The sequence below is a fragment of the Amblyomma americanum genome, chromosome 5 (assembly GCF_052857255.1).
Source record: "Amblyomma americanum isolate KBUSLIRL-KWMA chromosome 5, ASM5285725v1, whole genome shotgun sequence".
Taxonomy (NCBI): Eukaryota; Metazoa; Arthropoda; class Arachnida; order Ixodida; family Ixodidae; genus Amblyomma; species Amblyomma americanum.
The window spans coordinates 185,130,798-185,202,886 of record NC_135501.1 but is presented as its reverse complement, the minus strand read 5'-3'; the positions used below and the strand labels follow the sequence as shown (position 1 = coordinate 185,202,886).

At 44.6% G+C, this 72,089-nt stretch overlaps 2 protein-coding genes across 2 annotated transcripts; both read left to right on the top strand.

Moving 5' to 3' along the window:
• The first annotated feature begins 13,092 nt into the window (after positions 1-13,092).
• On the top strand, positions 13,093-30,659 carry LOC144134458 (pancreatic lipase-related protein 2-like). Its single transcript, XM_077667371.1, has 6 exons — positions 13,093-13,143; positions 15,228-15,404; positions 17,385-17,693; positions 21,687-21,939; positions 26,408-26,596; positions 30,574-30,659. Exons 1-6 carry the CDS (start codon positions 13,093-13,095, stop codon positions 30,657-30,659), a joined length of 1,065 nt encoding a protein of 354 aa, XP_077523497.1.
• Positions 30,660-57,958: 27,299 nt separating this feature from the next.
• LOC144134457 (pancreatic lipase-related protein 2-like) lies at positions 57,959-66,794 on the top strand. The gene is made up of 4 exons (XM_077667370.1): positions 57,959-58,144; positions 60,194-60,502; positions 65,055-65,307; positions 66,601-66,794. Exons 1-4 carry the CDS (start codon positions 57,959-57,961, stop codon positions 66,792-66,794), a joined length of 942 nt encoding a protein of 313 aa, XP_077523496.1.
• Positions 66,795-72,089: the final 5,295 nt, after the last annotated feature.

The following is a 72,089-nucleotide window of genomic DNA, read 5'->3' as shown; positions in this document are numbered from 1 at the left end:
GAGATACCTTAGGTCTTGGGTACAAGGTATCAAAAATAGCCTGCGGCGGCTTTCTGCTCGAACTACATGACACCGTTAAGCATTGAAAGCTTGCAAACATTCTGTCTATAGGAGAGATTCCTGTCTCCGTCACATCACACCGGTCTTGAAACACAGGTCATATTTGAAATCGATTTCATCCATCTTTCTGAAAAAGAAATGCTTGAAGGCCTTGCCGACCAATATTGCATAAATGTTCAGCGGATAAAGATCTGGAAGGATAAAAAAGAGATAGACACGAAACAGCTTATCCTCACTTTCGACACCGGGACACTGCTTGAAAGCATTGAAATCGGCTACTTGAAAATAAATCTAAGATCGTATATACCCAACCCACGGAGATGTTTCAGTTGCCAGAGGTTCGTCCTCGGCTCACAGAGTTGTCGCGGCCGCAAAACTTGCGCAAAACGGTGCTTCGAAGGATCACCATTCTGATGAATGTGACGCAGCACCGCGCTGCGCAAACTGTGAAGGAGACCATGCTGCATACTCCAGGGCGTCTCCATCCTGGAAAAAAGGAAAAAAGATCATCACCACAAAGATGAAGGAAAACATATCATTTAAAGAAGCGAGAAGGCGTTTTGCGCTTACCAACACATGCTCCTTCACAGCAAAACCCAACTTTGCTGATGTGGTGCGCAGGGGCGTAGCACCACACAGCACTCCGGCACCTGCCGAGGCCGCTTCCACCGGAGCCGATGGCAGGGCCATCCTCGTCCCAGGCAGGGACAGTGAAGGCTCTGCCAGCCCCAAAGCAGGGAGCGCCGGTCCTTGGGTTGGCATCCCGCGGGACTTCCCCCCTCGGGGGAGGTCTGAAACTCACACACCCGCGGCTTCTCCGCGGTCGTACATCCAGCACCTCTCTTGAGCTAATGGACACAACTCCTCCCTCGCCCGCGCTGCAGCTGCGGCAAAGCTCTCTTGAGCGCAGAGATAAGGAATAAAGTCCCTATCACAAGTGCAAAGGTCCCACCCCAACCCAGATTTCTAACCTCATCCCCAACTGGTCTATAATTAGCACATTTCTAATTCACTGGAACTGTCGCGTACTTTTAAACAACTACACGGACGTGACGGATATTTAAAATTCATTCTCTCCGGTAGCACTCTGTCTCCTGGAGACTAACCTAGGACCACAGAATAAAAATATTCTTAAAAAGTACCAAGTCTTTCGCTGTGACCGAGCGAACTCAAGCAGGCTCTCTGGAGGCGCTGCTATTGTGGTCGAGGGTTGTGTTGCAACTCGAAAGATTGTCCTAAAAACCTCATATGAGGCAGTTGCTGTCACCGTTCTACATTTTAAAGCTATTACAATATGTTCTATATTTCTTGAACCACACTTAACAGTTATACTTCAGGACTTTGAAACACTTTTAATACAACTAGTGGGGCCGTATCTTTTAGTTGGGGATTTTAATGCTCACTTCTCTTTTTGGGGAAGTGAACAAACGTATGTCAGAGGCCGAATTCTACAAGATTTTATTCTCTGCAACAATGTCTTCCTCCTGAACACGGGAAAACACACTGCTCTCCAAACAGTGGGAAAATGAACTGCCTAGATTTATCTTTCTGTTTACCAAGTGTTTCTACTGATTTTAAATGGGATGTTCTTGACAACCCTTATGGGAGGGATCATCTTCCTTTCATTATCAATCTAACATCTTCACCGTCAACAACCTTAACCAAATCACGGCGTTGGAAGTTGGCCATGGCCTACTGGGCGCTCCTCCGACAAAATGTCGCTTTGGAAGAAATATTTTCTGACGGCCTCGATGTTGACGAATTAAATGAGAGTTTTATGAAATGTGTCATTGCCGCTGCTCACCAAGCCATTCCGCAGACTTTGGGAGTGGTGCGAAAGAACCAGAACGTGTGGTATACACGCAAATGTAGAGATGCAAAAACGAAGCAAAACAAAGCATGGGGAATTTTCCGTCGATACCCCAGATAGGAAAACCTAATAAATTTTAAAAAGGCGAAGACCAAAGCTCGATATATCCATCGTAATTCCAAGAAAGCTTCATGGAAATGTTATATATCTTCCATAAACAGTTTCACTACATCAAAAATTATGTGGGAGCAAGTTCGCAAACTTGATGGGAAGTTCTTCCCTTTCGCAATTCCTTTCCTGACACCCCCTGATGTGCAAACAAATATGCACGAAGAGGCCGACATACTTGGGAAGCACTTCTCCTATGTTTATAGTTCACTACACTACACTGACTATTTCTTAAAGTGCAAAAAGAGCAGAAGAACAAAGACCCAACGAGTGGTTACACCAAGGAACCCTACAATAGTTTGATTACAGTTCATGAACTTCATAGATTATTAACTGACGGGAAACAGACTGCACCAAGCCCTGACAAGATACACTATCAAATGTTAGCACATTTGGTAGAACCTGCGATAGAAGCACTCTTGAAAATTTTTAACAAAATCTGGGTGTCAGGAAAAATACCCGAGGCTTGGAAAAAGGCAGTTATCGTACCATTCCAGAAACCTGGAAAACTCCCAACCTCTCCTACTAGTTAAAGGCCAATAGCGCTTACCAGCTGCCTTGTTAAGTCCTTTAAAGCATAGTGAGTATTAGGCTAATGCATATCCTTGAATCTTATCTAGTAATGTTTATCCTTGAGAGCACCTCCGCCAGTGCTCTTCAGAAAAGCTTGTTCAACGGTGGACCATCTTGTACGGCTTGAAAACGCTGCCTGAGAGAAACATTCATACATAGACAACACTGTCTGGCGGTTTTTTTTATGTGGAAAAAACTTATCACACCACCTGGAGATTTTAGATTCTCCGCGACCTGGCAGATCTGGGTATCCGCGGCAGAATGTTAAACTGCCCGAAAGATTTCTTGTCGAACCGGACATTTCAAGTCCGCCTTGGTTCAACCCTCGCGAAGAATTTCATTCAGGAGAACGGTGTACCTACGGGATGCATTCTGATCACTACAATGTTCATCGTAAAAATTAATTCCTCAGCCAAAGTAATCCCAAAGTCTATTACGTACTCGGTTTACGTAAATGGCCTCCATATTGCGTGCACATCGTCCAGCTTATCAACATTTGAAAGACAACTACAGCACACATTAAACAAACTTAGTAATTCGGCAGACAAAAATGGTTTCAGGTTTTCCCCACAAAAAATATTCGCCGTTCTTTTCTCTCTCAGAAAAGGCCTGAAGCCCGATCCCACCCTGCACTTGAATGAAGCCGTTCTCACAATAAAATAGGAACATGAATTTTTAGGTGTAACATTAGACAAAAAGCTCACATTCCTCCCACGCATAAATGAATTGAAACTCAATACCTCTCGTGCTCTAAACATACTTAAATTGCTCTCACGAAGACACTGGGGTTCCGATAGTACTTGTCTTTTGCAAATTTACCGCTCAGTAGTTCGTTATACCTTAGATAATGGATGCATAGCTTATGGATCAGCGAGACAATCGTACCTTAAACGGCTGGATCCAGTTCATAGTTTAGGTTCTCGTCTTACCGTCGGTGCATACCGGACGTTACCCATAAGCAGTCTTTATGTGGAAACCAACGAACCATCACTTACAGACAGAAGAACCATGCTCACATGGTCGTAAGTTTTAAAAATCCGTTCACTACTTAAACACATCTGTCACCAAATAGTCACAAAATGCCCATCTAGAACGATATTTAACAACAAACCGTTAGCTATAAAGCCACTTCTGCGTTTTGAACAGATGTGCCAGAAAATCTGCGTCCTAGGTACATTACCTGGCATCGCTCGAAGCCAAGGTCCACGGCCTCCATGGTACAATTTTCCTGCAATCTGTGATCTCACTCTTGCACAGTTTCGTAAAAACAAACTCCACAACGACATATACTACAAGAATTCCTCGCACTGCAAGAAAAATGGAGTAGTTTTACGGACTTTTACACTGATTGTTCAAAAACGGATATTTACATAGGAAGCGCAGTGGTGCGAGGGAATTCGGAGAAAACAGTGCGACTTCTACAGCGCATCCATCTTCACTGAATGTTACGCAGTCTGTGTGGCCATGGAAAAAATAGTAAACGAGAACCTCACAAACAGTATTATTTACACAGACTCCTTAAGTGCACTAACAGCCCTGCACTCTAGAAACGAAATCACTCCTCTATTTGGTGACATCACACACACCATAGTAACAGCCACAGCTCGAGGATAAAACATTAAACTCGGCTGGGTCCCGAGTCATGTTGGAATAAAAGGCAACGAGAGGGCAGATTTCTGTGCTGCTCAAGCTCATGGCAAGGAAATGAAAAAGCATATATAACCTTTAGTTACTGCATGAAATTTGTACACCAGAAATTAAGGAAGAAATGTCGCTTGGCTTGGAACAGCAAAGTTAATAATAAACTACTCTTTAAAGCCGGTTTTAGGTAAATTTAAGTCATGTGTGCACCAGGACCGTTTCAAGGAAGTGAATTTATGCCTTCTCCGAATAGGCCACATTCACCTTACGCACAACTTCCTGCTAACAAGAAAAAATAAACCTGTTTGCAACGAATGCGGAGATGAACTTAGGCTTAGCCACATTTTATTCTCATGTGGGAAATTAAAAAAAACTAAGAAAAAAGCATTTCACTGAATTTAATAATGAATGCATTCCTTTTCACCCAGCACTGCTCGTAGATGATAATGCCATTGTTAACATACCTTCTGTTTTTAGCTTTTTAAAAGAAGCAGGCGTACTTGAAAAACAGCAAATTTTGAACCACTGGCTCGCTTTATTACATGATGCACCTCAGCTACTTTCTCATTCGTGAGAGGAAGAATGAGGCTTTTTATTTGATTGGTTGGGAGCCTCAGGATCCCCGCCCAGCGAAGGATAGGCACTGAGGCTACCTGACCTTCTTTAATACTTTTACCATTAGCCATTTTCATATTTATTCTTTTCTAATATTACTAGGCAGTACAATCTATTTAGGCCATCTAAACCATCGATCAACTTTCATATTCCTGAACATCCTGCAGAAAACCAATTCTATACCTTGAGCTTGGCGCATGATGGCCTTAGCTGCCTATGTGCCATAACACCCAACACAACATTGCTTCTATTGACTAGGACACAAAAGAAATTCGGGTGCTGCAATTTTGAAAGCGCGGCGGTGCCATCTAGTGCACACAGAGAGGAGCACAAATTTTGTTCCCCTTGATTGCTTAATCATTTGCTCCATTTTAAGGAAGCGTTTATTAGTATCGGGTAATTGAAAACATCCTTTTTTAAGTTTAGAAATCTCTAGTTAGAATGTGCAAGTTCGTTACCGCGTGGTACCTTGCACACAGTTGCAAGTAATCTAAAAATTACAAAAATTGGTTCATATACAATATGTTTGTTACACTCAATTATATTTCAGGTTGCGATGTGAACACTTCATCTCGTTTCGTTGTCCCATTACAGTAATCGTTACCATTGCTCTCTGCGTGGCTGCTCACGGAGACGAAGTGAACTCGAACGGCGAGACATCAAGCGTCTCTGCGACTGCACAGCTACAAACAGACAGCGTTGGAGAATGGACCGAGGGCCTTTTAAGGGAAATTCTGGCTCTAATTGAGCTCTTGAAGGTTAAAATACTGTAATCTTTTTTGCGGTCTTTTTCGTCAGTATTACAGTAGCAATGCGAACTCATGAAATTATCTCCACCTATATGTGGTGCACCGCAACCTTTTGCGATAGTTTAGTGGTTTCAAGGAGTCTACTTCAGTAAGTGCCTTTAAACATTTCACTTCGGTGCAACACTCTTCGAGTATAAAGTGTAAAGGAAAAAATTGCTTTTTTTAAGTCTTGACTAGTCACACAAGCAATGCTGATGGGGTCACTGAAATATACTATTTTGATTCTAATGTGCTGCTTGAATACGAAAATATCAGGTTTAAAATAAGATAGTGACCCGCACATAATTTCCTTATGTATCATCTCATGTGTGAGCATCCCTGCTTTGCATCAATAATGACAGTCATTCTGTCATTTTTTCACATCAGTGGGTTTTTTAATTCCTATGGAAACGTAGCTAAAACGTATAATATCGGAGCGTCGTTTTTAACAATGTCAACAACGAGTAGGAAACATGGCTGCAAATAATGAATTAAGCCTGAGTAATTATATGGGCGGGGTGGCGGCAGAGAGAAGTGTGTGGATAATTTTGCTATTAGCGACGTGAATGTATTATTTATGAAACTTAGTTTCTTTAGGATCGCTAAAGGTGCATCACTTGTGAGGATATCCAACGTTGTCCGAGATAACCTCTCCTTTAATGCCTATGCAATACTGATATGCTGCCTATTCATCTCAAACGAAAACATGCGATAGAAGTCTGTCTGGTTGGGAAAAGAACTGAACTTAAGCTAGAAAAGAACGAAAACTAAAAATGAGACAACACAACGTTTCGGAACCTGCTCACCTGCTCAGGCGTGACTGCGGACGAATTGCATCTTGCCTTTTTAAGCCTTGGGTTAGTCAGCTCCCGGGCCACTGATCATATACCGTAGTTGTAAGATGGAGAAAGGGTGGATAAATAGAGGCTTCAAGGTAGTCAAGACTAAGCGGTTATTTGTTCGTTAATAGCGTAATATTCGGCCGACATTTATACTGATGACATTGTGTTATATACGCGGGAATGGTAATTACAAACAATGTACTGAACGCTGACCATTGCGACAACTGCTACCAAGCGATGGAGTGGTCTAAAGTACAAACGCCGTCCTTTAGGTTGTTTACCGTGCGATGAGATTTCACAGCACACTGGTATTTTCACATTGCATGTCGATCCGAATGATGCCGCCGTGGCCGGGATTAGATTCTGCAATATAGGGCTTAGCAGTCGAATGCGTGAATATACTAAGCAATCCCGGCAAGTTTCGATTCGGAAGCATTTTGAGGAATCTTCTCATTTCTTTTTTTTTCTCAGCATGTACCTGTATTCCTCGTGAGTGCCCGCGCATTTCCCATGGAGGAAATTCGTTGGTCGAGATTGTACTGCCCCAATGCCTTACCTGCTTTTTTTCTCGTGTTGAGTTAGGTTATAGAAGGGGTTGGCTTCCAGGTCATAAGGGCTCTATTGGACCACAACGTACGACAGTTGAAAATGGCGGCAGCCTCTGTTGCGTAAAGGAGTCACCAAATGAAATGCGGGCTGGTAGCAGAAATGTGTAACAATATTAAATTACATTACGCGAGCTATCATACCAGTTAACGGCACAATGATCCGATTTTTGTGCTATCGACAAGCGCGTGTACGGAATCGTGGCGGCCAGTGATAGAAACATTTGTACGGGTTTGTTCCCCATTGCTTCCTTAGCAATAGTTTGGAAAGTGATGAAAATAGCCTCACCGCAGCCAAGCATTCGGACGCATTTGACGAGGACCGCTATTTCTATCACAAATAGCAGATGAAGACGAGCTCACGTGGTGGTGGCAGTGGTTTTTTAATTAAAATAATAGTAAAAAGGAAGGAAAAAATTTTTGCTAGCCCCGGCATCTGCCATAAATACTGAAGCTCCTGAGGTGAAGCAGCGGAAATAAAGGATAGCAGGCGGAGTGGAGAAATGAGATGAAAGAAGTTAGGGGACAGGAAGAGAGGATAGGAGGGAGAAGTAATATGTACAAACTATTTACACAATAAGAAATGTGTCCAGGTTGTCCGCGTGATTAGTTCATTTTAGAGGAATTAAATCACACCCGCGCACAGCACTGTTGGCTACAACTGGGGTGGGGCGTCCAGTTATTAATCGTTCAAGGTAGAACTCGCGGAGCGTTCGGTCACTGCGTGTAACTACCTGACGGAGAACAGACGGGACGTCAAACCTGTGTGTTCGAGGAATGCACAGAGGCTCACCAAGGTTCGCTCACGAGTGCGCGCACTGCCCTGCGGCCACAATAGAGTCTTGAGGGAGTCTGGTAATGTGCCCAGCGCCCTATAGGCCGCAAGCATATCCCGACGAGCATCTGCGAACGCGGCACAGTGAAGGAGCAGGTGTTCTAGTGTTTCCACTGCACCGCATCCGTCACACACATCACTCGTCGCGATTCCGTGACGCTCCCGTCGTTCCCCGGGCCACAAGCAGCCAATGCGCGCGTGGAGGATCATTACACGTTGTGACCGTGCAAGTGCGCGACAGCCGGTGATACTGTCGATGCGCTCACCTCCTGCGATGCGTGGGTCGGGGTGCTGCTTTCGGAGATGGTCGTGGATGGCCGCACGCACGTCCTCCAGCACAAGGGGCAGATCGCTGGCAGGTAGTTGGTGTGCAGCGGTCGCGAGGTCGTCAGCTTCTTCGTTGCCGGCGATGCCGCAGTGACCGGGCACCCACTGTGTACGCACGGCACAACCTCTCTGCGCGAGGCGCTCGATGCGCGAGCGAATTTCCCGCACTAGTGGAGTACCGCGGCCGTTAGATTGCAGGCGGCTGAGGGCGGCGCGGGAGTCGCGCAGCCGAGCACTCCTGGGCGGCGGCAGGCCGAGGGTGAGCAGCAGGTCCGAGCCGGATCCCCATCAACTTCGCCTTGGTGGAGGAGCCCAGGAAGGTTGCGTGTTGCTGGCTGCGCAGTCGCAGGGCGGGGATGGATAGCCGCCGCAGCAAGGGAGCAGCTGTCGCGGGCCACTGAGCCGTCGGTGTACACGAGGAGATGGTCCTGGAGCTCCTCGAGTATGACGGCTCTGGCCAGCTGCTGCACAGCACAGAGAGGTGTGCTCCGCTTTCCCGCGATGCCGACGATCTCTCGCTGTACGCAATCGATGCCAGTTTGCGCGGCCTTGGTCTGTCGCTGAGCGCGGACAAATCGGCGGCCGTAGCCTGCGTTTCGCGCTCGCGCGCACAGCTTGCGCCACTGTCACTGAACGGGACTCCGATTCCTTGGCTTAAATCGGTGCGGTACCTTGGCCTGGACATCGACTGGCGCCTTTTCTTCCGCCCCGCGGCGACCAAGGCCTGTCTGCAGATGAAGAGGATCACCGCCGCTGTGCACAAGCTCACCGCTCGAGGCCAGGGCATCTCCCAGCAAGCCGCGCTTCGTCTATACAATGCCGCAGCTTTGAGGGCGGTGCTCTATGCGCTGCCGCTCGTCACGGTGCGCAAGCCGTGCTGGATGAAACTCAAGCTCCAGCACCGCAAGTCCCTGCGCGTGTGCCTAGGCCTGCCCAAAAACTCGCAGTGCGCCGCAACGTTGGCCGAGGCAGGAGCGTGGCCACTTGAGCTCCAAGCAGCACGCAGGGCACTGAATCACACCCACCGGCTTCACCGCGCACCGGACGGCGGCTCGCTGCTGCAGCGTATGCGCTCGCACCCGCGCTCACGAATGGGCGCGGCGCTGCTCGAGTATGAGCAATTGACACAAGGCCCACCCCCCTACGGCTCCTGCGCGCCCGGCTTGCTGCCACGGAGGTACATCAAGCCTTCTGGAGGAGAAGCGAGTGACGTCGGCAGCGTAGCGGAAATTGGATTTTGGGGAAAGAAAATGGCGCAGTATCTGTCTCCCAACTCGGGAAGGGAGAAAGGAGGAACTGAGAGAAGAAAGATGAACCGTAATGGAGGGCTCGGGAATAATTTCGACCACCTGGTGATCTTTAACATGCACAGACATCGCACAGCACATGGGGGCCTTTTGCGTTTCGCTTCCATGGATCGAAACGCGGCCGCCGCGTAGCGGAAGACCTGAAATGAGGGTAACCGGCAGACGATAGCACGGCACTGCGCGTCACCAGCAACAGCGACCAGTAGCTAACGCCTTCAGCACTTCGTTACACTCACAGACAAGGTGACGCGGCTTCTGTGGCTTCCGTAAATATTATACATTGCTGATCACAGTTAACGTGAACACGGGTACTCGTGTCTTTAGCCTGGACAACGTCAGTGGGACGCATGCCCGCATTGTCTGTGTAGCACGGCGAAGTCTGCTGCATGTTCTTTCGTATTATCAGCGAAGTTGTCCCTAATATCTGAAAAGAATACCGTAATAGCACCGAAAAGCAGCGCTTGCATACTCACGGTAACGGTCATTGTTAGTGTATATGTATTCATTAAGTGTGAATGGAACAGCACGAAACAAGCGAGCGACAAAGAAGACACATTCAGACGAGCGCTGATTTGTAAGTAATCATTTATCGAGAAAAAAATTTGTGCAGCACATTTGTGCTCCCTACACAGCCTAAAGCTGATGCGCAAAGCATGTTAAATGGTTATTTCTTTAACTATCTCATATGCCACGCTTAACTGTTCCCTCCAGTTTTTCATTTCCCTTTTTCTGACAATCGCACCAGTGCTACCTCAAATGGGAAAAGAAGACTCGGAGTATTTCAGACTTTTCGAGATGATGAACGTTGATGCATCGGCAGGTTTGGCCTGTGCATACTTTCTTGGATGACAATAAGAGCACATAAACTGCCACATTTTAAAATTGCGGGCTATCTTATGTACGTGAGAATCACGGCTACTCTCTTTTGTAATATATAATTGTTTTTTTGTGAAGGAAATGGCGCAGTATATCGTTGGACACCTGAACCGCGCCGTAAGGGAAGAGATAACGGAGAGAGTGAAAGAAGAAATGAAGAAAGAGGTGCCGTAGTGGAGGGCTACGGAATAATTTCGACCACCAGGGGATCTTTAACGTGCACTGACATCGCACAGCACACGGGCGCCTTAGCGTTACTACTCTCTTTTATCCATTTTCTTTTCGCCATTGATGCATCGACATTCTTTGTTACAAACTCCTGAAATTACTCTGTGCATTAAGTTATTTCCGTTTGAAAGATCACTGCCGCGACTGTGAGAAAAAGGAAAAGTGAGGGCCATTGGTTACTAAGAGGAACATTTTGTTTCTGTAACGAGGTAAAACAACTAATGAATTAATGGAACTATCTCATCCGAAAAAGACAACCACAGTGTGTAAGCAAGCCTTCTGTATTGCTGGTAGATAGAGGTTTGGTTTCTTGATATCTTGATATTTCATGGCTCGGACAGGAAGGTAAGGAAAAATAAGATAAGGAGGGGGGGGGGTTGTTTTGATAGATGAGATTATTAAAAAAATATCCCCTAGAAAGTGCGTTGCGCATACAATCTAGGCTTTGTAGGGTCACATGACTGTAATGTATAACATTTATGTTTTGCTCAATAAAACATTCTTCGTGAGTCAGCGATCGATTATGTGGCCTACTTCCTTCCGTCTTGTTTCGCGCTGTCCATCCATATTAAACTGTCATCAACTCGTAGAGCTTGCCAGTTTGTCAGTGGTTGTACACTCTAAACACGAATACGCCAAAATGGGAGTAAAAAGGGAGTAAACTCTCCTCTAGCGCACATCCTTTCATCCTTTTATAAGAGGGAGTTTTCTCGAGGACATATTCTCCCTTTTTACTTCTTTCTCTTTATGATGTGTCTTCGATGCCGGCTTTATTTTTTAAGGGATGTTTTGCAAACACATAGTTCGTTAGAGAAAGCATTGTTTGAGACACAGTACTACGAATATCAATGCAGCTAGAGAGAACTGTACTAAGGACCTTCGCATTGAGGATGACACCGCAATAATGCGGCAGTAAACACTACGATAAACACTTTAGCTAGTGCAATGTGCAGGTCATGAGCTTTTATCTTTGATGCTTGCACAATTTTAACAATAAAGGTTTAAAGGGGTAGCTGAAATAGACAACAGCGAGCAACTCTCAATTAGCACGCCCATTACAGTCGAGCCCACTTATAACGGCTGCAGTTATAACGAACGCTCCTTATTACGGCCAAGGGAGCGCTACCGCCAAAATATGTAATAACGCAATGACATTGCGTCTGAGATACAACGAAGATCTTTTGCCGGACAACTCAGTTATGGCGAACGAAGAGGAGCTGTATAAGGTGCTCCCCGGAAAAGAAAACTATCGCTTTTGTAACAGAGGAGAGCAACAAGCCTCTCTTTGCCTCCGGCCCGCCTCCTTTCCTACGAAAATAACGCGGCCACCCGAAAATTAAAAACAATAAAATAAACAACAAATAGAAATACGGTACCTATAGAATCCGACAGAACTTTTTAGCAGACGTGGCCGTGACAAACGCATGCCTTGAAAGGCGACATCCAGCGGTGGTGTTAGGCACAGTAACGTTCGTGTTAGCGGCTTACTGTGCAAGAGCATTAACTGCAGCGACCAGTGGTTCCCGTTTGTCGCCGGGAAGACTCGCAAGACAGTGTTTTGAAGCTACGTTCTCTTATAGGGTACATGCATGACACAAAGGCCTGAATGAGGAACTGCTTTTTTTTATTCGACTAGTGTGCCAATAGGCATAAGGTTGGACGGGGCATGAGAATGACAGGATACTTGTTCGCCGAATGGCTTGTTGAGCTTGACCACGACATGGCGAAAAAAAAAACACTAGCAATGGTGCTGACCCCGCCGCGGTGGCTCAGTGGTTAGGGCGCTCGACTACTGATCCGGAGTTCCCGGGTTCGAACCCGGCCGCGACGGCTGCGTTTTTATGGAGGAAAAACGGTAAGGCGCCCGTGTGCTGTGCGATGTCAGCGCACGTTAAAGATCCCCAGGTGGTCGAAATTATTCCGTAGCCCTCCACTACGGCACCTCTTCCTTTGTTCTTTCACTCCCTCCTTTATCCCTTCCCTTACGGCGCGGTTCAGGTGTCCAACGATATATGAGACAGATACTGCGCCATTTTCCTTTCCCCCCCAAAAACCAATTATTGTTATTATTATTATTAATGGTGCTGTGCACCACTGCTGCTTAAACTGACTGCGGTGACCACACACTTAATTCGGTCACCGAGTGCAACGAGCCTTACCCGGCGCAATTCTCGTGCCCAAGATATCCTGTCGGCGGCGCGTTACCAGTGCTACTGATAGCAGTTAGCCGAGCAGGTGCCGCGATATCCCAGTTCGAATTTCTCTGCTCCCCGCCGTGGAATGGTACGATCCCGTGGATGGAACTGACTGTGGACTGCATCAAGAATTTCTCTTCAGGCAGCGTATAAGGACTGATGAACAATGGAAGACGCTGTCGAATATTACGCTTTCGGGCGCATGTGGATTGTTGGGCCGACATGATGTCGCCTGGGATGACTTCTTTGGCGCAGATGATGATGCCAACATCGGTAAGTGTACAATGACGAAGAGTAGGCTCAGAACGAGAACTTTTGAACTGCCAAGAGTGTGATGACCACGGTGACAAGAATATAGACCTAACACCTGCTATTGTGGGCCTAATCCAGCTTGGTGGCAGCAATGGGATTGTTGAGAAACATATGACTGCGTTGGTTAGCTTGAAAAGCGCCGTAATAGGGTCAGTTTTTTAATAAGCAGACGCGCATAAGATACACTGTCCGCTTTGTATTCACGGCTGCAGCACGCGAAGTCTGCTTACTACGAACTTGGGATACAATGAACGCAGTCCGTGCAACCGTAAGTTTCCTTGTAAGTGTGCTCAGCTCTATTTACAACGTCACTCTATACGCTCGCACCATTTGTACTCCTATCTGGTCATTTAATTCCTCTTGGAGCTATCCTGTCTGTCTGTCTGTCTGTTGTTGCCAGGAAGAAAGAAAAGGAAAGTGCACAGGCCTGCTCACTGGCTCAATCCGAGCCACAATCGCTACCACGTGCAGAGAGTAGGAGAGTTGAAAGATGGGATAGAAAGACAGGATAGTAAAGACGCGCGGTATAATGACCCAGGCCAATCCCGGAGGCAGTGCAATACCGGGCCAACCGGTGGCGGAATCAAGCACTCCGCCACATTTCCAAAAATAATAATAATAATAATAATCGGTTTTTGGTGGATTGTAAATGGCGCAGTATCTGTCTCATATATCGTTGGACACCTCAACCGCGCCGTAAGGGAAGGGATAAAGGAGGGAGTGAAAGAAGAAAGGATAATAGGTTCCGTAGTGGAGGGCTCCGGAATAATTTCGACCACCTGGGGATCTTTAACGTGCACTGACATCGCACAGCACACGGGCGCCTTAGCATTTTTCCTCCATAAAAACGCAGCCGCCGCGGTCGGGTTCGAACCCGGGAACTCCGGATCAGTAGTCGAGCGCCCTAACCACTGAGACACCGCGGCGGGGCCCAATTGGGACCCGTATCAGATATTCTACGGAGTCTCCACACCCCTCATCGCGCGCTCGCACAAAACATTCGATGTCACCACTACGGGTGCCGGATTATACTGCCCTTTGCGCCAGGATTTTCTTTTCCACCGTCATTGAGGTATAGCCCGTCCAATGCTATGCGCTTTCGTGTTCATTGCTGCGCTTCCGTGCATTTTCTTTACTAGCCGCTCTCGCGTTTTGGCGCCCCTTCCACACGTTAATTGTAAATTTTATGCCAGCTGAGTGACTAGCGTCGCATCTGCCGTCCTAATATTTGTTTGTTTCCTACTCTACGTGCATCTCGTTGACTCTTGCCTACAGGATATGTTATTGTTCACTCAGTAAAGAGCACCCTTAAGGGGCGTTTTTCAGTCAACACGAGCCAATGTTTTCTATATTTGAGTGTCTACCGGTGGTCTCTTCAGCAGTTTGTTTCCTTTTCGTTACCCGCCGTTGTGACAGGGGGCATGTTTCAAGCGCTCTCGCTCCTATATTACTATGTCGTGACACAAGCTTGCAATTTCAGTGAAGAGCTCTAACCTTACACCAGTACTTCTCGTAGAATTTCCTTTCTGTGTTTATCTGTTTGGTTTTAGTTCCAACCGAATTATATTAGAAGGTCTATGGTGCAACGGTATCTGTACTGAGGAGGGCTAATAGGTTGCGGAACTATTGGACACGGTTCAGTTAGGTCAAAAGGCGAGTTAGCAGATGTTATAAAAAAAAAGTCGACGGCAAGAAAGCGTATTACAGACTACTCTTTATGAGCGTCACTGCCCAAAGTGCCGCCCTGCCAGCAGAAAAAAAAATCGTGAGCCCAACAGCGTAAAATGTTTTGCTTGTTTCGTCTAAAAACTGATTTTTTTTTATACTGTGGTCTTTTTTGCGCGTTGCTGTAGTAGTTTTCTGCACTATTTTTTTTAGTGCTGGCGCTGCTTCAAATGCAGCCCACTACTACAAAACAATTTGTTGTTAGTTCAAGTTTGTTGCCAAAAATACTACAAACGATCTGTTCTGACGATTGACATATTCTGTTGGGTTTTTCGGCATGGGTGTGTCTGCTTTGATTTTATATTTTAATTTTATTTCAGCGCATTAAAGATATGCCTGAAGAAGAGGTTGCCCAGCTGTATGAATGTCTCAAGGACAGAGCGAGCGTGGAAAACTGCTCTAAATCTCGAAATAGGCGGAGCAAGAGATCTCTTTGGAGCTTACAATGGATACTACAGCCTGTGGTGATTTGGGCAAAGGACATGTTTTTTGAACATGTGAGCGTGGTTCTACTTTTGCTATCAACAGCGTTTATGCCCAGTTACCGAAAGTCATGTCATGCTTTTGTGTAGTTTTGCGGCTTGCGGTCGAACTAGAGGAGTTGCATTAATTAGTGAACCCAAGAGTCCTAGTATAGTCTAACACGGCTTGAAGGTGATCAAATCAAGTGAAACTGCTCTAATAGAGTTATCTTTCAGAAGAAGGCTGCAGCGAATTCATGAGCATAGCTAGCTGAATGATTTTTCTAGCCTACTCCGTCTTGTTTGTTCCTGACTAAGTCACCGCCGTGTCAAGAAAAATTCGTTGGCCTGTTTTAACCAGAAAGCAACTGATGGCCGTAAATCGCCATAGACTGTGCGCGATGGGAAGGCGGAATGGTAGTGTGAACAATGGCCATATCACAAACAAAGAAAAGCGGGTGCACGCACCACTGGGAAGGATAGAAAGAAATTAGTAGCTTTAATCGGTTATAGAATGCATAGGTGCATGCAATGAATCATGATGACAAATGATACATGTTTTTCATTTTTTTTATTTTAGAGTGGTTCTGTCTGTCTTTTTTATTTATTTGTACGTACTACATGCTTTCTTGAACGCAAGCAGCACTGCTTGCAATGCAGCCATTGTATAAAAAACAGCGACAGTATAGCCACATAAAAAAAAGTTAGCAACAACAATTAAGTCAATAATGTCATGTAGTGGTGTCGGTAGTCCAACAGTTAGGAGGGCAGTCAAAGGGTTCCCAAAAGAAACTGTATTTGGCTGACCTGCGCCCAAAAAAGAACCGAACAACAAACGTAAACCGCAGTCGTCGAGGAACAGAACCACCGTCGGTCTCGCCCGCGCTCGTTTTAATGCTGGCTAAAAACCTTCGTGATGAAGCTCCAATAGCAGCAGTGCAGAAACAGTTGCGTGTTCCTGAAATTGTTCGAGATAAAACTGGTCGCATCCAACGTCGAAAAAATAATGATAAAACCGTGTGCTGGAGGATTTCAGCACGAACAAACAAAAGTACAAAGCTCGTGTTCAAATCTATACTGTTCAACAGAAGAAAAGAAACGCGAATCAACCAAGAGAATGAAACAAATGAAGCGCTCGAACGTGAATGAAAGAACTTCAGCGCGCCTTTGCTCTGCTGAATCGTATGCTCATGCAGAACTGCAGCCTCGAAATATCTTGCCCAATGCTATGGACAACGCAAATCAAGAATAACTAAGTGCTCCCACGCAATGCTACTTGAGTCCCAAAGCTCAGCGAGAGCAAGAGTGAACTTACCGTTTTCTTTCTATATCTGTGCCCGTTTCATAACTTCCTTACTGGCTTCCTTCAAAGGTATGGTCTTGCGACCCACTAATTTTAAAACGTACTGCTAGCGCGTCTATGCTAGCTACTGAAACACCTACATAGACGCTGAAAACAATATTTCTTATGCAGGCACTATCCTTACCACACTTTCGCGACTTAATGCTTCTCGTGAAGGTCAAATGATGCACTAGAAACGGAGCAGCAGAAACATGAGGGAGAAAGCTACTGAACTTTAACGTTAACTATCAGACAACTGTTTGTAGATAGGTGAATTTTTGCTTGAATACTATTGCCTTATTGCTGGCCAGAAGAGAAGGAAGACGGCATGAGAGAACATATAAAAGGAATAGGTACAAAATTTCAGACGCTACTATAATGGAAAGGAACATGTTTCGCGGTAAGGGAGTACTTTTCTGGAGAGAGGTGTTGGAGCTTTACCTTCTGGAGGAAAACACATATTTCATAAAAAAAATCGCTCACAAGAGAAGTCGGGGATACTATAGCCAAGAGATACGAAAGAACTGAATAGCATCGAGCCTCAGCGTACTCAAAGAAATCGAGGTAATTATGCGCAGAAAATTTGATGTAGAGGGCAAACAGCACCAATTACAAAAAGCCCCAGGTATCAACTGCACGCTACGCATGTCTATGCTTTTATTCTTTTGTCGCAGATAGCGGAGCATATCAAGCAAAAACAAGGAAAGCACACCTGCTACGAAGGCATATCCTGCTTCCACCCAGTGAACAGAACGGGAGTGGAGATTGGTGGGCCACAACATCCTGAGAAAATTGGGACGAGGATTAAATTCTTTCACAACCGAACGAGTAAAGGCGTTTACGTAAGCCACACGAACTGGACCGAATATTACAACTATTCTAACGTCGACGTCGGAAAACCACTTTTTTGTCTCACGCACGGATTCACTCGCGATCGCAACATGACCTGGATGTACGTTCTGAAGGATGCGTTGTTTGAGAAGGTGAGGTGTGCTTTCGCAATATTTTATGTCTTCGAATCATTTACTCAGATGCAATGTTGGGGCAAAGTTGTTAATATGCAATACGCGTGATAAATTCCGTGAATTATCTTTTGCTAGATTCGTACAAACAGCGCATTGCGGAAAAAGACACTAGCATTGGTTGTGACTTTGACACACAGCATTCGCTTTGCAGCTCCGGGCTTTTTTGCTGATCATGTCGTTTGACACGACGACTACAGAAAAGATGCCGCAAACAGTCATGATCAAATAGTGTTCATCGACTGTGCACCACGAAGCCCAAAAACAACGCTTATGATTCAACGATCGCAAACAAATCTCAGCGGCAGATTTCAGCGGATCGCTTTCCGTGCACACACTTTAAAAACTGGATGGTTGGTTTATGGTGGCTTAACGTCCCAGAGCGACTCAGGCTATGAGGAACGCCGTGGTGGAGGGCTCCGGAATAATTTCTACCACCTGGGGATCTTTAACGTGCACTGACATCGCACAGCACACTGGCGCCTTTTGCGCTTCGCCTCCATCGAAATGCGACAGCCGCGGCCGGGATCAAACCCGCGGCTTTCGGTTCAGCAGCCGAGCGCCATAACCAACGCGGCGACCGACATTTCAAAAGGGGAAATGAAGCACGGACAGTAACCGAGTTCAGGGAGGCCAGCACTGTGACAGGTATCTCCTTGAAGATCGTAGGCAAGTTCGTTGCATGAGCACAAAAACAGAGGGGAAAGAGTGCGTCCACTATTTCTGCTCCATAAGCTTGTAGCGCTATCTCCGCAAAGTAGCACATACATCGATAAAGTTCTTCCGCTTTGAAAACTAGCATCATTTTCGTACACTCTAGTTCCGACATCTTGAAATAAGCGTTTAGTACACATCACCTGACTCTTTCCAACTATTGAAGATCCGCTCACGTGTGTCCCCGCCCTTTACCGCCGACGCCTTGTCAAATTTCTACGCATACTGACCACATGAGCAGCTGTTGGAGTCGCTGGCTTTTCATTGATTACACGGATCGCTTCGACGAACGGTGCGTGGAAGTAGAATCGAGGTCATCCTATTTTCTGGTGGACACAAAAAGCATGTCGGCGCGTCGCAGAGACGATCCGGAGTTCCCGGGTTCGAACCCGACCGCGGCGGCTACATTTCGATGCAGGCGAAACGCTAAGGCGCCCTTGCGCTGTGCGATGTCAGTGCACGTTAAAGATCCCCAGGTGGTCGAAATTATTCCGGAACCCTCCACTACGGCATCTCTTTCTTCCTTTCTTCTTTCACTCCCTCTTTCATCCCTTTCCTTCCGGCGCGGTTCAGGTGTCCGCCGAGATGTGAGACAGATACTGCGCCATTTCCTTTCCTAAAAAAAAACATTTTTTTTTCGCAGAGAACCTCTCTGTGCACCACTGCAAGAACTGCGCCCACTGCGCGACGGTACACGCTCCTTGCGTCTACGCTTGAAGTCATCGCCAAGCGAACTGATGTCGATGAATTTTTTCCATCGAAAAAAAATGTGGGTGCAGTAGAGTGACATCATGGACGTCTAGACCGCCGTGGTCTAGACGTCCAATGCATATGTGTGATAGTCTAGACCACCGTGGTCTAGACTATCACGCATATGCATTGCGTACGGGACTTTCTGTGAGCAAATAGGGTTAGTATTATGGTATAAACGAAATAAACCGGGACGGCGCTTAACTTACCTCTAAAAGTACAATGCGATTCCTTTAGAAATTCCTCCCGCGGAAGTACTCGTCTTGTAGAGATTCAAAGATCGCGAGGAGCTCTCATGCCGAGGCAGTGGTGCAGCGGTTATGCAATGCGGCACTACATCGGCAGGTGGCAGGTGGAAGGCCACAGCCTTCTGTGGGACTTATGAGTCCCAGATTGCGCTTACCGAGCTCCCGTAAGGCTAATTTTGCACTGATAAATTTCGGGGGGCTGTCTATCATTCGCCAATGCACCGTGCCATGGTGGGCAGAAGGAGGAGTAGAGAAAGTGGGCAGGAGCAGCCGCGGTGGCCTAGTGGTTATGGTGCTCGGCTGCTGACCCGAAAGACGCGGGTTCGATCCTGGCCGTGGTGGTCGCATTTAGATGGAGCCGAAATGCTTTACTGTGTGACGTCAGTGCACACTAAAGAACTTCAGGTTGTCGAAATTTCCGCAGCCCTTCACTATGGCGTCCCCCATAGCCCGAGTCTTCTTAGGACGTTAAACCCCTATAAATCATAATCAGTGAGCAGGTGGCAATTGCAATGAATTTATTTGAATTATTTTCATTGGCAGCTGCCACGGGTGGCAGACTGCCTGCCATTCGGTGGGCAGGTGTGCCACCTGCTTTTTTGTGATGCGGACGGACGCCGGCTGTTTCTCGAGAATGGGATCTCTTATGCACTCGCGTCAATATTGCTCACGTTCACATTTCGTTGTTCATTTTCATTCGCATTTACATTTCATTTCATTCATAAATTGTTGACATATGTCGCAATTAATATAGCGTTCCAAGGCATGTAACCCAAAAATAAGTGCATCCACGATTTCTGTATGCTCGCAATATTTGTACGCACGTTCTAAGCCTATTCAAAGCAGGCACTATTTAGCGCTGAAAAAAGAATATCTTATGTTTAGATTGAAACTAATATTGCGTTAATTGGATTTAATTGAGCGACACGCGCATATTTATAACAGAAAAATGTTGAGCGTTACATTGGTGCACGCCGCGTCGCTTACCTTGTGTTCTTGCTTCAGCGCAGTGCGTGCTTGGAGCAGTGTAGGGATTTTCCAAAATCGCCAAGATTATCTACTATGCGGTATTTTCTTTTAAAGGAAATGTAGCCGAAGCTAGAGAGCCGTAGCTCACCTGCTTCTACTGCGGAACGAATTTAGTGCCCGGCTTCAGTTATTAATTTTCCATGAAAACTTAGTGCTTGCCGGTATTTGTTATTTAAGTCGCATCCCTAACTTAGCTGCGCATTTGATACTTCAGAAAGCCACGGAAGAAATATCTGTTACTTTGATGTCAACAGTTTGGGAGAACGAGATGCTTTCATAGATGGCGCCAGTTGCCACAGAGACGGAGTGAAGCAACCTCGCAAAGAGCAACGTACGGGGAGGCCAACTACTGGTGGGGTGATATACTTGCAGGCAATCCGCTCCGTACGCCCTCTACGATGATAGCTCGAGCAACGACGCAGTTGCTCCAGGGAATGCCAGTTGCAGTTTCAGGGGTAATCAAATGACATGAAAGGTTATCGGGACTTCCCGAGTTCTGTGTAGTACCTGTCCCTTGGAAGTATGTCTTTGACACAAGATGGGGTGACCGCAGGCGACTGTGACGTTCTTGCCAGATGTTCAGTTTTGTTGACCTCACCATACGTTGCTTAATTGGCATCTAGACAGGCACGCAGTAGAAAATTTTAGGGTGAAAAAGAACAGAAAAGTTTCGCTTAGACTAAAATCTACAGCTATTTTAAAGCCACACATGCTGCAGCGTTAGTCCGACGCCTTCGACAATGTCTGCAACGTCTTTTTGCAAGTGCGTGGAACACTTTAAAGCAGTTTGGACCTAGTTAATGAAGAAAAAAAACGGTCGACGACGTCTTTCATTATTTGACTGAGCACTGACTGAAAACGGGCGTAAGCAATTTAAGCAGGAATTGCTTACATCAACTTTTTTGTACACTGTTATGGAAATATTAAAAAAAAAGAAATCTAAGCGTTGTAGAGCACTTTCTGGGTCAGTGCTCATATTAGGTGCGGCGCACTCAAAGATAATATGACCGGTTCATTCCGCTCTGCCTCCTTATATTATTAAATTATGGCGGTATCATAGAGGGGGCCCATGTTCTGCCATGGCTGCTGAACAAGCAGCTATGAGAGAACTTTTTTCTAGACAGCTAAAACTAACCGAAATTACAAGCCAACTGGTGTATGTGTTTTGATGAAACAGATTCCAATTTACATGAACTTGTATCTTCCATCACAGGTGAACTGCAACGTAATAATCGTTGAATGGATTGAGGGAGCCATGTTTCCTAACTACGCGGCGGCGGCAGCGAACACTCCTTTGCCGGGGGTTCTCCTGTCCTTGTTGCTTCACGAGATGATGCAGTCATCAAACTGCAGTCTGCTGCCAGCAGATGTCCACATTATAGGGTTCAGCCTCGGTGCACATGTCGCAGGATTTTGTGGCCGACATTTTAATTCCACTTATGGGTTCTTGCTTGGACGCATAACAGGTACATATTCCAAATAGAAGAAAAAAATAGTTGCGCTATCCCTAAGCTGCGACTAAAAAGGTAGACATCTTAGTGAAACTCTAATGACGTTATCCTTTCTTCTAGTGCACAGTGTCTGGACTATAGAAGCTAAAAGTTGAAATATAGCTTATTGCGGTCGATCTGCAGCTGCGGACTGTGCAGTAAATTTTTTTTTTACTATGTCGTCAAATATGGGATGAAAATCCCTACGCTTGATCTATTACGCGGTTCTGTGATACTTGCGCTGTGCGTGCGCCTACATGTTTAGGGATGGGTTGCATACCTGGCTTCTGTGGGTTGTGTACCGGTGGCAAAAAATGTAGTGAAAAAGAATTTTTTTCAGGCGCAATTCAGCCGTGCGGAGGGTGCGTACTGTGTCCCGGAAATTATGGTAGTCTACGGTTTTGCCAGGGTGTTTCATAGGAGCATAGCCTCTGAGCGGATCCATCCTCAAAATATGAACGTTTTAAAAGCGATCGTGCTTCGTTCATTGCTATATGCTCACTTTTTATTTTATCTATTTTGTTACCATATAAACAGGTAGGCTGGTTCGCGTCTAAATTTCAAACTGTATTTCAATGCTTTCCAAAACACAGGAAAAAAAAATCTGCTTATAATGCATTAATAATCTTCAAACGATAGTTTAGAAGTCTCAGAAAGTTTACAAACCTTTTCGGTAGCTTGATATTAAAAAAAAATGACGCTACCAAGATCTAGATTCCCTGAGTTCTTACTAGGTGTGAACAGACATGCGTTCGTGATCGCAGTAAGACGAGAAGGCCACTCTGTAAATGTTGTTACTCTTGGTGTTTATTTTCTTAAGACTCGCTTGAGTTTAACGATTACTGAGGAAAAAATGAAGTTTACCTGTATCGATACAATAGCACGTTTAAATTGCAAAGATACTGCTTGCACTGGAAAAGAGGCTCTAATGAGCTGGAAAATGTAGAGAAAAATACATACAGGTATTGCCATAACTGGCCACTTTCACAAATGAAGCGATTGCGTCCCGGCCGCTTTCTTTCGCCAATCTCTTAAGCAGGCTACAGCTCCATTCATTCCCAAGCGTTTGTCATGAGCCCTTTTCGGTTTTTATGGTACGAGGTTGAAGCGAGTGCAGTGACAAAAAGAAGTTTAATGTTGGATTATAATTTTATCACCCTTAAATGCGTCTTTATGTGCCGGTCATACCTGGATATGTAGACAAAGAGTTAAAATTAATTTTAATTACTGAGAAAAGTTGTATGCAGTTGAGAAAACATGCTGGGCGCTGCAGTACATACTAGCAGTTAAAAAGAGTGCTTGGCTTCGGCCGGACGCACTGCCTTCCTTCTGCAAGCAATTAGAGGTAGAAGGCAACTCAAGTGCAGTATTATTATACATAAGTTTAAAGTGCAAAGAAACTGTGGAAAATAATTGGGTACCCTTATGGAAATATTGAAAGTACTCGTCCTTCCTTTCGTTCTGTAGGAAAATTTTTCTTTTGAAGGGAAAGCTTCACTGCGCTATGTAAAGTTGAATTCGCCGTGCGTTGCCGGTTGACCTTCAAGTGAGCCAGACGTCAAGTGTGGCCATAGGCCTTACCATATGTGGTCCAACGTGGTGTCGCTCCACTAGACCTTTGACCTTTCGATTCGCCGGTGGAGGGCGGCAGAATAGGCCGCAGCGTTCACTGGGTGACCAACCACTCGCGGCGATCTACCATTAATTTAACTGCCACCTGCGAAGGTGGCAGGATGGACGCGCTTCCTATCCAGTGTGCGGAACGCACTCAACGTTACAGATGCCAAGCCGCGTCTAGTTGCCCGATACGCCACAGCTTTCGCTCTCTAGTCAGGTTCCTCAGTAGTTAAAGCGCAGGTAATTTTAAAGCTTGTTCGTCGCTGGCATCGAGCAGTTAAGACTGCAATATAAAACCAATGAAGAATGTTTTTCACGATAGCAAAAACGATATAGCAAAAGAATGCTTACCCGCAGCGGTGGCTCAGTGGTTAGAGCGCTCGGCTACTGATCCGGAGTTCCCGGGTTCGAACCCGACCGCGGCGGCAGCGTTTCGATGGAGGCGAAACGCTAAGGCGCCCTTGTGCTGTGCGATGTCAGTGCACGTTAAAGATCCCCAGGTGATCGAAATTATTCCGGAGCCCTCCACTACGGCACCTCTTTCTTCCTTTCTTCTTTCACTCATTCCCCTTTATTCCTTCTCTTATGGCGTGGTTCAGGTGTCCGCTGATATGTGAGACAGATACGGCGCTATTTACTTTCCCCAAAAATAAATTTTCATAAGAATGCAAGCTTCCCGAGAGGACGTCTGCGGATATATTGATTTTTATAGCGGAATCTCACGGTATTTTCAAAACATTGCATGTATAAGAAACTTACTGTAAAAAATGCACTTCTCTAGGAATTCAGGGTATGAAAGTGCGACAGTTTGGTGCCTGGAGCGTGCAGAATTAGCAGACTACATATTCGTAACGTAGGCGACGTTGTGAATATGTGCTTTAAAAAAGTTGCTGAGGTATATCAACGTATTATGACAACTTTTCACAATGAAGAATGTGAGTCGTCGTAGTTATAGGCGTGTCTGCCGATTGGAGGCTTCTAAGTTTTTAAACTCTTATTGTCCAGCCGTCTTCAAAGGGAAGTTCACCCCTAAGAGGACAAAAAGAGGCGTTCTTTAGGAGTAGTGGCAAAATACAACAAAATAATGACAGCCTTATATTAGGATGGACCATCAATTCTAGCCTTCTACCATGCCATCTCAACGCTGCACTTTACTGCAATTCGTAAACGTCGATTAGGAACACTGGCCATTAGAAATACTGCAGGCGCACAGAAGCAGATTTAGAATAGCTGCCTCAAAGCGGTGAGGTGCCTATGCGTGAGATTGTCTTAATATAATGGCGAATGCTGGTGTCCTAAATTTCGCTTGGTTATGTTTTCTAGTGGTGCTTTATGTCTCCTTTTTCCTGTTTAAGTGTGTTAATAATAATAATAATTGGTTTTGGGGGAAAGGGAATGGCGCAGTATCTGTCTCATGTATATCGTTGGACACCTGAACCGCGCCATAAGGGAAGCGATAAAGGAGGGAGTGAAAGAAGAAAGGAAGCAAGGGGCGCCGTAGTGGAGGGCTCCTCCGAAATAATTTCGACCACCTGGGGATCTTTAACGTGCACTAACATCGCACAGCACACGGGCGCCTTAGCGTTTTTCCCCCATAAAAACTCAGCCGCCACGTTCGGGTTCGAACCCGGGAACTCCGGATCAGTAGTCGAGCGCCCTAACCACTGAGCCACCGCGGCGGGGCTAATTGTGTTACGTTCATCATAAGAATGGTGTCCCAGTCCAGGATACGAAAGGCAGGTGAAGGTTCTTTTAACTGGGGTAGAGGTGCGGGAAAGTTGGTTCTGCTCATGTTGAAACAGCGCAAAGGACGTGCACAGTGGCAACAGTGCATGGACACACATAGCGCTGGTAAGCATGCGTATTATCCACTAGCATATAACAGTGTCGTTATGGAAACTGACTTTACATTTCTATGTTACACTTGAACAAAACGAGATAAATGTCCGGTCGGCTCAAATGGTGAAAACGCCCTAGTTATCGAATCTACAATTAGGACAAATTGTTTCCTTACTAAAATGGTCGGTTATGCAGTGCTGCGTGCACGTTAAAACAAAGCGAACCCGATGCCGAAAAAAGAAACGGCAGCCTATGCCGAGGTAGTTGGGTGCGGTCATATGCTGGCCTGTTACATGGAATGGAGCCGGGGAGCTTTCTGAGGGTGAGCACGCCGTGGGTATCAGCTTGGGTATTTGAACACATACGCTGACCAGCGATATCAGTGCAGTTTACATACATCTTTTGACTGAAAACAAAACATTATTTTTCAGTTAAGAGCAGTTACTACTTAAATTATTTTATGCTTTACCGATACCAAGTCGCAAGTTAACGAACGTAGGCCATTATTTAAAGCTATAGTCGCTTGCTGCTTCTTAACAAAAGAAAGACGTGGAAGAAAAGATTGATACTTATACATATTTTCTCATTTCGCTGTGAGCATAATTTGCACACAAAAACAACGAAGCGTTGTAGCAGCATATAGTAATTAGTAGTAGCATTTAGTAGTAGAATGTAATAGTAACCGCATATAGTAAGCGATGTAACAGCATTAATCAGGCTGAAGGCATGGTGTAGCTTTCTGATGTTTTTCGAAAAGAAGGATTGTTGTTTAAACGATGAGATCTTTAATTTTTTTCGATGATTAAAAACAGCAGTGCATATATTGTTATGAAAACAAAAAAAAACTGCCCAGCTGACACCTGCGCATGCTCTTTGAATAGAACCTGATAACCGTGGGCCAGTTTCCTGGACAGAAAGTGTGCCTCCAGGGACCATTTTAACAAGACGCCTATGATGAAAACAAACGAATAAATGACCTTTTTTTTAGGTTTGGACCCTGCTGGACCTTTGTTTGAAAATTCAAATGTATCGTTATCGAGAACGGACGCCGAATTCGTTGATGTCATTCATACAAACGCAGGGAAGCTAGAACGATCTAAACTTGGCCTAAACGAATCTATTGGACACGTTGACTTTTACCCGAATGGCGGATCAGACCAGGAGGTGTGTAAATCAGGTAATCAAGCGTAAACTTTCCATTTACGATGCCAGCATACGTCACTCATAAAACAGGAATTGAAAAAGTGCGCTCTCTGTGAATGTGCCGGCTGCTCCAGAAGAAGCAGTCTTATGTTCACCTTCACGTTCCCCTTCCTCTTCGCATGTGCTTTGCCGCACTTGTGCTCTCAGCACTGCACTCTTATTATGCTTTTCCTGCTGCTTCTCCGCTCCTGTGATAATCGATACGTGATTACGTTAACGGAGACGACAACGACGCAAAACCAGAGACCCTGCTTGTCACACTATGAACTGGAAAGGTCCCGGGGCCTTGTGTTGTAAACGCCACTCGATTCTTGGTTCCAGCCTATTCTGTGCGTGTATCCTTGTTCTAGAGGTCTTGCAAGTTGGCCACCGACAGTTATGTGAAAAGTCTGTTCACACATTTAATGAAAGGGCGAGGTCTAGTGGGATCTCACGAGTGCTTAGTTTTGCTAATACCCGCTGCAGTATAAGACGAAGAGAAAACGAGTGTAAGATGCCTCTGGAACCGTGCTGACCATAGTTTTTAACGTTTTCTAGCCTTGTTCTATTTCTTTTGACATTAAGACGGTAGAAAGTGATAATCATGTCCGACATTCTTAGACAAAAATTTTGAATGTTGGAAAATTGTAAGGTACAGTTATAGAAATATTGAAGGTAATGGTCCGTTCTTCCGATGTACAGAAAACCTTGCTTTTAAAGGTTTTCCATCGCTCGCATCGCGCAGTTAAGACTGGCATAAAAAAAATCAATGGGAAATGCTTTTGGGGAAAGCAAAAGCATTAATAAAAAAAATGCAAGCCTGTCGACGGGAGATCTGCAGATATAGTGATTGTTATAGTGAAAACTCGCCATATATGAGAAATCGTGTTAACAAACGCCTTCCCGTTGAAAAATACTGTTGACCATAATTGATGGGTATATGCGTTTCATAAATTTGACGAAGGCCCAAAAAAAGACAATCGTTCCCCTCAGTGCGGCGTACACTAGATTATTTGCGGTACTAACGTTGTTCGCGTGCGGTAGAATTTGTTCACAAAGCTGAAGTAAAAATTGTTGCTTCGTGCCAATGTTCTTTTTTTCCTTATCTAGCCAGTCTTATGGACATCGCTTGCAATCACAACTTCGCTCAAGCCCTTTTCATCGAATCGGTAACCAGTCGTGATTGTTCATTCACATCGTACTACTGTAAGGACGGCTGGGAAGGATACGAAAAGTGCAAGAATGAGACAAACACCTCGTATGTAGGAGAAATGGGCTATCACAGTATTGAGAAAGAAGGAAGAGGAAACCAGTACTTAAAAACAAATAATCACTCACCGTACTGCATTCTTGAAGGTAAGAAGGGACACCGCAAAATCTTTAAACTTGTTTATCTGAGGCACAGTGACTGGCACCGGGCGCTGAATGGTACCGGGCGTGGTAGCCCCACGTGTAATACCCTGTCCCGCCGTAATCTTGATGCAGCACTGCGCATTGGAAGTCGCCCTGTGCCATACAAGATATATTTGAGGAAGCCATCACATTAAAAGCCTACACAGTGAGAATAATACCACATGAAGGTGTATTTAGAAAGTGAACGTAAACAAAGTAGAAAACACAGTTACGGGGGCCAAACAGCTTGAGCCAAGCAGCGCCCAGCTCAAGGACCGTTATTCATGGTCGCGGCACAACCCTCCTGCTGGAAAACCGCCTTCCTGCTGATAGACAAGTTTCGCAGCATGAATAAAACACACAGAGAAGACAAGGAACAAACAAGACAGGACTGTGCTGCACTTCCAACTGATTTTATTTGAAAAAGCTCGCCGTTTAAATACATTCAGTTATCATGAGGTGAAACCTAATCACAATCATCCAATAAAGCCATTTCATTCTCCAGCAATGACAGTGAAGGCGTGCTGACGCAATTGTCACCGGCTTTCCTAACAAAGCCGGTGACAATTGCGTTTTGTTCATGCTGCGAAACTTGTCTCCATTATGAACAGCAACCAACTAGCCCAAGCCACCATGTTACTTCCTGCTGCTAGGCCGGGAGCAAGGCTTGAGCAACGACAGTCAAGGTAGAATGGACGACGCGGGAAAATCGTGCGAGGCAGTTTACGGCCACGTCGACCACCTTACAGAGGTGTTGAGAGCCAGTGTATGGGGTAGTAGTTTTTCAATGCCTGTGTTGACGGTGTGGTCGAGCCGGCAGTATTCTCGCAAAAAAAAAAAATACACGAACGTAACGTAAAGTAGACCCATGTCTTAAACGCTGTGATGGGCTAAGACGCTCAATTGGCAGGAAAACTAAATGGTCACGAAATCCGGCTAAACTTTTATTACTACAAACCTGTTTGAGCGGTAACGGTTTACTCCGCTCGCGAATGGTAAGAATTACAGACCGCTACTGTTCCATTCGTCATTTTCTTGCTGCAACGTCAAGTTCCTCTGCAATAAATGTGTAAGGTGGGTGAGACTTTGGAAGGAGGAACATAGGAGGAATATTTTTTAGCAATTGTATAGTCAATGGCACAGCAATCAAGAAGTGGAGACTGCGGTGTGTCCTCTTGGTGTACTTCGCTGGGCAAATCTTTTATCACTTTAACGGTGTTTGTCAAGTGACCATACATTTATCACTTGTTATTAACGTAGAGTTTGTTGTAAGGAAGCTGGAACTTGGGTGACTGAGGCAGGCTTTTGGCGAAATCAGTACGTTGCTGGCGGGCGTTACGCGTTGCGTTTCACACTGTTAATGTGTAGATTAATAACATGAAAGCTAGAACAGTGAAGAAATTGAGAGAAGAGAAAACCAATGAGCGTGTGAAAACATGTTTTTTAGAAATGGAAACCAGTGTTCTACATGTCAATCTTGCAGACAACAAATACAAGCGTGTTTTTATTGCCGGGTACAACATTTGAAAAACATTCCTTGGGTGTCGAAGCATACCGTCGCAATCCTAGTTACCGCGCACCTTATACCCGTGCTGCTGCTGCACCTCCCTCAGCTCAGCACAGGGTGCACCTCGCGTCTTTTAGCGAGACCACTCTCATTCAGTTATTAAAACACAAAGCGCGCTCTTTTTTCATCAAGAAGGAAACGTAGCAAACATTTAGGTGCACATATGGTTCGAGTCAGGAATGCGGCAATAATTTGCAAAAAAAAAACATTTTCCAACTGTATTTGCCAATTTTGCGCGTAATATTTTTACCACAAAAATAAACACCTTGTTTTTTCCAGCAGTTCAAAACAAATCAAGACGGTTCAATTCTGTCAAGCTGTGAATATTTACTGCTGCTACTGCCTCCATTGTAACATACGCTGTGCACTTAAATAAAAATATTTGTTCGCCAAGCGAATTTTTTCACAGCATCCTCCTTGGCTATTAAACATTTACTTAATCGTTGGAGGAAATCCTCAGCACCAAACACAATTGGACATTTAAGGGTTGGCTGAAAATAGAAAGAAAGTTCAAGAACTTAACGAGCGTTTCTTATTAGAGTGTTTACAGTTGTTAAACTTTATATATTGTTAATTACCGCGTTATTGAACTGGTAGTTATTTTCTACGACTATTGTCAGCACAAAAAGGTGATCCCGCTATACTCACGTATACAGTATTTACTACTGATTAAAAGGGCTAGTGACGAAGGGTGAAATTGCGGCCTTCTAAGTATGATCAATACGAGAAGGAATGAGATGAAAGTAATGAGTACACTTCGCAAATTTGAATTAATGAAAATTGCTTTTTAAAATGACAGACGGGATATATGAAGGCGAGAAAGTCGAGATGATAAATTGAGGCTACATTTCATGAGTGACGTACTCGCAGTTGATGCCATGGTTAGAGTGTTAAACGAACTTATTTATTTTGCACTGTCTTAACGGTCGTGATACTTTGAGAAAGACCGTAAAACAGACGCACAGCTTTTCAGTTTGGGACGAACTAATGTTCTCTATTATCAAATGATACAGCTTCCAAAGGTATCAGAAACGGAGACAAAGAAGACAACAACGAAGACAGCGATGTGGACGACTCAGGCAGCAACAATGACAAGTAGATATCAAGAAAAAGGCACTTTTTTTAAAGTAGTTTTTCATCTGCCTCCTCCCATCATCATCGTCCCACATCGTGACCTTCTTTTATCTCCTCTTCCCGTCCCCCAGAGTAGAGTAGCAGGCCAGATATTTATTTTTCAGGCCAACCTCTCTGCCTTTCCTATCAATAAACCCTCTCTCTCTCTCTCTCTAGATATCAAGAATTGAGAGTAAGGTTTGAATGGAGGATCAAATAAATGTGCTTCAGAACCAGAGAGCCTCCTGAGTCTTTTAACGTGGATTAGTAACTTGACGGATGAAATTGTGCTAGCAAAGTTACGCCGGATGCATTAGAACTTGCGCAGAAGGTTATTAATTGTTGCGATTACAACAATGTTAGCGTCACATAATTACCTAGAAAACATTCTAGTGTTGCGACTCTAATTATCGTACACAGTGGCCCTGCAGAAAGCAGATTCTACTCGAGTGTAACGGGCAGCAGGAACCGGGATACAACCTTTGTCCGTAAAGTTCCGAGACTGAGTCCAATAAAAAAAATTGCGTTCAGCATTGAAATCATTTGTGCAGCACCCCTTCGAAATTGTCTCTTTTGCCGTATATGCAAAGCTTCCAAAGCTTCTTGAGGTCTTGGAAACAGTTAGAAAACGCTTCTCTTGGCAGGGCTCTCAGCTCCTTTGTCGTGGCGTCTTGAATGCCCTCCGCGCTCCCCGTCCAGTGACCTATTAGGGATCTCTTCACAAGAGGAAACAAAGAAAAATCGCATGGGGAGAGAGAGGTCAGGTGAGTATGGCGGATGGGAATTACAGTAATGCTGGGCTTGGAGAGAAATTTTGTCACGCTTAGAGCAGCCTGCGGACTTGCGTTATCGGGAAGAAGGCTCCATTGTCCAGATGCCCATAAGTCAGGGCGACGGCGTCGCAGTGCAGCACGCATGTGTTGGAGCACGCAGATATAAAAGTCCTGATCCACAGTGTGCCCTTGTGGGACGAACTCGTGGTGTATGACACCTCTGGCATCGAAAAAAAAGCTAACAGCGTCCTCTTTGTTTTGGTCTTCTGTCGCCGCACCTTTCTCGACGCCGGAGAGCTTGTGGACCGCCATTCGACGCTCTGCCTCTTTCTTTGAGGATCGTATTGAAAACATCATGTTTCGTCTTCAGCAATGATTCTGTCGATGAATGCAGCATCCTTCTCGGCCTCGAAGAGCAAATCAGCGCTCACTTATACCTGCGCGTCCTTCTGGTCCTGTGTGAGAGAGTGCGGCACAAGTCTGGCATTCAGCTTTTGTTTACCCAAGTTCTCACGCAATATTTGGTGGCATGTTGTCTTACTAATGTCGAGAGCACCTGACAGCGTGCGGACTGTAATGGTGCGCTCTTGCTGTACGATTTCCCTGACCCGAGCCACGTTGTTTTCATTCCGTGAGGTTGAAGGGCGCCCCTTCCTTGTGTCGTCCTCCACCGGCGTTCTCCCCGAACCAAAGCTCTTGTGCTGCTCGAAAACTCGCGTACGCGATATTGTCTCGCTGCCGTAAGCCTAACGAAGGAGTTCATACGTCTGTGTGGCTGTATTGCCAAGCTTCACACAGAATTTTATATTTATACGCTGTTCGAGGTGGACGTCAACGTCTCCACATTCACTCCCAGTAGAATGCGCAGACGACTAGTGACAACGTATTTTCTACATGTAGTGCCATCTAGCAGCTGCCACAGCAATTATTGTAAATAGCTCAGGTTTTTCAGAAATGATGGCGCTACACATATGCACCAACATTTGTTTTGGGGAATCATTTCTAGAGAAGAAAATAAATGAGCCTCGAAACTTTAAGGACAAAGGTTGTACAGAGCCCTTGCAGCCATAAGTAAAGCTTTCTATCGTCCTTTCAGACGGTCCCTGGAAGGCAGTGTTCGCGGTTGCTCGTATAAAGCCTCCGTGTTAACACATTACCAGTGCCGAAATAGTGTGGATGCTAAATATGTTGACACTTTTGCATAACGTTCTACCGTATTACAAAAGAGATTCTGTAGCACGTTCCTACAGTCAATATCTTTTATAAAATTAAAGGTAATTCAGAGAATTCTGCTCAGGATGGTACGCCATTATTGCCGTAAGAATTTCCAGAGGTGATTACACTATCATTTTTGTTATTCGACTGCTTGCAGCTAATGACAGAATCCTAAATTTTGCATCCTACGTTCGTAAAAAGGGTCGGAATGGTTGAATCTAAAATGCGCTCCTGAAACCTTTACGTCTATACGTCCCTTCAAGGCAGCAGCACCTGTTTTTATTTCACAATGACAGCACGAAATACATTGCCGTATTTACGGTGTTTGGAAAATAGCATACCGGAGATCCAAATACCGGCGTGAAGAAAAACAGCACGTTTGCCATGAATCGAATTGGTGGCTGCCCGCTAAATCGATGTAATCATCCCGAACTGTTCTATTCTGCATGCGGGGTTGTTAGGCTTTCATGTTTTGTCGCTTGTTAAACGTCGTTTGTCTCCTGACAGAGCTTGCCGGTATTCTGGCCCACCATTCCACCGCCTACTTCGGCTGCTCATTCCGCAATGATAGCTGTGAGATTGTCGTTCATTCATTGAACATTAGGGCACATTAAGGTCTAATATCTGTCCTCCAACGACATCCTGAATTTCTCTACTTTACCTTTTACCGCTATCTCCTTGATGGCTTCCAACTATGCGGTTTCCTGCGTTCTCTCTTCAAATGCCGGCTAATTGCAGTCCTTACAAACCTATGGTCGCTACATCGCACAATTTCGAGGACCTCCGCATCCTGCTCCATGCCAGGGTGAACGCACTCTGTGAAGTTAATTTTATTTTTAGTCTCACCATTGTGGCTTTTCTAGGTCCACTTCCTGTTCTCTCGTTTGCGGAACAAGTTATTCATGATACGTATACCATTTCTCCCTGCTAATGCTACCAGTAACTACCAGATTCTCCTACTGAACTTTTGCATCGCGCAGGACTTCAGCCTTTATCTATCCGATCGAAACTGAACCGCTTGAAGTTCCTATACTTACTTCTACACAATTCATTTAAGCTTAAGTCTGAAGACTTCGTCAATATAATCCACTCCAGAATCACCCGCCGCAAACATCCTCTTACACTTGAATAATTTTTTTGTTGCAATAACACCCTCTATTTTTCCTTCTTTCCGCGAGCAGTGCGCGAATGGAATGCCCTTGACGCTTCGATTGTTATGCAGCCGACAGTCCTCAAATTTTTGGAGCTTGCCGAGCTGAGTACGCTGCCACAATTACTGACCAAATATTGTTAAAATGTTCGTGATATATACTGTGTTCTGTATAAATGAATACCCCGAATTTGTTTGTTCTTGTCTTCATTTAAGTAGACTCATCCTTTTCATTGTACAACTGCTTACTGTTCTATAATTGTTTTATCTGGAAGTTGGGTATTTTTTTGATCCACTCACCCTGTAAAAACCCCGGTTGGGGTTGACAGTATGTTTAAATAAAATAAAAAAATAATAAACAAGCTTGTATTCCCCTATCTAACACGTGCAAGATCACGAAAGTATAAAATTTTGGTCCAAATTACGCTTATTCCGTGAAAAACTTTACGAAGCTAGTATGTGTCTCACATATCAACTAAAAATTCATCACCGAATAGAAAATTGTACCCTGCTATTTGGCGCAGGCATCCATTCAACGCGTGATGGTGGTGGTGGTGGCAACGCCTACAAATATATTCGCCATACCCCGCACACATTCCAATGTACTATCGGCAGCAAAATTTTACGGGATACGAGTGTGCGAAAAAAAAAGCTAATTCCGGTGCAGTCACTTAATCCAGCCGGCTGGAAGGCTGCAACTTGTGAGGAGGCATGCAGGCTGTATCCGCTGTGGCTTTTCCAGGTCACTTCCTGTTCTCCCGTTTGCGGAATAAGTTATTCATGATACGTAAATCATTTCTCTGATGCGAATGCTACCAAAAAGTATATACTAACCAAGTTTGTATTTTCCTATCTAATACGTGAAAGAGGATAGAGCTATATATTAAGAACTATATAACAACAAGCGCACTCTGAACAGCCTTCGAAATTTGTTGCTTTGCCTAAATCAGCGGCGTATACTTCAAGCGGCCAGATAGCTCCCAGGTTTATCGGGCCATAGCATGCAATTGATTAAAATTTATATTTAAAAAAAGCATTCATATATTTCACTAATGTCATTTATTTATTTAACTACATTTACGTCATAAGACGTAGCTGCATATTTATGAAGGCACAGATGCTCGTAACTGAGCGCATGGAGATAATTCATAGAAAAAAAACTTGTGCCTACGTCAGTAAACTTTTTCTGTTCATTCAAAGGTTCACGACGACTTCTAAACTGAACTTGGATTAACGCGGGGATGAAAAATGTTTCGTCGGGTTTGACGAGGATATAGAGCATTCTATATGCAACCAAATTATTGAACTTGCCGCATATAATTAACAAACCACGTTCGTTGCTGTAGGAAAGCAACCGACAGACGATTGACGCCTTTGTGAATGCAAAAGTTACCCGACTCTGTAATAACATAAACCTGCAAATGCAATTCTACTTCTGAAAAACGACGGGCGCATTCATTTAACATAGCTATCAACATCTCTGATGCAACTAAATAAAGGAGGGCTTGGAGAACCTTATAAAAAGAAACGAAACAAGGCTGCGCGAGCAATATAAAGGCAGCGCGATTGTTGGATGTTCACGAGGTTCTGTAATGAGTTGAACTCACTCTGGACACATCTCAGAAAAGATTTTCAAATGATTGGTCAATCAACTTCAGTTGCCCTAAAGGTGCCAACTTTATGCGGCGCTTTATCTTATAATCATAGTACGCGTCGCTGGCTAAACAGAATTTCTAACATTTGTCATAGGGGCTACTACTGCCCTCGCTCTGGTGCGCCGGGTAGTTTCGCGCACTTCCAACTTGCTGTCCTCCCCCTCCTCCTTCTTTTTATAAGCCTCTATGGGCGCATTTACTTTGCGTAGTAGCACGACCACTCAATGTGCACTGTGTCTGAAAATGTCAGGAATTATTTTATTTTCTCATTAGCCTACCCGCCGCGGTGGCTCAGGGCTTAGAGCGCTCGGCTACTGATCCGGAGTTCCCGGGCTCGAACCCGACCGAGGCGGCTGCGTTTTTATGGAGGAAAAAAGCTAAGGCGCCCGTGTGCTGTGCGATGTCAATGCACGTTAAAGATCCCCAGGTGGTTGAAATTATTCCGGAGCCCTCCACTACGGCACCTCTCTCTTCCTTTCTTCTTTCACTCCCTCCTTTATCCCTTCCCTTTCGGCGCGGTTCAGGTGTCCAACGACATGTGAGACAGATAGTGCGCCATTTCCTTTCCCCAAAAACGAATAAAAAAATTGGTCATTAATATCCAACCTCAAAGCGGCAGGCACCCGCTCACCGTGAGGTTAAAAGTAGCCTAATCACGTGGTAATACATCACACGGACGATAAATTGCGCTACCAAACAGCTAACGCTCGTTACTTCAACGTCTTCCAGACGGTGGCGGAATATTTCATTCAGTTGTTGTTTCGCAGACTACCCTAACTGAAGAACTAAGCGACGATGGGGCAAACAAATTGTCTGCCCGGATACGACACGATAGTGCTCAGAGCTCGACGACTGAATGGCCTAATCTCGGGAGCTTCCTCGCTGCTCTGTTGTGAAGACGGTGTGCACGAAACCTTGCTTAATTATCATTGGTAGCAACTGCGTGCTGTGCGAAGGTGGCCGTAAGAAAGGCTTTCTATATCGGAAGACCACTGCGCCGTTCTCTTTCTGAAGCGAAAAGCTTCATTCACTACGCTAGGTAAAGCAGTCGTCGCGTATGACGGATAATGACTTAGAACGACATTCAGCCCAACCACGTTAGCCATGTATGACCATATGTGGTGCAGTTGTGGTGTCGACCCCTTGACCCCTGACCTTGACTAGTGACCTTTTGTTGACCTCTGGCCTTTGACATTGGTTGACCTTTGGGTTGACCTTTGACCTTAAGAACATGCGATGGGGCTATATGAAGCCACGTGATGACATCCGATGGGGGTGTCGTAAGACCATGTGATACCACCTCATAGCCACGTGGTTGTGTGGGTATATTTAGAACGGCTGTCGCGAGTGTGTAGCGGAGCTGCCATGGACGAGCCTCCCACGCTTGGCAAGCGTGCTTGCATTTCGCTGAATTCCAGGGTTAGCCAACTTAAGCCACTGTCATTTTTTTTTCTGCTCTTGTACCCGGATTTGCGTCTTGTCCTGACCGTGATCGTAGCCGGAAAAATTTGGCTTATTTCCCTACAGACTTTTAAAATTCCTTTAAAACACGTTAAGATTTTATTTTTACTTTATTTCCTAGTTTGAAGAGATCATTCTTCTAACAGAACGTTCTTGTATTAGTCACGAGTATAACTGGCCCGATTTTGCTCCGGATTTTTACACTGCTTCGCGAGGAACTGTAGGACCGGAAGTTTTTATGCGATAGAAGCTTTCAGGAGTTCTTTCATTTTCCACCGAAGTTCGCGCAAAGTTTGGCAGGTGTCACTCAGAGAAGGGTAGCTTACCGGCCATAATTACTGAGCACTGAAGCCTGCATCTTTCGTCGCATTCAGAATAGAACGGTGAAACAATCATCTCTGTGAACAGTGTCTGACACTGAATAATATTAAAATACCGAACAATATAAAACTCGAAGATAAAAGATCGTTACAAACTTTATTTCATGATTATATGTATTTATAAACTGCAGACTCTCTACACTCTTGAGATCCAGTTTGCAGAAAGCAAAGTAATTACGAGACATTGATTCTTTTGCGCTCCTTCTTTTCTTTTTGCAGTAATACTGATCGCTACGCTCCGAGCGGATGCTGAAGAAGGGGATATCAATGGGAACACAGATACAGCAGACGCTATCTCTTCAACTGAAACATCAGAAAATGACGGGCATGGAGAATGGACCAAATCCGTCAAAGAGGACACGCTTATGTTGAGGCAAATCATTGAGGTAGGAATGTTGGCGGGTAGATCAGTCCGGTGTATCACCTCATGATGGCGGCATGGCTAGTGGCAAAACGGTCCGACATGGGTCAGTCGGCCAACAAACAGAATAATTGAGGATAAGAAATCTAGGCCATGCTCTACATCACGGTCATAATAATAATAATAATAATAATAATAATAATAATAATAATAATAATAATAATAATAATAATAATAATAATAATAATTGGTTTTTGGGGAAAGGAAATGGCGCAGTATCTGTCTCATATATCGTTGGACACCTGAACCACGCCCTAAGGGAAGCGGTAAAGAAGGGAGTGAAAGAAGAAAGGAAGAGAGAGGTGCCGTAGTGGAGGGCTCCGGAATAATTTCGACCACCTGGGGATCTTTAACGTGCACTGACATCGCACAGCACACGGGCGCCTTAGCGTTTCTCCTCCATAAAAACGCAGCCGCCGCGGTCGGGTTCGAACCCGGGAACTCCGGATCAGTAGTCGAGCGCCCTAACCACTGAGCCACCGCGGCGGGGCACCACGGTCAGGGCGAAAGCCAACTTGTGACGGGCGGTACCAGTGATGTACGTCCAGCCACGACTGCAGACGGGTCACCACCATACGTTCCCATAGTTTCCACATAGTGTACAAAAGAGAAATCGGGCGGAGACTGCATATGTTGTCAAGAGGTTTGCGGGGCTTTGGGACTGCGATTATGGCTGCTTGCAGTCATTGCTCAGATACCTCTCCTTACAGCCAGGCAGCACTTAATAAAGCAATTGAATAGCTTCCAATGGATTTCTTTCTAAGTTCTTAAAGACCTTACAGCTCACGTAATAGGTGACCCAGAAGAGTGTAACTAAAGAATGAGAAGCCAAGCTACAATTCCATAAAATTTCACTTTCGGTTATTGTTATGCGTACAATACTTTATACCCGTTTTCACTGCAGCCGCAGAGTTTCAGCGCGGCTCTTCAAGGATTAATGAAGTGTTTATTCCCACATATAACAAACGCCGGATCACGTGAAGCCGTGCTGAGCACTCGTCAAGAACTGAAATCGACTCTGGCTGCTTCCTTCCCATTTGATCCGGGGCCAGCGGTATCTGGAGGTGCGCCGTATTTCTCTATTCGCTAGATCACACCCTCACAGTTTTAGTGTTATCGTGATGTACGTCTGGCGTTGTTACTGTGTTCCAAAGTGTTATACTGACTGCTTCAAATACTCATTTTTTCCGTTTGCCACTCGTGAATGGAACAGTCTAAACCCTTCAATTACTAGCAGCTCATCGTTAGGAAAGTTCAGCGCTGATATCGAGAGCTCGGTACTTAATTAGCAAATATTTTTGTGTGTGTGTTTTCTGTGTTGCTAATATTACTTCCTATTCTGTGTGCCTTTTTGATTTTAACTTTGTTCAGGTATACACAGACTACCAGTATTCTTTTCGGAACTATTGCGATGTAACTGCTGTCATGACGCCTATTGTGTGATTAATTTGCCTTGTTTCGATATGGTTATGATACAGTTCGTTGTATTGTTATTCTGCGTTGTTGTATTTTTGGTTGTAGTTCCATAGTTAATTCCAGTGCCTTTGCTTTACCCTTACTATTAGTTGTCTATTTTACGATCTTCACCAAAATGATGTATTTTTCGAACTATTATTACTAACCCTATTTTGCCCTCCTGCAACAATCCCATATGGGATTAGCAGTATGTATAAATAAAAAAATAAAAAGTGCACAAATTTCAGCGTTTAAATGCAGTGATCAGACTTCCTGAATTTTCGTCCTCCACAAAGAAGGTATTCACTGTCCGAGTGTGGCACTCCATTACCACATGGGGCACGTTCTCCGACTCTGTGTCCTGGAAGGCGGTTACTTGTTGCTCATTTCACATTTCGGGCCCTGTCAGGTGATGGTTCTCAAGGCGCCTTCTCCAGATCCCACATAAGGTGAAGGTAAGCCACCTCAAACACATAGCCTGACCGAACGCACTGCGAAGAATGCCCGCTCACTGACCGTATTTGCAGTGCGCGTTCCTGAAATGAAATAGAAGGACACGCTTGCGTTACATGACTACTGAGAGGAAATGACCTGCAACAGCCTTCTCCGGCTCGCTTTGAGAGCACTGTAACCTAGGAAAATCTAAAATTGTCGATGGCAGCACACCAGGTCTACGTCAGTGTCATTAACCCTCAAAAAGAGATCACAGAGATTATATTCTATTACCTGCCTGCCGTGTTGTCGCTCCAGTCGAAAGTAGTTGTATCTAATGGAAATTTTTATTTCACAGGTTGATTGCAGTGTATTAATTGTTGATTGGGCTAACGGAGCCAAGATGCCTGACTACGATGCAGCTGCCAAGAATACTACTCTGCTGGGTTCTGCTGTCTTTACTTCTGCGTGAGATGCAATTGCCCAATGTGTACTCTGCAAGCACAACATATCCGTCTGATAGGACTCAGCTTGGCGCGCACAAGTTGCTGGATTTTGCGGCTGGCATTATGAGAATACTACTCGGTCGCTGCTTGGACGGATCACAGGTAAGGTCGGGTCATCGGAAGGCTGTGGTACGCCTAGGCAGTATGCTTAACACATATTTATCTATCTATTCATCCATGTGAAAGTCCACCCAAACCCATTTGCCTATCGACCTACCAACCCGCCTAGCGACTTACCTTCCTGGATAGTAGGCTACGAGTGGCCTGGTGGCTTGGGTGGTAAACGCGAAAGCGGAGGAATGCGCAACCGGAAGTTGGCTGCCAGCAGAAGGACCCAGGGGTGGTTACCGTCGAAGGAGCACGTCATGGCGGAGACAGAGAAATGCTCAACCTAAGGCTGGATCCAGGGAAGATTTCAGTGCTATTTCTTTGGACCGAAGGTACATTAACTTCACCGATTCTAGCGTTAAGCCAATGAGCTTAACTCTACATTTTTTTTATCCACAAAGCCTGTTCGCATGTTTCCAGCAACATTTCCGATTAAACCATACAAGATGCATTTTGGGAAGCTGGGAGAAGGTCGCTCACTTTCGGCTCCTTTTAATTCACTTCGAGTCCGTACAGCGGCGCCAAAATATTTTAAAGCGAAAGCTTTACTGGCCTAGCGGCGCCGATTTCGCTGCGTCTGTACTAATGGCCTTGAAAAGGAAGAGTGGAGCTGCGTAAATAACCACGTGATGCACCACGTGACCCGCAGCAGCTGCAGCCGCGCGCTCCGCCGTCGCCTCGGCCGCTGCGCGCTGCCTATCCAGTGTCTCGCTATGGACGAAGCAAATCAGCCGGAGCCGACGTCATCGAGAGTGCGTACTCGCAGACGACAGGCCGAGTCAGATCATCTGGTAAACACTGACAACCGTGCGATGGATTTAGTGATCGTTAGAGAGCGTAAACCGATTAAGAGCGTGAGCTTCGCCTGGCTCAACGGCGAGCGAAAGACAGCGACGAGTCTTAGAAGCAACCAAGGCGGAGACTGGCGAGCCGCTGGAAGAGTTCTGGCAGTGCGGAACGCCCAACGAACAACGTGGTCCGTCGTTAGACTGTGCTTCGAGCCAGCCTGCGTGTCTGCGTGTCTAGCCAGGCCTAAGTGCAGCTAAGCGGAGGCTTAACCGGGTGATTTACCAACGCTTCCGCTTGCATTACAAGGGTTAGATGAGCTAAGCCGCAGCCATTTTTTTTGCTTAAAAAGTCCTCATTACCGAGAACATGACAGCAGGCATTGCTTACAAGCTCCAGGTAATGATGAATACAAAATGAGGCAAAGGTACGTCGCGAACTTTGAGACACCAAGTAGTGAATATTTCAGTAAGTGGTAGTGGGATGCTGATTCTGAACCAGACTACCACAAAACGAGCCTCTTGCTATCGCTGCCACCAAGCCGAGTGCAACAGTTCACTAAAATGAGCATCTTGACGTTTGCTAGAAAGCGTGCCTGCTTGCCTGAGTAGTGTTTCTAATATGCGAGACCATATGGCAACAGCGCAGCGACCATCATCTTTCTTATAAAAGTTATAGAATATCTATCAATATGGGTACCAAGGAAAGTGGCAATGTCTTCGCTGCCATTAATTGCAAGTTTACAAGAGCCATTCTCATATTCACAAAGCTGGATTGGCAGGAGCTAGGGATGAAATATGCTCGCAAAACACTTTTGTGATCCCTCATTTTCTGATGATATGTCCCTGCTGAGGAACTCACGGGAGAACTGCAGCGCATTGTGTAAGATAGAAAGAAGCAGAGCAACAAGATAGGATGATGAACTAATATAACAAAACCAAAACATGAACAAAACTTTGGTTTTAATTTCCGAAATGCGCACCTAGAATGTCGTAACAAGTGGAAGAGGTAATGAAGATATAAAACGCGTGCTACCTAGACAACCCTCAGTAGCTACCCCGGTTACCATGTTTTACAAGGAAGGAAGGATGTGGAAGAAAAGGGATAAAATGATGCGCAGGCCGGTCCTGGTTATAGATCGCGCGAGGCAGTCATCGTGCTTCAGAACCCGTTTCCGGTAGACCGACATGCCCACTTTCGCGTCTGTCTGCTTTTCGAATGAAATCGCTGACTGAAAATATCCTCAGATAGCATGTAGTAAACAAGAAAAGCTCCGGTGCTTTCTTCTTGCAGTTCACAATGTAATGTTTTATTAAAACAGAAAATTAAGCATCTCGTAATGAACCTGTCGATGGGTTTCACCTCATTATTGGTGAGTAGCCAAGGACCATACGGCATTTAGAAACTTTGGGAGTGTTTTTTTTTTTAAAAATCGTCGGGTCAGAGGTTGGCATGTCGTTAGGAACCTTGTAGAAGACACCTGTGTTAAGAGAAAACAAACTACGCCTGGCAAATCTTACGTTTTTTACAGGTCTCGACCCCGCTGGACTTTTGTCTGAGGAGTCAAACGCATCTTTATCTGACATGGGTGCTGTTTTTGCCGACGTAATCCATACAAATGTCGGTGACCTAGAGGACTATATGTTTGGCCTTAACGAATCCAGAGGACACGTTCACTTCACCCCGAACGGTGGATCGGAGCAACCAGGTTGCAAAGGAGGTAAATGATCGGAGATCTGAGAGGCATTGGACTCTAATGCAAATAATTCTGCGATATCATTGGAGCTTCCGTTTTTGATAAAAGGCAGCATCCGTCCTTTCGTGTCGCGAAAAAGCAGGTGGCGCGCCCGCGATGGTGGGCGCGTGACACCCTGCCCGCCAGTGGCTGTGTTTGAAACCGCCGTCTACAGGGGTAATGACGCATCACTTAACCGCTGCACCACTGCGACAGTAGTGGTACGAGGGCGCCTGGGATCTATGAACCTGTGAAAGAGGAGAGGAGGAGACCGCAGATCCAATCATGAAAGTGAAATAACTAGAAGAATAAGAATGTGGGGGAACGCATTTGGCAGGTTCTCCCAGATCCTGAATGGCAGTTTACCATATATCCTCCAAGGGAAAAGTATACAACAGCTGTATCTTATCTGTGCTCACCTATGGGGCAGAAACGTGGAGGCCAACGAAAAGGGTTCAGCTCAAGTTAAGAACAGCGCGGCGACCTATGGAAAGAAAAATGACAGGTGTAACGTTAAGAGACCGGAAGTGGGCAGAGTGGTTGAGGGAACAAACGCGTGTTAATGACATCCTAGTCGAAATCAAGAGGAAGAAATGTGCCAAATCAACAGAATGTGAAATTAAGCATGTAAACCCGTTTCTGAAATGCGCTGTGGGGGTGGTTTATAACATCCCGCTTACCTGTGGAAAGGTGTACATCGGCCAGACAGGCCGATGTATTAATGCACGTTTAACCGTGCATAAATTGACATTGCAGATTGGGCAGACATCGCCTGCAGCCATAATAGAGCTCACGAATTTTTTCACTTAGTCGCTAAAAAGCACCAACTGTTCTTTTACTTCATATTACTGCCCGATAAATGTGAGGATGCGAAGAACATCACTTTGAATAGCGAAATGGGTTATAAGAGTGTCAACATAACCGGGACAGGAAAAGAAAACTTAGGAACGAGCGATTCCTAAGGTTGTAAATCAGCTGTCGCCAGACTACCACACTTTTCCAATTGTTCGGTGCTAAAAAAGGGTGCAGAGATCAGCACCCTTAAGGAAGGGCGCACTTAATGATACTTTAGAGGATGTAATGGTTGAATCCTCATTAAAAGGTACTATTTTTTCATAACACCTCTACGAATGCATGTTGGAAGGGTGCTCCACATTGATCCACCCATGAAGCAAAAGCCTTGGACTGACGCGCGCCCTCTAAACTTTCATGCTGTGCACCCTTCCTGAAGGGTGCTGATCTCTGCACCCTTTTCAGCACCCAAAAGGGTGTTCGTCTGGGGACAGCTGATTTGCACCCTTAAGGGTGCAAATAGGTGTGATAGGAGGGAAACCTGTCTGGCACGCCGGTTGTAAAGGCGCGTGTGAGACCGGATTAGTGCAGGAAGACTAAATACAAACCGTCACGTCGGCGTCGCTTTCTTTCTTCACGTCCCGACCGGCATACATGGTTTGGTTTTATGGGGTTTAACGTCCCGAAGTGTACCAAAATATGAGGGGCGCCATAGTCGGTCGCAAAAATGTAAGGGTGGCATTTCGCCTCCAAAGAAATTCGCCACCGCGACCGGGATCGAACCCGCGTTTTTCGGGTTACCACCCGAGCACCATAATCACTGAGCCACTGCTGAGACTAGAGAAACTTCCACAGTGTCAAATACGCTACAGACGCACTTCACATTTGTTATGGTTTCAATTGGACAAATTTCTGTGCTTTGATGAAAGATCGAATAAATGGCAGCGGAAAGTAAACGAAGACATCGAAGAAACACACAAACGAGGACGATAGCAGCATCGTCCTCGTTTGTGTGTTTCTTCGATGTCTTCGTTTACTTTCCGCTGCCATTTATTCGATCATGCACCAACTAGCTCAACAATCCACCTTATTTGATGAAAGAGTACGGAAGCCGAGAACGGTGTAGGACCGGCTGCTGCAGTTTGTTGACAGCAAGTGCAGATACTCAAATATGGGTTCGCCAAGTCATGTATGTGATGAAATAAATGAATTGAATTGAAGTATCGTGTCAAGGAACGTCGCAAGGCGCAGGGTGCTCTAAGCGCGCGTTCGCACTGCGAAAGTATTGAATTTTATGTGCGGTTATTTATTTTTAAGATAGATTAGTCCGAAATGCTTTTCCGCTTGCGACGCGGCACGGTTGACAAGAGTGATGACGCTTTCCCGCTCTATTTAGTTGAAATTAAAAACCGCGTGGGGCTTATTAAAAATTTTTAAAGTTCAAAAGCTGAAGCGGAGCATGTTGCTAAGATAGATCCGGAAGAGTTGATAGTGGACTATTTCTAAAAGGTGCATTTCAATTCTAGAAGAATTCAAAATATTACCTACTTTGCTAGGGAGGGCAATAGAATATTATCTTTTAAACAAACAATACGCGTAAAATGGCGATAGCGCAACACTGGGAAAAGTTGCTGAAGCCGCAGTTCCTGTATACATGCATATATTTTGCTCCCCCCCCCCCTCTCAATAATATGTAATAATCTCTACGAGAACAAAAGACTGGCAATTAACGTACACTGGCAATGACCTACCCTCCTCGCTCGGTCTCGCTCTGTCTTAATTATTACTTAAGGTTGTAGATGAAAGCAGGAAGCACTTAAACCGGTTGTTCCTGCGCGAAAAAAAAAAGAAGAAAAGGAATATAATTTCGAGCATATCCCCCACCCCCCCTCCCCAAGATTTGAAAACTTGTCATTTAATTCCTCATGATACCAAATCCACCTTTAGTCCCAGTACAACTGCTGCTTTATTAAGCTATCTCTCTGAACTTTAAAAATGTAATCTCTGATTGACATTTTGTTAGATTACGGAAGAAGCAAGAACTCAAAATACCATTCAATCGCTTTTCTACAACTTACGGAGGCGCTGCTTGAATTATAATTTATCTTGATGTACGAGCTTCCGTTTTCTTTCTTTAAGGGCTTTGTCAGATTATTTTTTGATATCATGTATACGCGCTCTCTATGCTTCCAAGAATACGGGCGCCAAAGCTGCGTTAACGCACCAGTGCCGAATTAATAGTATCGAATTGCATGGGCTAGTGCGGATTCAGAGCTGACACTTTCCCAACAATTTTGCAGGAAACGGCCGAGTGAAAGTGAAAAAGATTTGAATAAATCTGCCCTATGAGACCCTGCACAGTACCTTTTTCTCATTTAAATTGGAAAATAAAAAAAATGATCATGTGCGCTGCCAATATTTCTTCCTCTAAGTAACATGTTAGTAGCATGAAATATTCGCTCTGCTACCGCCGAATAACGCCTTAATTGTAAGATTAGCGTGCCCTCTCAACAAGCGTTTAATGTACCAGTGGGTTCGTTGCTTTGGTTGCAGTTATATTGTTTGGGATAGATGCTTGGCTTTTGACTCTCTTGTTTCGCAATGGGTTTTTGCCGCTTTGTGGAGATGTAGAGCTAAACCCTGGTCCTATGAAAAAAGCCGAAGGGAAAGAACTTGAAAAAAAATTGCATAGGTACTCACACAGCTACAGGCAGACCAGGCGACCGCTCTGACGAAGATAACAGCTTTTGAAAGAAACCAAATATAACTGCAGGTCACTGTGGCATCGATGGGAATGAGGAGCTGATAGGCTCGCTGCGTCAGCTGCTGAGCGGAGTCGTATCGATGTGAACCAGCTTCCATAGCAGGACCTCAGACCGCATATTAGGACTGCACTGCGCTAAGAGTGGCAGCAGGATTGGGATGAACAAACAGACAAGAAACTGCACAATACAACCAAGAATTGGAAGGTATGCCATAGAAAAACCAAATAGATTCAAACAAGTTGCTCTGTCCAGACTGAGGATAGAACATACATACATCGCATTCACACCGTTTAAAGGATACACCGGCACCAAAATGCGCGAGAGGCGAAGCCCACATCTCAGTTGTCCACACACTAATATTATGCCCCAGATTGGATACACAATGACGACAGCACTTTACTGAACTATACATATTTAAAATACCAGTGCACCCTTCTTTATTTTTAGGCGATTACCGCATGTTTTCATTGGATAGGGTTTTTTTATTAATTTTAAACGCATGTGGGATTCTTACAAGAGATCTCTTATTTCAAGTAACCTCAGCACCTCCTCATTGCTGAGGAGAAAGCTGAGCTTACCCATAGCTGCCAGATGACTTGCTCTTCTTGCTCAATCAAGGACTGTGGATGTGGCTACCTGGCGTCGTATTTCATACATAACACCTCTTTAAAACAAACATCCTCTTGACACACTATAATCATGCACATACTCACTACTCTTAGGCCCTTACACCCCACGTTGATTTTAGCATATGTAAATATTTTAACCTGATACGACCAAAAACCTCGTGTTTGGCGCTCTTTGGCCTTGATGCTCTTGCACCATGAAAACCTAGCATCATCATCACCACTGTCAGTTCGAAACGTGGGAACTAGGCTGTTACGCCTAGCACTGTAAAAAAAAAAAGGATTCGCGGCCTGTGCAACAACTTTCCACTACTATGCTGACACCTGAAAGGATTGTAAGCGCATGGAAAAGTTGAGGTCAGATTATTAAACGCGGAAAGAAGAGGAAAGAACGCGTGGTTGTAGAGCGGCCAGTCTGATACAACGGGTGACTATGGCACCCGTTATCAGGGCATCGGTTGGACACAGCAACCTGCACTATAATCTCAGCGTTTTACGGGTTAAATCGGGTCGCGGCGGAAGTTCGTGCGTTCTTTGGCACGAAATTTGCGCGAGTGATGAAAAATAAACGCCGCTCTCTTTGAACTAAATGGCGCGTAATCGTTTCTTATAATCTAAGAGAACTTTCATTTGTTCTTTGAGATACTGTTTCCATTATTTTCTGCTAGGAATATTACTGTTATCATTGTGCATTTTTCAGCCGTCGCGGTGGCTCAGTGGTTATGGCGCTTGGCTGCTGACCCGAAAAACGGGGGTTCGACCCCGGCCATGGCAGTCGAATTTCGATGGAGGCGAAACTCTAGAGGTCCGTTTGCTGGGCGATGTCAGTGCACGTTAAAGAACCCCAGGTGGTCGAAATTTCCGGAGCCCTTCACTACGGTGTCTCTCATAGCCTGAGTCGCTTTGGGACGTTAAACGTCATAAACTAAACCATTGTGGATTTTCTGCCGACTGGGCCTCTACTGCCAGGCCCACAAAAGTATACATAAGGCGCTTAAGAAGAAGGGGCCGGACATCATTACCAATAGAGTCCTGTGACTGCAGGACAATTGACGCCCGCATAATGCTCATCGCAGAGCGAGCATATTTCCCAACCACCTTCATTTCAGTCGGGACTTAGCGCCTTGTTAATGGCAGCTGTTTGAGTAATCAGAGCTCGTCGGGTGCCGCCAATCCAGCTGTTATTACGAGACGAAGCACGTGGTCCGATCATTACTGTAGCACACTGATTATTCATTTTAAGTTGCTAACATTAAAGATAGATCTAACCAAATGCTACGCGTATGAGTATCTCAGGGATACATAGCCAAATAAAACCAGCTTCACGTGCCTAAGACGATTTTGCTACTGCTAAAGACGAAAAGTACCAGTTTGAAATGAGAATCTCTCGCATAAAACCGAGTCCGTCAGTCTGAATTTTTAGTGTTTTGACTCACGTATAATTGATGAGGGTTATAAATGATGCTGCGACGCTCAAGGATCCGTCTTAATTGGTCGTTATAATCTGCTTACTATGTATCACAACGACACGCTGACAGTTTTCCCCGAAGAACTGTAATTTGCTCGAAAGCTTTGGCGCAGGCCTATTCATGTGAACTTCCAAGAATAGTTTATGGGTAAAGTGTTTCATGTTTATGGGTAAAGGGTTGCATTTGCACCATTTGGCACTTTGAAAGGTCAAATGTTTTCGACATATTATGAGACTGAAAATTTTAATTTCGATTTGCCGTTTGCTCTTATATAAATCTCGCCACTTTCATTATTGTTTATACGCGCTGATTTTTCCCGTGTATTGCGAAAAGTTGTGCAAACGTTAAAGGCGTTATTAGGCTGCTTATGTTCATATTGCGTTAAGAAACCTTTTTGGAGGATTGGCACCATGGCTACGCGCGAATTAAAACTCTCTAGAATTTACTTCATCGTACTCATTATCGAGCTTAAATTAATCCACCAAATATTCGGCAACTTTTGCAATATTTTTGTCATGAAAACTGGCTTGATAATGTTGTTTGACGAGAAAAGCTTCGTCAGAGGTGCGATAGAGAGGTCTCAAAATTGGTCGCTGCACGCAGAATGTTCTCGGAAAAAAATGAATACATTGCTTTGTCGATATGTACCTTGTTCGCCGAATTAAAATACGCTAAGTACCAATTCCTGTGTCGAAATATATTATAAGTATTTTCAATTTCATTGCAGTTGAAATCAACCAGAAAAGCTTCGTCAGAGGTGCGATAGAGAGGGCTCAAAATTGGTCGCTGGACACAGAATGTTCCGAAAAAAAAAATGAATACATTGCTTTGTCGATATTTACCTTGTTCGCCGAATTAAAATACGCTAAGTACCAATTGCTGTCTCGAAATATATTATAAGTGTTTTCAATTTCTTTACAGTTGAAATTAATATTTAGTAATATTTAGAGAAAGTTTCTACTCGGGCTTGCGGACAGCTGACACGCCGTATCTCCAGCGCAGGTTTATGTAGTAAAAAGTTTCCTGGAGAGCCGGAGAAGTAGTTGCATAAACAGCAAACAAAACAAAATGAAATTAACTGCCCCAGTAAAAAAGGAAAAGACCATAAAATGAAAATAAAATTCCTTCAGAAACGCAGACACTTTGCCCTTTGCAAATGCCAGCATCTGCGCAAGATGATACTTACAGACCGCCGCCAATGAACTTACCAAGTGAAAATAGGCATAGCAGATTTCTTCTGTGAAGAGGCAAATAGAATGTTGCTGTAGATGTGTCAGAGCCACGTAGTGTTAAGAACCACGTAAGTGGTTAAGAAGCGAACAGCTTTCTATAGAAGGCTTGCTACGGCCAGATATTTTAACGAACGCGAGCCGTTAATATCCGAAGCCTGCCATATACGGATCAGTCCTGACGCTGGTTTAATTCTCCACACATTCTGCTTGCTTATAAAAAAATTACATTACATACGTCAACAACCTTCGCCACAGTTTGGAGACTTTATTCAAGTCTCTATCAGACTAAAACTAGTGCCCTGGCTGCAATGCGGAGCTGTATACCAATGTTCTTTGCCCTTTCTATTGATGCCATGTTCCGTTTCGTTCACCGTTGCAGGAACTGTAGTGTAGTGGTAGTTTTATCAACGTAGGAGTTCTGAGAGGCTTAACTGCTACTGTACTGTTTGGCTGGGGCAAAGAGAGATATATTCAGTTTACTGTGGGCGTCTTTTAGTGGTTGCTATAACTCAGTTATCGTCAACGCCATCACGCTGGTATTGTGCGTGTGAGAGTGAATGGGCTGCCATCTTCTTGACAGCTTGTAACTTTTGAATAAAAGCAAAAGAATCTTGATCTCAGAGCAGGGTGCCAAACTGCAGGATTGGGCGTATTGCATTCGTAAAACATAGTTTCTTTAAACCTGCTGTACAAGTTCCTACCTTTTGCCTTGTGGAATACGGGCACCAGTAGCTGCGATTGTACACTTCCTTCGTTTTTATTCTGTGTCATATTTGAAGAGAAAATAATTGAAAGCTTCAGCAAAAATCCTCTCTTTCGAAGTGATAGATTTTACTAGTCGCCTTTATTGTGTGCCGGGTATCGCGAGAAAATAATGAAGAAGGCTCAATAAACGTCAAGTTCTCTGTTTATAAGTGAAAGTTTGCCTCCACATTAATGTGCTTTCTCCTAAACCGAAAATTACACATTTTAAACACATAGTTTAGTTTTTCAACTCTGGTGCGATGACACGATACGATCAATAGCAGCTTTATTCTTAACAGCAGTTGCGTGGACGGGTATATTCATGTATAAGGCTCAAAACTGCCAGTGTGATAATATATTTTAAGTTGTAAATAAGGGATTAATTACTCATTAGCATCCACCCAAGCGCTGCCACACGGCTGCAATGGAAAGCTAATCAGCTTCCACAGAAACTCCGTAGTTGAAGAAAATTTCTTCCTATTACGGGGTTCGAATGCGGGACCACTGCTTCTCCGAGGCAGTCACTTTATCAACTTAGCTAACCCGGACGGCTAGCATAAGGTAGTGCGAGCGCGAATTGTCCAGCGCCTCGAAGTAGAAACGGTACTGTTTCAATGTTTAGGGAAACTCATGCGGAACCATGTGACGAGAGCGTAAGGTACGATTGAGGGTGACCTTTCATCTCCCGTACTGATTTTCCACGTCGCATTACGGTTATGCGCTGAAGCCAGCCTAACTCAACCCTAGTCGGGGCCCTTAATTGATTCGCTGCCGAAGCCGCTGCGGAAACCAACTGTACCTTAGTTTTGGTGAGCGACTATTGTCTTTGGACTTCAATTCTTAGAGCGGTAAATATTTTACGATAAGCACTGGCTGGTTATCAAGAAACCGCCCGCTGACCCTTCGAGGCGAAGCCGGGTTTGGAGGGGGGGGGGGGGGGGGAGGGGGGGGGGGGAGCGTCTCTGCCATAATAATAATAATAAGCGCGTCTGTAATTTCGATTTCGTTCGAGTTCGATATTTCCGAGTTCTACATCATATCATTTATGTAAGTTACTAATCGTAGGCATCCTGGCACAGAACGTTTAGAAAGACGATATGTTACAGAGGGGTAGTTAGTTTCAGAGGCACTGGTTAAAACTTTCTTCAAGCGATAAGGTTAATATTCTTTAACCCAACCAAGAGTAAAGGCAGAAAGACTGAGGTTCGAAAGCTTTTGAAGTAGAGGTCAGTGAGCTAGAGTATTTGAAGTTTTTATAAAATCTAAGCAATCAAGGGAACGTGCATACCGGTGTCGAAAGAAAACTTTGTTGTCACGCAGTTATAAAAGTTCAGTAACGAAGAGAAGAGCACACATACACAACATACATACACCACCAGTTTTTCTCGTAATGCGACTAGTAGTGCATTCACATTAAAATTCTTGTTTTATCCTGGACGCGACGAGTTCAATAGAGGCAACTTGATCTGGGTCTAGCTGTAAAGCAAGCGCACCGGCCTCTTGTTGGAAACTTGTGCATAAGCCCAAATAAGGCTTGCCGCTGTAAAACTAGCATCGGTTCCATGTGATTATTTGAGGGTTTAGCTGAGACGCAAAACAAACTTTCGTCCTCAGGTGCTGCCCGCATTGCCCAATGCTGGCCTAATGTGGGCAGCCCCGCATGGGCTTCCTACATAGTCCGAAATGGGACCGATCGGGATGTATTTGGGCGGCCCACTTGAGGTTCATGGGGGTCCCATTGCACAGCTCGTATTGATCTCAAAAAGGCTCGGATGCGATTCCCCCATAAAACCAATAGGTACCACCCACTTCATAGCTCACTTTGTGCTACATGGAAAGCTTTATCGTCTAGGGCTCCTTGGTGTAAAACAGTTACTCCGTCAGCCATAAAACACTATCCATCACAATCTTAGGGCTAACATAAAAAGATTATCATTCAGAGACATTTATGGTGTGTCCACTCTTTTCCACAGCGTTGTCGCCATGCGATAGAATATGTTTCAGAAAATCATTTGGTTAATAATGAAAATGGGCTTCCTGCGTATTCTAGGCTACTTTTATCGTTGGCTCTTTATTATAACCTGTGTGAAGTCTTGACAGACCGTAGAGGACAAAAAATATTGTAAAAGGATTTTTTTCTGATTTGAGGGTTTGAGAAATCGTCCTAATTAAAGATGACTGTACCAGAACGTGGCAGGAGGTATCCGTGTAACACCATCATGTGCTGAGGAAACCTTCTTTCCGAAATCCCACAAAGCGTAAGTATGATTTCCTTTATGATGTTTTACACTAACGCATTCTCAATTAAAACAAGCTTCTCTAACGGTAGTGTTCAGATGAAGACATCCTAGCCGTTAGACTTTAGAGAACAGAGTCAATTTTTCATTTATTTTTAGTTGCGAAATAATACTCTCGAACACCAACCTCTTGCGTTATTATCCCCCTGCCAGCAATTAAACCCGTTGACTTCGCGGTAATATATCTATATGTGACGCTCTGCATTATCAGTGGGGACAAATATTTAACTATACGCTTGGCTGTGCTCAATTTGCGATGCCGAATAACCATCTCAAAACAAGATACATTGCGTTTGAGCGCGCGAAATGACTTCTTGAGAAATTGAAAATAATCGAAAGATCAATCAACTGCACGCAACACGTTAATTACTGTCAAAGGTTCGTATGCTCCCCTTTGCCCTATCTACTGAGGCAGCAACTAGAGGAGCGGCAATGCCAATATAAAATAGTGCAATTAAGATCAATGTGCTCTTGTATGATTTGCGGAACAGTTAACGAAAGAGCACCATATAAAAAGCTATCGGGTTTTGCGACGACGCCATCTGGTATCTGCGCATAAACTTTTACGTGTGCCCAACGCAACAGTAACAGTCAAATTTCTTTTAGCGTTTAGTACCTACACAGTTATGCTTGTTTGTTGAACCGCTTTGCATTATTGACACAGGAATAAGCAGCATATTTGAAGATAATGAGGATCCGTGTCTGTACTCTAACGCTATGGGCTGGTCATATTTCACGTGAGTAATATAAAATGCAGAGCACATTTCTTTTCTTATTTCTGTTCTGTTGATTTGTTGTCCTTTAAAGGAGCGAACATAGGGCTGGCTTATAAATATTTTAGACAAGCTTTCTTATGCTTGCTTTTTAAGGTTAAAGTCGCGGACACATGGTTTATCGTTTTAATGCTGACGATTCATATGGCCATAATCATTTTCAAAGTTTGTAGTCCTGTGCTTCAGACTTTGCAGCTTGCACTTATACGTCGTGCGAGATTATTCTAGTTTCTTTCAGAACCATTTCTTGAATGTTCTTTGCCATCGTTAAATTTAGCGCGGCCGAACGCGACGGTGATTCTGTTTTTGACGACCGCTGAGAGAGTTTCTTGCTACCTCCGCCACGAGTTGTTCGGCTCTTTGCGCGTGGAAGTGAGCGTAATAAAAAATTTGTTTCATCGCCACTTCTGTCTGCCCGCATATTGTCGATGGCGTTGTCAACACCACGTGACAAAATTCACACATAGATTTTCTGAGGGCCTAAGAGGAAATAAACTGTGTACACGCTATGCCTTAAAAACTTTCCGACCTCTATACGCAGTGCCTCATGAACTGAAGCGCATTGGTTCCATGGAAAAAAATGTGAACATCGTATTAACCCATAACAAAGGCACCGCTGAAGAATTAAAATCTTCGTTCGTTTAGCGCAATGTCCGTTGCTTACTAAGCATTCACGTATTGTGTGACGTAGGCGGGGAGTCGTGGCAAAAAGCATATATGTCTTCAATGCGGCCCGGACTGCGGGTGGTCCCGAGGTACCAACCTTTCGTGCAGTCGTGAGAAACCTGCACACATTATTTTTGAAGGCTGTTGTGAACGATGATAAGCTACGTGTTCTTTGTCCTGGTGAAAGTCTTCACGGGAACTTCTTGCTGTGAGAAGGACCACAACTGGCGTTATAACACCCAGGGCGGTTGTTTTACCTTACAGGTATTGGACAGGGTTTTGTAGATGAGGGTCCGTGGGTTGCTATCGGGCGAAATTGCTGGAGCTTGAAGGTCCCAGGAGACGGTCGTCATCGTCGCTTTTTTGTTGGTGAATCGACAGGGGCGGTGTGACAGGTAATCTGCGCCGCAGTACCACCTCCCAAACTAGGTGACCTCGATTTCTTAAACAAACAGGCTCCATGGAGCGAGGTGGTCGGAGAGGTCCTGAAAATTGGCAAGCCAGCACAGTGTGTGTAATGCTCAAAACATGAATGGATGACCGTACTGGTACGGGGCGAAATTTCTAAACCACCCAGATAATAACGAGGCATTTCTAGTTGTCTGTCGAAGGGCTAGCGCCGAAAAGAATCCTAGTCCAAGAGATGCGCTGTCTAATAATTCTGCCTTTTCGTTCCAGTGATCTTCTTCACGGCGATCTGCGCGGTTGCGCTGGAAGACGAAGTAACTGAAGAGAGCGAAATATCCTTTGTTTCCGCAGAAGGAGGAAGGCAGGAAGGATGGACTGATGTTATTAACGACACTCTCACCTTTGAAAATGCTATCAAGGTAGTGGAGCAAAGACCATGCATGAAAATATGAAGTAAATAATTATTAGGTTCATTATCATTCATAACCACATGCATTTCTCGATATATGCCGCACATATGCAGGATTTTTATGCCATTGGGGACCAAATTTCGGTTTGAAAAATCCAGCGAGGGCTTGACAACAAACTCCATATCGCCACAATTCACTAATATAAGAGATGATTTCATAACCCTAATATTACCTCGATTTGTCTTTTCTACTTGACTATATAGAAAACCGGCCCGCTGAAATATTTCGCCAAAACGGAGCGCATTAAATTACCTTTTGATGTCTGTGGGAGCAGTATTCAAAAAGGCAGATTTGGTAGCGAACCCTGTCTCTTATGTACCGACGTCTCCAATAACACAGTCAATGCAACTACATATGTAAACAAACAAGCCACAGGGAAATAATAATAGTGCATATATTTTTTTCTTAAACTTTAGGCAAGCAAGGCATTCAGTTATCATTTTTAAAACAAGGTTATAAAGAATGTTTGTTGCTGATTTTGATACGAGATAAGAGTTTATTGGGCGTAAAGTGTGTTACGGAAGACAAAACGTTGCTAGTGAGAGCTGTGCATTGCATATCTCATCTGGTGCATTATAATAACTGACACTTCAGGCGGCTGTTTCCCCATTTACTTTTGACGGTATTTATCCTGACTTACCTGAAACAAAATCTTGAGAGCTGCATCCGACGTGACCCCAAACATATCTCCTTGCGTCCTACGTAGCATTTAGCGTATACCGGAAAATCTCGCTGAGCAAGGTGTATGGTAAACAAAGGAAGGTGAGTGTTAAAACGAAAGAAGATAGAGAGGTCACTTTAAAAGCAAATTTTCCCGCCGGCGGTTGGTCTGCTATTTCAGAAGCCCCGCGCTGTCTGCGATATCTCGGACTCCGCGTTTATTAACAGAAGAATATTGAAAGGTCAAGCGTGACTAGCGTTGTTTGCTCGGTGACGTAGTGGTGTAGCCGCAGGCGCGTGACACCCAGATCATACAGTAGAGGGTCGGGGGTCTAAGCAGAGGCTACACTTTCAGGGCTCGTCGGAGATAGAAATATTGTGGTTTCTGGAATCTATGTTTTGGTGCGTGGAAAAGATACGTGCCTACTGCTGTGCGTACTACCTCGATGGAAAGAAACGCGAACAACCCGGCGCCAACACGCCCCGCTTTTGGAATTTATTTTCATCGTGCTTTTACCTGGGTGGTACTAAAAAGATGTTAGAGTCATCCTAGAATGTATTATGGACAAGTCTAGGGTCTTTTTGCTATCACCTAAGTAAAAGCGCGGTGAAAAGAAATTGAAACAGCGGAGCGTGTTGGCGCCGGGTTGTTCGCGTTTCTTTCCATCGAGGTAGTACAAGTAAGCTTCCCTTATGGTGAGTGCGAAAGGGTGTGGAAGGCGGGGTGAGAGTTAGGCTAGGCAGTCGTGGCGGTTATGAGTTATGGGTCTTTTAAATAAGTTTCATGCTGCAAATGTTGACGTGTCCCGAGTATGCCGCAAAGATGTACAGAGTGTATGTGCTACATTTTAGATTGTAACATGCATATTTCACTGCTTCTTTCGAATTTTTTTCATGAAACGGCGTTCTTGAAGAAACGTCAGACGCGCTTTGTTTGCGATACTTTCTTTCTGTACTTTTGTTTGCTATTATTGCTGTTTCATGCCCTATCTTGATTGCATATGTTTCGCTTCATGTTGCATGCTGCCCTGTGTGTAGGGGCCGAGGGGCACGTCAAGCCGCATCTTACTGGCTTTTTTCCCTCGACCCTCTCCATGTGTACATCGGAAATAAAGAATTGAATTGAATTGAAAAGCAATACGCCTCGTTTAAGTGTGGCCTAAGCCTTTACCGCGCATCTAAACCCGGGTCTCTAATCCCGATGCAGCTTCGTTTTCTGCTGAAACGTGTGCATACGGTTGCGCTCATTGTCGGGGACAGCCGAGAGCCCTGGTGCCCATTTGATGCCATAGCAGCTGACGGAGATCGCATGTGCACGAAGCGTAACTCGCGCATCAGTGCGGTTGAGTCGGCTTCTTTGGAAGCCTCTGCACGATTGCTATGAGTCTGTGGGGCTGATAGTCATTTGATGTGCGTTATAGCTTCGTGCAGAGTGTGCCGTGTGGTTATGGCGCTGACTGATTGCCCTGCTTTGTGGCACCCCTTCTTCCACGGTGCTTGTATATATATATATATATATATATATATATATATATATATATATATATATATATATATATATATATATATATATATATATATATATATATATATATTGATTGATAGATAGAAAATCTAATAATTATAATGAGCGCTGTGGCTACTAACTTTGGAGATATGTATGAGCAATGCACCTTCTCGGTTAGTGTGGTCATCTAGGATTTGGGTGCAAAATCTCTTGTGAATACAGCACGTTTAAATCTAAGCTGACAAAATAACGCTCTCAGATGTTTAATGTTCCTGAATTAGCCACGCACTCTACATCTTCATTTAACATTGGTGTAGTGCGTTGATTACGTACGTAGGAATAAATATTAACATGCTGAATGGAACCTCCCTCATCTGTTCTGGCGCTGAGAATGTCGTTCTTGTGCCGTGTTTCTTTTGGAATGAAACATTTAAGTTCTGGACGCGTAAATACTGAAACTATTTCCCATTTCTTCTGCGCAACCTTCTGGTCTTTTATGCCTGGTAGTTTCAGTTGATATGGCCCCGCAGAGGGCACTTTCGTGGAAGGACGGAAGGCCTTACAGTTAAAGCTACAGTTAAGCTCCAGGAGAAAAATTGTTTTCAAAATAATTTGGAAAGAAATGTAAGTGGGGCTGCCTTAACTTTTCAACATGTGGAAAGAAAGCTTAATTGGCCGATTAAGTTCAATGCAGTTACCAGAAGTTGATGGTTGAAAAGGAGGGGTACTACCCATGATATTGCAATCCTCATTACTTTAAGCGTCTCTCACTTATCTTGTACGGGTCAATCAAATTAATATGCCCAACAATTTCAGCAACTCAGCGAGCATCCAGGAGACTTACAAGGATTACGTGCTTGCCTCTCCAGCAGTGCAGACCTGCACAATTGCACAAACTCCAAGAATCGCAGGAATAAAAGATGGTCATTTTCATTTTTTTTTTAAGTCGGTGGTCCAGGGGCTGAAGAGTACCGTCCTTCAGCAAGTGAGTATGCCTGCTTGCTTCGTGCCAAATCTTTACGCGTTGACAGCATGGCATGCCAGCCGAGCTACCCCAGCCTAGGTGCTCTTATTAATTCTCGCTGACTGACATGCCTCCCAGATCATTTAAGAGTATTTCTCAAGCGCCATCCGCCAACTGTTAGCCAATAAAGACTAAGCAGAAATGTTTCGTTAGTTCGAATGTTGTTGTGAATCGAGAGGTACACCTCGAGTGTGTGTAAGAACAGCGCTGACGACTAGCGCTGAGCGTACGGAGGCCAGCGCACGTGTTCTGAAATGGCGATTTCAGAATTGAACCTTATTGTAACAGCATCAAAGGGGCACCGCGATTTCTGCGGAATAGCTGTTGTTTTGCAATAGCGGTTCGCGTCCTTGGATGCAACTGTCGCATCCCAGCGGGTTTACCTGTAGCCTCGCATACTGAGGACGGCATAGCGGGTGTTCAGTGTGCCATAGATTATGCTTTGCGGGAGCCTGCAACATGTGCGCACCGGGCGCCCACCACGCCGTCGAAAATACGTGCACCAACGAAGTATATCAGCCATGCCAATGCGTGCCCATGTCTTTCGCAATCTGCATGGGCATCAACCACTTAAGCATGGGTCTTAGAGGGGTAATGTCGACAGAGCAAAGGGGGAGTACTATACAGAACACTTAGCTGTGTGCTGAAACCGATACAGTCCGCTGGAAAGGACGGGTGCCACGGCGATTTCTAACCCAGTATGTTTTTTGGTCGACTTCGCGCACAGTTCACGATTACGCAGGCCGCAACACTGCTACGTATAAGAGCAATGTCTTAAGAAAAAAATAAGGCTTTGATGATGGCTGCCTTGTGTTCAACGGAAATTGTTTCGCGCTTTCTATTTCCAGCCCTTGGAGCTGTGAAATGCGTGGGACCTTCATATCATGACGTATACACTAAGCGCTTTGGCAAACTCCCGTGAAAGGTTCTGCTGAGGCATGACATTTTTCCTGGTTGATGAAGAGCCAAAGTAATGACCATGACATTACAGACATCAAGTTTCCACTTTCACAGCCCAGCTGATAGCAATTCAGATGTTTAATTTCGCACAATATATAACGCACTCTAAAAGACAACAGAACTCGGGAAGGGACCGCAAATACGAACAGAGTATACAGCCCACTCGGAAGAATTCTACCTTGGTAAAGGCATTAAATCTTTGAAATCATAGTGCAGATTAAAAGCTCGGTATATTTTTTTTCCAATTTTTACCAAGCTTGAAAGTTGAGAAGTGACCACTTGAAATTCATTCGTTTTAAACCTGAATTCCACTGACGAAATGCAGTGATGAACGCGCCACACGCGCCTAAGCCGGACGATCTGGAAAATGCACTACGTGCGCTGAGGTCCCGTACTGAGGCACGGAAATAGGTTTTCTCGAGATAAAAAAGGTCGAGAGTTTCGTGTCGAAAGGCACGCAAGGCAGAAAAATAAAGGTTCAGTGCATGCAGGTGTATATGCCTTAACGGCATCCGCATCTACAAAGGTGGAAATCTGTCACTTGACTGAAAACACTTCTTTGAAAGGGAGAACTTTGTTGTGACCATCAGAGAACTTCCTAACCTGACAGAATACTCCAATAAACCGACGGAAATCATTTTCAAGCATCTGTGGTTGTAGCAGCTCTCTGAAATTTTGAGATTTTTGAATCTAATGATGAGACTAATGAGAGCTTATGATGAATAGTCCTGTATGCGGAACAATGGGAAACGCCAAAGGGGAGTCGCATAAATATGGAGGGGAATCAATTACATATCAGGTAAGGAGGTTTACATATGAACTCCGAAGTACTAAAATTGAAGGCACTGCATGCTTGACGCATGGCGGAGCATACCTTGTGAGTTGTTGATAATAAAATAGGATAATGAAAGTGGCATGGAGCGTGCCGAAGCATATAATAAAGCATGAAAACTGCCCCTATAGAAGAAAAGCTTCATTAATCTGCAAAGAATATATCTGTCTAACGTATAACGTTTCGTTCATTGCTCTTCCTTTGTTTTTCGTTTTTAGGTCGAGAATTATATCAAGTCATACCAGGGAAACTACAGTTGTTATGAAGACATTGGCTGCTTCCACCCGTCAAACAGAACCGGACTGGAAATCGGTGGGCCAGTTGCCCCAGATTTGATTGGAACTCGCTTCTTATTCTTCTCAAATCAAAGCAGTACTGGCATCGAAATAAACCACACTACGTGGGCACAGTACTACGAGACCTCCGGGGTGGACATTACAAAGCAACTCATTGTGGTAGTGCATGGATTCACTCAAGATACCGCCTTGCTCTGGATGGTCACACTAAAAGACGCTTTGCTCAAAACGGTGAGATCTTCACGGTCAATTTATTGTGAGTATCGAGCGTCACTTGTAAATGGCTGTGCCATTTTTCAGGAATGAGTGCTGTCCACACGCAAGCTTCTGCCCTTCAATACCCACGATTTCTGTCTAGCAATCTTTTAGGCGCAAAATGTAAGGAAGTCCAAAAAGAAAGCTTAAGCTACTCAGGGAATGGCCCACAGTGACACGCTTCTAAAAATAAATCCAAAGAGGAGGACGAGGAAGTAAAGCACAGCTATCGTAATTCCCGGTATACACCCCACACACTGTGTATATTCCGAATGGGGATATTTATATTAAAACAAATATTTTACTAGAATGTCCACACCCGGTTCAGAGTACGCAGGTTCCAGGTGTGGAAACAACGACTAGAAATCTATGTGCGTGCGCTGATTAGTATGATCCGGGCTGGCGGAGCAAAAAACATTTAACTTTCTGCGGGAAAGGAAGACGCGTCATTGTCTTCACTACCTTTGCTATTACTATATTAATCAGGTGCAGATGTCCGCAGGCCGGGTTTAATGAAGCCACTGATAACACAACTGACGGCTTTCTGGTATTCCACCCACTTGGGCAGCTCTGCGTAATTTGATGTTCTTCAAAATAGTGATAGCGTTGAGTGCCACTAAGCAATAGTGCAACCATCTAGCCACGTGGCAGCGACAAAAGTATGGTGCAAGTAATATAAAACTTTGTGATGGAGTCGCGTTAGACATCTCATGCTTAGTTGACCGATATTAGAAAGAAAATCATTGGTTAGTCCGCGCCGATAGATATTACGAATTATCAACATTTCAATTTTAAGCAGTATAACACGTTGACTGTGTAAGCAAAATTACGGTAACTGAAAAAAGTATCTACGCGGAGTCTTCCTTCTCAAGGAACCGATCTAGAAACACATATGGCGTCCTCACTCGAGTCCTGCCTGCAAGCTCAGCATCCAGTCTCACGAAGGTCGTCCTGAGATCTCAGGAGCGGGGTGAAAATAATAGAGCACTGAACAGCGAGACAGAGGTGCAATTCATGTTCACCTGCAGACACATATTTTTGCATCCTAACAACAAACATGCTACTTTAACAGAAAACCGATCTTTTCAATCCCAGAAAAGGCCAAAAAATGCAGTACAGTTAGGGTTATCAGAGTCCAATTTCGTCAGCGATCTGAGGTGCGCCTAGACATTCTTTACCACGTATCCCTGAGGTTAAAGGTCATCGCCATTCGCTTCGAGATAGCCATCAAGGAGTCCTGGTCGGTGTCGAATTCACTAGTTTGAAAGGAGTCGCTAAAAAACAATGTTTAAAGCTAATTTTATCTGCAATAAATCTATCATTTGTGGCTATAAAACTATTAACGCAACCAGAAAGGGCCCCGCATTGGATTTCCATTTAGAAGGAAACTTTTTCGAACTCAAGAATGCCGTTCTGTAAATCCCAAGGCTGCACAAGCGTGGTCGGACGAGCACACGCGATTATTTTTCCTCCCGAATGTTTCAGCCTCATCAGTCCAAAGTTTATGCCATTCCCCATGAATTGGGTGACTGGAGAAAACGACTTCATGCGTTTCCCGAAATGCAAAGTATTTTGCTCGCACTCACCAACCACGAGGATAGTTTTATATATTCTATGACTGCGAATTATACAAGCGCAAAGAACGTTGTCAAAGATCAGACAAAAAATGAGCTTTTTGAGAAACCCCAAGCAGTAAAAACAGGCGAATATTATAATATGTTGGTTATGTTGGGCTGGATTGTCACACCATTTATGAAATTGGTCGTTGCAATTTCTGCGCAATTTTCATGTCTGAAAGCAGAAAAATTTTCATGGATGTCATAAAACCCGTATTACTTCATGTGTAATGTCGAGAGATGAGAGGAATAAATATAATCTTTTTTCCAGGTCGAGTGTCGAATCAGTTGTCAGTGCTTGCGTCCCAAACTAGACCAGATAGGTTAATGTAAAACGAACAAGTGCATTGAATATATTTTCAAAACATAGAGCTTCAGAAAAGTTTGAGATAATCAGCTTAATTTTCGTTTATTATTTTCTTTGTTGCTCAACATGGGGGGACAGCTTAAATTAGAGGCTAAATTCTCAAGATGTTAGAAAGCGTACAAGAGTACTTAGAGAAAAATAAACTTGCAACTGAGATTTGTTACAGTGATTACAAAGAGGCTTTGAAGATGCACATCATTCTGCGCTTCTTATCGTTGAGTTCCACTGGAGCGCTTTTAGAGTTACGCTTAAATGTAAAGCCACCCGGAAAAAATCAGCGCAATTATCGGCGGGTATTTCTGTTATGAGTGCACAGTAATCAGGGAAAACACCATCGTTCAACAACAGTAGATATACATGCAGTTTAAGGTAAATGCACCTGGAAAAATTCACTCGTCAATTGAAAACCCTGCTGAATGCTGAGACACACGCCTCTTCGCTAAATCTTACGGCCACGAGCCACAACGAATTGAGAATTATTCATCATCATCATCAGCCCGATTGCACCCCAATGCAGGGCAAAGGCCTCTCCCATATCTCTCCAATTAACCCTGTCCTTTGCCACCTGCGGCCACCGTATCCCCGCAAACTTGTCAATCTCATCCGCCCATCTAACTTCCTGCCGCCCCCTGCTACGCTTGCCTTCTCTTGGAATCCCCTCAGTTACCCTTAAAGGCCAGCGGTTATCTTGACTTCGCAGTACATGCCCTGCCCAAGCCCATTTCTTCCTCTTGATTTCGACAAGGTTGTCACTAAACCGCGTTTGTTCCCTCACCCACTCTGCCCGCTTCCGTTCTTTTAACGTTACATCTATCATATTGTGGCATATTCCAACATGCCGTGCAATATATGGTACATATAGCCTAGCGAAGACGCTGCCCCGTCTTTTAAATAAGTTTCATGACGCAAAAGTTGATGTATCACCAGCATGCCGCAAAAATGTACAGGATGCATGTGCTACTTTTTAGATTTCATCATGCTTTCCCTGCTTTCTTATCTCTTTCGTTGCATAAAGTGTTGACCTGATTTGAATAACCAATGACATGTTTTTCTGTGCAGTATATTTTTCTGTTGCTTTTTTGTGATCATTTCTTGTGTACGCTTCATTTCCTCATTGTCTTTTCTAATGATTTTTGTGTATGTATGTTGCCTGCTGCCCTGCAATGTAGGGGCCGAGGGGCATGTTAAGCCACAATTTCTGGCTTTTTTTCCTCGACCCTCACCATGTATACATGGGAAAATAAAATTGAATTGAATTGAATTGAATTTTTCTTTCCATGCCTCGCTGTGTGGTCTTTAACTTAAGCTGAACCCTTTTCGTTAGCCTCCACGTTTCTGCCCCGTAGGTGAGTACCGGTAATACACAGCTGTTGTCGACTTTTCTTTTGAGGGATATTGGTAGACTGCCATTCATGATCTGATAGAACCTTCCATATCCCCCCCCCCCTACACCACCCATATGAGAGTTATTAGCATGGAAATATTTGAGCCACATTAAGAGTGTGTGGCCATGGTTGTGTTTACTTTGGACATGAAATAAGAGCGTGAGGAAAACCCAGATTTAAAGAGATTTCGTTCTTGATCGCCGTGAGGAAAGGATCTCCGACATACCAAATTGTATGCCATGTATTCATCTTCACGTGGAGCTTGGGCGCAGATGTTGTTACGAGTGGACAAAAATGTGTTACACTGCAGTGAAGAAGCTCCGTGAAGCGAAATGTGGCGCGCATCTACAACTGATTTCAAACTTTCAACGACACTTCGAATGACACCTTGCGGCCATTGTTATGACAAGAAAATACGAAAATATGTAAGAATATCTATGACAAAAATCTTGCTTCCCTCGTGGCGTCGATGGAGGCCTGGAACCGAATTTTTTTTCGAGGATACCTACAATTTTCCGAAGTCGAATATTCGTGGTACACGAACTGACGCAATATTTTAAACTTCTCTAAGGCATTTCGCAAAGTTTCTCATGAATAATTTTTCAAATTACACATTCTTTTCAGAAATAGTCACTTATCAAAATAGGCTTCGGCATGCTTAACCAATAGAACCTAGTTTCTTTCCTTTCATGACAATTTTTTACAAGGTAGGTTGGTTAGCGTGCATAATTTAAGCTACGAATTGTCTTTTCTTCTTTTCACAATGTTTGCCTTAAAATTTTAACTGCAGGGAGTCACCTAGTGTAGAGCAATCACTACGGCGGCAGAATTCACTGAAATTCTTGAATGAATGGCAGTTGTGTTTCACATGAGGATGATTCCCGAAAGCAATGTTTTATAGGCATAGATGGATGAAAAAGTTTTTATGGTAAGGAATACGTTCTGAAATACTTCAAAGAAAAAAGGCTAGGTTGCTGGCACATCGCATCCTTACAAATCCAGTCTCAGGTATAGTTTGTGTACTGCCACTTTCACTCCATTGTCCTATTATTTTTTCTCGAATAATTGCTTCTAATTGTCTTTATGCTCGCGCATAACAGTAGTAAGTTCTTTGATTCTGACAGTGGTCTGACAAATCATAATCACTTTGTTCCGTACAGGCAAACTGCAATGTATTATTGGTCAACTGGACTGGCGGAGCCATGTTTCCTGCCTACGCACAGGCTGCTGCAAACACACCTTTGCCGGGTGTTCTGTTGTCTTTACTGCTAGAAGAGATGATGCGATCGTCCAACTGTAGTCTGATGCCGTATATGATGCACGTTGTGGGATTCAGTTTGGGCGCACACGTTGCTGGATTCTGTGGCCGCCATTTTGAGAACAACACAGGGCTGGCGCTTGGACGGATCTCAGGTACTACTTCATGTTTTAAAAATTCGTTTCTTTTAGACATTCGGAAAGTTATTGAAAAATCTTCGGTGGCATAGTGCCGTCATTGAGCTGAGATATAAGGGGTGATTTTTAAAAAAAATGTTTATTGATTTAATTTAAAGAACTGGCAGATACATCGGTGTGGTACATCAGTTAGGATATTAAAGAAAGAGCGTTCCTTGTACTAAAGAACATTTACATCCAATAGTGAGAGCTAATGTTATAAGGCAGGCCGTAGTTAGCGGCTCGAAATTATTTCTGCCTCATAGGTTTTTTTAGCTTACGTCATAATTTCAGATACCGAGTGCTTTGCATTTGCCTTTCCCAGAAATGTAAGATGTGCGTCTGGGCTGGAAGCTGCGATGGCGTCGTCAGTTTGTTAACAGCTTAAATACTAACCGATCGTGGCTCGATTTAATCCCAGGTGAAACGCTCCACGTGGCGAGTTCCACAATTTCATGCGGTTTCCATATGGCACATAGGAAGTCTATACGAACGAAGCGGAGAACGCATATTGAAAAGTTCAAACTCGCTTGGACTCCGTTATGACATCATTAGATCATATGGAATTCGTGTAGAAAATATGGGAAGGGTACGGACTTCTATATTGAAGCAAAAAGCTTCACTGCGAAACGTAATGCAGTCGTCGCGTAGGCAGGAAAATGACCTTGAACGACCTTCAGGCCACGACGTTAGCCGTGTATGACCATGTGTGGTACAGTTACGGTGTCGAAGCCTTGACCCGTGGCCTTTCGTTGACCTTTAACATTTTGTGACCATTCGGTTGACCTTTAACATTTAAGAACATCCCATGGGGTAATGTGAAGCCACGTGATGACATGCGATACCCGTCGTAAGATCATGTGATACCACGTCATAGCCATGTGGTCGTGTGGGTATATATAGAACGGCTGTCCCGAGTGTGTAGCGGAGCTGCGACGGACGAGCCTCAGACGCTTAGCAAACGTCCTTGTTTTTCGCTGAATTCCAGGGCTAGCCAAGTCAAGCCACTGCCATTTTTTTTTGTTTCACGTCGACTCTTTATTACCATAATACTAACCGGGTCACTAATACGGAATGTTTAAGGAAGAACGGGGACAACTTTCTCCAGAATTAAACTACAGTAAGGCAAAGTCCATTGCTCGACGTGTTTCGTTATCCAGAAAATGGAGTCTAAAACTGTGGCTTCAAGGTTGCTGCTTCCGCGAAAGAAGGCTATAAAGGAAGCAACAGTACGGGAGTAACACAGCCCCACCTATTTTTGATTTCTTTTAGGCTTGGATCCGGCTGGACCTTTGTTTCAAGAATCAAATGCATCCTTATCCAGCACGGATGCTACCTTCGTCGATATTATCCATACGTCTGCAGGCAACTTGAGCGACTCTAGGTTTGGCATCAACAAGTCCATAGGGCACGTCGACTTCTACCCTAACGGAGGATCAGACCAGCCGGGATGTCAGGGTAAATAACCTATGCTTGTTTTTTGAGGTACGAGCAGATGCACTGTGCGGTCTAGTGGTCATTGCAGGCGTACAATTAGGACAGGGGTATTGCGCCACCTATAAAGAAACTAAGAGAAAGGACACAAAAAACATCCTAGAGCTGAAAGTATCCATGTAAAGAGTTTAGCTGGCGGAATGTGGAAGTCATGTAACTACAGAGAAGCAACACAATAAAGGGCCAAAGAACTGCAACCTTGTTTATAGAGGTAATTTAATTGTGGCGTGCTTTAAGAGTACAGCGCTTTAAGCTAGCAAGAAGCACTGTTCTGTTAAATTTCTTTCGCCTGGTAGGATAAGCCTCATCACAGAATCATAAGGTATTTTTGGCAGACAATTATAACGGCCTCCAAGAAGTGGTAGCAGTTCTGTAGAATGGTTAATTGACACCACTAAGGAACCCGACTGCATAACGAGAAAGCACCCGCATCTTGTAAAGTGTGAAAAAAAAGTCGTTTGTTGAATCCGCTTGTATTGCGGCAATACCTGTGTTGGTGAAACCGGGAGGTATCTGTGTACAAGACTACAAGAACACAAAAGAAATCTTAAGGATTTAAAATCAGGAAAGCTAAGCAAACGCTGTAACCAGAGCGAATACTGCAACCTACCTTCGGAACAAGAAAGGTTCTTCGCATGTGTGGGGACACCACCACGGGGTGATCATATAAGCGCAGGTCGTTTCGATATTATCGGATATGTGTGTCAGCAACGCTTCCGTGCGTCTGAAAAAGAGCTGCTGTTTCTGAACGACGATGACAACGTGAATGATTAGAGGGGTGGGTGAGAAGGGTGAAATAATTGTCATGGATGCATGAGTTGTTTCCCTTATGTCATCTCGAGCATAGTGGCTATGTATGCCAGGTCTAGGCAATAGACGTAGTTCTTAGTCGGCGCCAGTGTTTGCGTTCTTTTCTTGTCTTGTCGGTGCTGCTACTGCGCTGTAGTCATAAGTGTTTATAACGTACAAGTATTTCTGCGTAAGCAGTGCTATTGCCACAATGTGTAAATAGAGGCGTCTGCCTGTAGCTTTCGAGAGTGAAGCTGCCACCCTCCGTAAGCATCACCCACCGGCCACCTTCCCACCGCATCGGTAGCCACGAGGCTGCCCTGCCACCCTTTGATCCACCTCCCAAACCCATCCCCGCCTACCTTCCCCATCCAGTGGTGCCTCCCACCACACACCCTTCTACCTACTCCCTCTGCATGGCCTATTTACACTAGTAGACTTCGCAACAGTGGTACGAAAAGCGACGGCGAAATGGAATTCAAACTCGCGGGGCGGCAGCCAGCTGCCTTCCGGGAGTGCCACTCACCAGCCACCTTCCTAGGTAAGGGCAACAGCCACGACCAACCAGCCTCTCACCCTACGCACACCCTACACAAGGACCCCCAAACACCCACCTACTTACCTCCGCCCAGGTTCACCCTCGAGAAATATTGTGTGGCTTGTATGAAGCCTCGACTTGGAGTAAGAATATTCAATGAAGTAAAAGCATATCAGTAATCACTATGTGTAGGTTCAACTGCCCGTAATTTGAGCGTCTGTGTGAATCCTGAACCTGCTAGGTGGTAATTAGGGAAATTACCTCTCTCCACCTGCCACCTGTCAACCGTGCCCACCTCCCTCTACCTCTCACCCTCCGGTGAAATAGGAGGGAGGAAAAACTTTAAGGCCAGAACTAAGGCCAACTCAGTAAAAGCGAGAACTAAGAAGAAAACAACTCACACAGGAGCAGGCTTACGCGCTAAATATACAGCCTTCCGAAGAACTCCGTATGCAAAAATAAGGCTTGCGGACGCTATTCCTCTATGGATTGCTCGAGAACAGCAACCTGGGTGTTACAAGCCCCACAGGTGGCTGTTTAAAACCGCCGCCTGTCAGTGCAGTGGAACGCTTTTAACCGCAGCGGCCACTGCGTCGGTAGTGGCATGTGGTCTGGCGGCGCTCTTACAGCGTGACACATTTTGCGTATTTGCGTAGTCAATATTGGAATAAAATCAAAATTTGAGTAAATTGGGGGTGAAAGACAATGAGCTCAGAATTCGAACAAAATCATAATTGGAATACTGTCAGAATTGCAATAGATTGGCCAATGGAAGAAAAATACTATCGCATTTCCCGCCATCAATACAATTGATCGCGCCTAATTTTTTAATGCGACAGCATTAGGGGGGCAATGAAGGCAAAGCGTTCCGGTGGCGTCTGCCATCTACAACGTCACTCCGCATTTCTTGTTTACCCTCGCCTTTAATCCGGCTGGTTGTAAGTTTCGACTCTTTGCATCCGTTTGCTGAAAATTCGCTGCGAGTTTGGCTGTAATTCGTTTTTTTCTTGTCATGAAGCTTCTAGTGGCATATCTGATTGCCCACTTCTTTAATCTGGCCTCCTGCAATGATACAAGTCTGTTTTTTTTACTTTGATTTTGTTCCCCAAAGGAAAGAAAGCTATGATCGCTGTGTGCTATCTTATATCAGTACCTGTTTGAGTGGCAAAAGCATTCGCGCGCTTTGGTTCCGCGCTTTCATATCATGTGCTTTCACTCATCACAACGGCTTGAAGCCTGTGCCTGTGGTGTCGTTTTAGTTTCTTTGTATCCCGTATGATTCACGAAGTTCAATCTTCTATTGAAATGAGGCAAATAGCCCGCAAGAACAATCTACAACGATTGTTTAACCACTGCGCCACTGCGTCTTTAGTGTTATGAGGACTGGTCTTGATTTATCAATGTGACTCATTTTGCACTGCGGGTATTGCACTTGACTGGAGAGTGAAAGACAATGTGCTCATGAATGGAGCAGATTGACGAGTGAAAGGTGAACGCTATCGGATTTCTTCCGCGTAAGTTCAATTGATCGCGCCTAAATTTATGAGAATGCAATACCGCGTTATTGCGTTGATAAATATTTCAGACTGCTTTTCTAATGTCCGCGTCAGTGCTCTGCTGCGACCATACTAAACTGCTGCAATTAGTTGGAAATTTCGATTCCTCAGATATACAACCCAACTCTATTGGCAGACCTTTTGTTTGTTTGCCTAAATGGAATGAAGCAAACATGTTTTGTAAAGTTTAATAGGAACGGAAATTGCTTATTACATCTTAGGGAAATTTAAGTAAGAAAAGACGCCAACTAAATATAAGATAGCAGGAGGTTTCTGAGCCTACCCGGTTCCTTCATCAGGCGTGAGTGAGGACGAGTTGCAGCTTGCCTTTTTAAGCCCTCGTATAGTCATCCGCCGGGTCACTGAATGCCATCCTTGGGTGTAAGAGGGGAAGGGTTACATGGAAGCGGTTAACATTCCCCCTCTCTAATCAATGTGCCATGATTCAAGCAAGAGCCTCGTGCGCGTTCCCGGCTAGGTATCCACCACAATCGTTCCATCGAAGGATTCGCCCAGCGCGCTTCGATCCCTGTTCAGGGAAATGGTTTTGAGAGTTGCCAGCTGGATACCACTCCGGCTGAGCAGAATTAGAATTATCCTTAGTTGAGTTGAGTTGAGTGGTTGTAAATTACCGGTGGGATTAGCCTTGCAGTTGCTGCCGGCAATTGCTCCACCGTAGCGACACTTAAAGAATTATCCTTAAGCAACGCTTTGCCTTTACAATGTGGCAGCAATTATGAAGGAATACGTTTAAAGCCATTTATCTGATACAAGCAGATGATGTGTTCCCACCTTTACCAGTTCGCATTTATGCTGTCTTCAACACAGCGGGTAAAAACAGGAAAATGCGGAGCTCCTAAGTAGACAGCGGTTACATGATAAGGATGTAGCAGCTGAACTAAAAGAGGAAATGAAGATTGAGCGCCTCTTTAATGCCAAAAACAAATGACTAAGGGTTCCTTGAGGCAAGACAACGGAAAGTACGAGAACGAGGACGAGGAGATGAGATTAGGAAATGTGCGCAGAATAGCAAGGCCGTAGCAGGCGCAGGATAGGGCTCAATGAAGGTGATTGGGAGCGGTGTTTTTCAGCTATAGGCGTACGTGGACTGCTGACGATAGGTTTCACTTTCTAGAAGCTAAACTACTGTTCCAGCGGCTCGTTTCTGTATTGAACACCGTGCTTTCAACAAGGGGAAATGAACGACTCTTCATGTGTTAAGAAATTACCTTGGGCCCCGCCTGACAAAAATTCCTGGCTACGTGCCTTTGGCGGAGGCTACAGCGGAAAGTGGATGAACACTTTTGAACGAGGCAAAGCTTCTTGGGAAAACTGGTAGGGCACCAAAGTATGGGGCAAGTTGCCACTCTCTCCACATGTGGGCGACTGTTTTTAGTCCGACCGTTCCAACTGCTGTGGCGGTTTCTACCTCACCATAAGGAGAACGGGTATGGTGCGATTGGTGAGGCTCGATGTGGATAGGGCCTAAGAAGCGGCCCGCTGACCGCTCGATGCTGCTAAAGTTGTCAGATTTCCCTATTTTGTCTCGGAGGCTATGGAGTGATTAAATAGAGACGGATGGCTCGTTGTGGTACTTCTGTCCTAACCTCTAATTATTTTGAAAAAAATCTAACAAACTTTGCGCCGCAAAGTTCCCATTGAATTTTTCTGGGACACTTCGTAGCAGCTATTTGAATTAGGACCCGTTGACCTGAGAGCGAGGCGATACAAGGGCTCCTATCCAAGAGTCCAGAATGGAACAGGCAATCGTGTGGATCTAGGGACAGGAGCGGCGATGAATTACTGGTGCTGACTGCGCTGGTACAGCAAATAATGTTCAAGGGGCACAGTCATTCTGGTTGGTGCGCAACTGGGTGTAAAGCTTCTCGAATGTGCGCCGCTAGCGTGCACGTTTACTGCAGCACCGAACAGCACCGGCGAATGATAAAGCATGAAATGAAATCATTCGTAGGGCTGGCGATCATTCGCAGGGCTGGCGATCATGGATTCATACCAACTGGCCCAGAAAAATGCCATTTTGCATTACTCAAGGGGCTCGTTCACTTTTTGGGTCACTTGCTGCCATCGTCAGCAAAGCTGTGAACTGCCAGCCATGGCGCGCTTCCACTGAAAAACAAATTGCAACAGGTGAAAAGCCAGAGCATTTGACGGCAGCAATGTAAGAGGTGTAAGCTCAGTTATGTTAGCACAGGAAAATTACTCCTGGAACAGTATAAACCGTCCTTACAGCTAAAGTAGCATTCGGTGCAGTCGTGTGCGAACTTGCCTTTTTACAAATCCCTGAGCGGCCGCATGCTGTGTAAAATGATTTTGATAATAACTTTTTCTCCTTTTTCATTGCTAAGCCCACGAAGCTCCGATTG

Coding starts and splice junctions, on each gene's coding strand:
- LOC144134458 (XM_077667371.1), top strand. CDS start 13,093: ATGATGTCGCCTGGGATGACTTCTTTGGCGCAGATGATGATGCCAACA. Junction 15,405..17,384: donor AGGACATGTTTTTTGAACAT/GTGAGCGTGGTT, acceptor CTTTTGTCGCAG/ATAGCGGAGCATATCAAGCA. Junction 17,694..21,686: donor AGGATGCGTTGTTTGAGAAG/GTGAGGTGTGCT, acceptor CTTCCATCACAG/GTGAACTGCAACGTAATAAT.
- LOC144134457 (XM_077667370.1), top strand. CDS start 57,959: ATGCCCAACAATTTCAGCAACTCAGCGAGCATCCAGGAGACTTACAAG. Junction 58,145..60,193: donor AGAGTACCGTCCTTCAGCAA/GTGAGTATGCCT, acceptor TTTCGTTTTTAG/GTCGAGAATTATATCAAGTC. Junction 65,308..66,600: donor GGCGCTTGGACGGATCTCAG/GTACTACTTCAT, acceptor GATTTCTTTTAG/GCTTGGATCCGGCTGGACCT.